This window comes from Humulus lupulus, chromosome 9, assembly GCF_963169125.1.
Source record: "Humulus lupulus chromosome 9, drHumLupu1.1, whole genome shotgun sequence".
NCBI lineage: Eukaryota > Viridiplantae > Streptophyta > Magnoliopsida > Rosales > Cannabaceae > Humulus > Humulus lupulus.
Window position 1 is genome coordinate 133,919,321 of NC_084801.1, and position 72,089 is coordinate 133,991,409.

The 72,089-nt window shown below is 38.2% G+C and overlaps 2 protein-coding genes across 4 annotated transcripts; one reads left to right on the top strand and one right to left on the bottom strand.

The window, feature by feature from the left end:
• Window positions 1-13,286: 13,286 nt before the first annotated feature.
• Window positions 13,287-18,245, bottom strand: LOC133802560 (serine/threonine-protein kinase ATM-like). 3 transcript variants are annotated; one of them, XR_009877386.1, is made up of 7 exons: window positions 17,651-18,245; window positions 17,502-17,567; window positions 15,088-17,144; window positions 14,884-14,966; window positions 14,306-14,416; window positions 13,651-13,733; window positions 13,287-13,570 (listed from the first exon to the last, which is right to left on the bottom strand). XR_009877386.1 is itself a non-coding variant. In XM_062240896.1 (3 exons), the coding sequence occupies exons 1-3, from the start codon at window positions 15,241-15,243 to the stop codon at window positions 14,336-14,338; spliced, it is 324 nt and encodes a 107-aa protein (XP_062096880.1). In that variant the 5' UTR covers window positions 15,244-16,193; the 3' UTR covers window positions 14,303-14,335. The 3 variants fall into 3 exon arrangements, 1 of the variants encoding a protein (XP_062096880.1); XR_009877385.1 differs by having other exon boundaries at window positions 17,502-18,244; XM_062240896.1 differs by lacking the exons at window positions 13,287-13,570; window positions 13,651-13,733; window positions 17,502-17,567; window positions 17,651-18,245 and having other exon boundaries at window positions 14,303-14,416; window positions 14,884-14,970; window positions 15,088-16,193.
• A 2,552-nt stretch (window positions 18,246-20,797) lies between these two features.
• LOC133800072 (secreted RxLR effector protein 161-like) lies at window positions 20,798-21,181 on the top strand. Its single transcript, XM_062238048.1, has one exon. It carries the CDS (start codon window positions 20,798-20,800, stop codon window positions 21,179-21,181), a length of 384 nt encoding a protein of 127 aa, XP_062094032.1.
• The last annotated feature ends 50,908 nt before the right edge of the window (window positions 21,182-72,089 follow it).

The window sequence follows — 72,089 nt, forward strand, 5'->3', positions numbered from 1 at the left end:
TTAGTACGATTCGAGGCCCCGGGAGCGAGGTTTTAGATCATGAACCTTTTATTGATTTATTTTATTAATGGAATTCCATATTTGGTTATGACTAGGTGACCGCTAAATGACCAAAGGATTGATCATTCTCAAAGGTCGTTCTTTTATTATTTCACGCTCGAACCAGAGGTAAGAAAACTGCACCCAGTATGTAACATCCATGGTTATTGATGAGGCATGTTGAGTGCTCTATATGTGGGCATTGATTGCATAGTAAATGCTTAGCAGTCTTGCTTATCTGTTAATGGTACTGACTTATTACTCACAAGCTTCAATGGTGTAGTATTGATTGTGAAGTTGTGAGTTATTAGTCAAGTTCGGTAGTAGTACTGAACACTGGTCGTATGGTATTGGTTTATGAGTCAAGAACAGTATTAGCATGTTTAACGCAAGCCAAACAGATTACATCTAATCGACATAAGCATTATGAACATGAGCATGAAATGCTTGACCGACCCTAAGTTCGATGAAATTTAAAAGCGCTTGTCTAGTCTAAAAACTAGTTGCTTAGAGCCAGAGCCAAAATGTTAAGGTGACCGACACGTCACATGGCTTAGGAGCGGATCCCCAGGGATAGACTTATTAGCCATCTATTTAAGGAGCAGAACCCTAGAGAAGGACTTATTAGTCATCTATACAGGGAACAGATCCTTAGAGCTTGACTTATTAGTCACCTGCACAGTGTGTGACTCTATAGTCACTTATCTGACTGGGTATCCCTAGAGATGGACTTACAAGTCATCTATACAGGGAGCAGAGCCTTAGAGGTAGACTTATTAGTCACCTGCAATGTGTGTGACTCTATAGTCACTTATCAGATTGGGTTGTGGGCCTAGAATGATTACCATAATCATTTATTAATATTGTATACATGCAGTAATAAGTTTCCTTGGCTCATGGGTGCTATGTGGTGCAGGTAAAGGGAAAGGAAAGCTCATCCAGCCTTGAGTGGAGAGCTTAGGTGGCAATGTGTAAATATGCGGCCGCTTGACAACCACGGCCAAGGTGTTTCTTAGGGGAACTAGTACTTTAACCCTATATTTTGCCGCTTAGGTCAGCGAGTTGTAGTTTTTACACTGTAATGACCCTTTTGGATTGTAAATAACTTGTAAATGATTTTGTGGGCCCATGTACAGTTTAATGTTTTAAATACAATTTATCCATTGCTTTTAGTAGAAATCCTGGCCTATTAATAACATCTAGATGCATGTTTATAACCAAATGACTCGTTTAACAAGTTAAGCACGATTTAAAGTTCACAGTAATGGTCTTGGAGTAACCAGGGCGTTACAACTTGGTATTAGTGCGTGCCAAGGTTTAGGGTTTCTGTAGACTGGCTGGGCATGCACATTCACCACTGAAGACAAGCTCGACTCATGGTTTGGTAACTATTTATGTGGTTATGTGTTTAACTACTTAAATAGAATATAAATGCTTTACCTGTCTACATATGATATGTTAGTAAGGCTGGGCCTTGACTACTGCATCATAAGCAAGAACATGTTTATTAGTACTGATATTGCTAGAACATGCTTATTAGTATGGTTAATCGTTGACCTATTAATTGATAAGTGTGAAATGTTAAATGCTATGATCATGTATCCATTTGTTTATCTGCATGATTGTGGAACGTGGGTGATTATCTATTTGATCTTGGACCGTGAGGCAGCAAGAGGTTTAGTTATCACCACCTAACTGTTGCATTAACTATTGCAGCAAGGTTTAAGTTATAAGAATGATACCAAGATAGACAGATTCAACAGTTTGCCAGGAAGATCAGGGCCATAATAACAGGCAGGCTCAAGTGAATGACAAGAATCAGATTCCTCAACCAGCTCCTGATAACTGGTAGCAGTTGTTTGCTAACTTACAGGCCAGAGTATTGAGGCAGGAAGAAGAAATCTGCCTCCCGATAAAACAATAGGTTCCTCCAGGGAACAGTTTATTAGAGGCACCACTTGTAGTGGTGCCAACAGTTGAGCCTTTGCCAGTGGCTGGAAATAAATGGGAACCTCTTTATGAAAGGTTTAGGAAACAGCAACCTCCAATTTTTGAGGGTAGTGCAGATCCAGCTAAGGAAAAGCAGTGGATGAGCATGATTACCATAATCCTTGACTTTATGAGGGTTTTTGGTAATGAGAGGGTGGCCTGTTCCATGTATATGTTTTGAGAGGATGCCCGAATTTGGTGGAAAGTGATTTCCCATACCAAAAACATCAATGCCCTGAGTTAGGAAGAGTTTCAGACTCTGTTCAATGAAAAGTATTGCAATGATGCAATCAGGGCTGCAAAAGCTAAAGAGTTTATCGAATTACTTTAGGGGAGTTTGTCAATAACTGAATACACTCTGAAGTTTGATAGATTGGAAGAGTTTTCCATGGAGCTGGTGCCCACTGATGGGACCAGAAGGGAGAGGTTTCTCCAAGGGCTACAACCTAGATTAGCCCGGGATGTTCGTATCACCATTGTGGCTGGATAACTACTTATGCACAGTTGGTGGAGAAGGCGCTCACAGTTGAGAGCGCAGAGAACAAGATCTGGCGAGACAGTGCATCCAGAAGAGAGTTGAGGAGGATAGGTCCTCCATTTATGGGTTCATGTAAGGGACGAAGGCCCCATTGATCAGAAGAGGAAGGCTCCTAATACCTTCGCAGCTCCAGGTCCTGATAAGCGACCATGTGGTATTACACTGGGCCGCCAGTGTGGCAACGAGGCCTAGAGGATTTATCTATAGTGCCCTATGTGCAAGAGACGCCATTTGGGGGAGTGTAGGGCAAAGACATGCTTTTTATGTGCGACAATGGGACATCTCAAGAAATATTGCCCTAAACTAAGAAATGAATAATCCAGAAATGTGGACGGCTCAGCCCCAGCTCGAGTGTTCGCATTGACTCAAGCTGAAGTTGAGGCTTCACCCTCAGTAGTCATAGGTCAACTTCTTAGTGCTAGAACCCCTTATACTATTTTGATTGATTCTGGTGCTACACATTCTTTTGTTGCTAGTAGAATTATTGATAGACTGTGTAGACCATGTGATTATTATGCTGTGGGGTTCGAGTGCTTATTACCCACTAGGGAGTTAGTAGTATCCAGAAGATGGGTCAGATCTTTACCAGTGACAGTGGAGGGTAGAGAGTTGTCAGTGGATGTGACTTTGACATGATTTTGGGTATGGATTGGTTAGTGAAGTATGGGGCAACCATAGATTGCAGAAGGAAGATGGTTACCTTTGAGACTGAAGGTGAGGATCCTTTTGTGTTTGTTGGCACTGTGCATGGACCTTGTATACCTATGATATCTGTTTTGAGGGCTAGAGATCTATTCCAAGGAGGCTGCATAGGATTCTTAGCCAGTGTGGTTGATACCACTCAGGTCATGCCAGTAAGACCAGAGGCGACCAGACTAGTCTGTGAGCTTCTTGATGTGTTTCCAAAAGATTTACCAAGGCTACCACCACACAAAGAGATTGAATTTGTGATTGAACTGGCACCAGGGATGGAGCCAGTGTCTATAGCACCTTACAGAATGGCCCCAGCAGAGTTAAAAGAATTGAAAGTGTAATTGCAAGAGCTGTTAGATTTAGGTTTTATCAAACCTAGTTTCTCACCTTTGGGTGCGCCAGTTCTATTTGTAAAAATAAAGAAAGATGGTTCTCTAAATATGTGCATTGATTACAGAGAACTAAATAAGTTAACAATTAAGAGCAAGTATCCTCTGCCAAAGATAGATGATTTGTTTGATCAGTTGCAAGGTAAAAGGGTATTCTCAAAGATAGACCTTCGTTCTGGTTATCATCAGTTGATGGTCAAGGAGGGAGACATACCAAAGACTACTTTTCGCACTAGATATGGGTATTATGAGTTCTTAGTCATGTCTTTTTGGATTGACTAATTCCCTAGCTGCTTTTATGGATTTGATGAACAGAGTGTTCAAGGATTATCTGGAGCAGTTTGTGATCGTCTTCATCGATGATATCCTGGTTTATTCTCAGTCAAAGTCAAAACATGAGCAACATCTGAGATTGGTTCTATAGAGACTGAGGGAACACAGATTGTTTGTAAAGTTCAAGAAGTGTGAGTTTTGGTTATCTTAGGTAACTTTCCTTGGGTACATTGTCAGTAAGGAGGGGATTAAAGTGGATCTAGCCAAGATAGAGGCAATCAGAGATTTGCCAAGGCGAAGGAGTGCTTCAGAGGTTAGAATTTTCCTCAGATTGGCAGGCTATTACAAATGTTTTGTGAAAGGGTTCTCTAAGATTGCTACTTCATTGACTGAGCTGACATGCAAGAATCAAAGGTTTGTGTGGTCAGACAGGTGTGAGAACAACTTCCATGAACTAAAGCAGAGGTTGATTATGGCTCCAGTTCTTAGTCTTCCAATAGATCAGGAGAATTTTGTGATATACTGTGATGCCTCATATCAGGGTTGGGGTTGTGTTCTGATGCAATCACGAGAGGTTATTGCTTATTCCTCATGTCAGCTGAAGGAGTATGAACAGAGATATCCCACTCATGATTTAGAGTTGGCGGCTATGGTGTTTGCATTGAAGGTATGGAGGCATTACCTTTATGGGGAGAAGTGTGAGATCTACATTGACCACAAGAGCCTGAAGTACTTCTTCACACATAAAAACCTGAACATGTGACAAAGACATTGGCTGGAGTTAGTAAAACATTATGATTGTGAGATTCTGTATCACCCAAGAAATACCAACATGGTAGCTGATGCTTTAAGCTGGAAAGGTCCGTGACAGATTTATAGTGTGAGGCTTATATCCAAAGAGTTAGTAGAGGATATGACCAGAGCTGGCATAGAGTTGCTAGTGGGCTAGTTGGGCAACATTACGCTATTGTCTACACTGTTGGAAAGAATCAAGGAGGGTCAGTTGGATGATTTACAGCTGATCAAGATTAGAGAGGACGTTTTAGCTGGTGTGTCTAGAGATTACCCAGTGTCTGATATTGGTTTGTTGAGATACAAGGGTCGGATATGTGTTCTGTTAGACACTACTTTGAGACGCTAGATTCTGGACTACATATACAGTTGACCAGTACGCAGATCTCAATGTGAGAGAGAACGTGTACCTCCATGGAGCACTGAGGTCGATCGTGTGAGATCGGGACCCCACATTCACTTCCAAGTTATGGGGAAGCTTACAGAAGGCCATGGGAACACAGTTGAAGTTCAGTACTGCTTATCATCCTCAGACAGATGGATAATCTAAGAGGACGATTCAGATATTACAGGACATGTTACGAGCATGTGTGCTGGACTTTGGAGGATCCTAAAGTTAGTATCTACCTTTGATAGAGTTTTCCTACAACAACAGCCATATGTCTACCATTGGGGTAATAAAGAAGAAGCCAACAAGACGAAGGGGCTACAAGAAAGAATTGCTAACGCACTCTTCACTCGGAAATCTGACAAGCGCTAGATACGTGTAAAGCACCCTAGGGAACAACTTAAGAGAACCACACAAGAGCTAACCCTGTCCAAACGATGCTTCTTTGGCTCTTTTGGTGGACTACCTCAAGTTTCTTCCTGCGGCCCAATGTTTCTACAACAATGACACCCTTGGGATCTATATAAAAGAATAATTGGCGTTAATTAAACTTCAAATGAGTCCTGAGGATCGCCACTCATGATGTATGATTTTTCATATCTTCTAAATGGAGAAAAGCACTTGCACCGTGAATGTCATAAAGATGGCACACACACACAAAAAACAAAAAAGATCAAGAAAGAGAAAAGACTACAAGAATGCCTAAAGGCCTCCCTATAGACTGGAGGGCGAGAGTGGATGCCAAAAATCCACCAAGGAAAATAACAATTTAATTTAAGTTAATAGAATTACATAATTGATGTGAGAAAAATATAAGTTTAGGTGTGGGAAAAATATATTTTTTCTTAAATTATTTTAAGACTTAATTTGTGTAATATAAATTCATATGTGAAAATCAAATAATTATTTTAAACTTATTAAACTAAACTTTCAGCCATCATTTAAAAATCACAAGTAAAGTAAATTCAACATTTTTCTTAATCAAATTAAAGAAAAATCATAACTAGTAAAATAACCGCTCATATTATATTAAAAATACCACTTTTAATTTTAACATAGTTTAGGATATTAATTTATTTCAACATACTAATCAAATTCCTTTTATTGAAACACACTTAACATTTTTAAACAAAAATTCCAGCAACTATTTTAAACCTCAAAATCACCACCCTTATTTTTAAAAACCTAATTTTTCTCAAAAATATAAAAAAAAATCTGTAGGTAATTATTAGTGCAGAAACATCATTTTAAGTGTGAATTAAAACACCATTTTATTCTCACAAACACCACATATCATTAAAGTCATTCTTATGCATACATATCCTTATTTCATCAATCTTTTCACCATCTAATCACAAAAATCAGCAAGCATAAATCACCATGAATTTTATCTTTTACCTCATGCCTCATATAAATTCATACAAGATCATTCATGTTTAATTAACACAATAAATCACAAATCCTAACATGCTCTTATTATACAAATAATTCAAAGAAAAATAACCTACACATATTCAAATACAACCTTACAAAACCTTATTCTATTTCCAATGAGTTCATACATGAAATCCAACAAACAATAAAAACAACTTACATCAATAACGTAAACACCAATATCCATATATGCCTTCATATTAAACCTAACATGTTTCTATCATTTTTCATGCATACTATAATTTATTTATTCATAATATCATATACATCCTATCAAAATTTCATGGATCAAATTATCAAGATTCCAAATTATTACTATACCCAAATTACATATGTCCTAGAACATGGATCTATCATATTGAAAATCACAAAACATAAAACATAGGGAATCTAGAGACATGCTTAGGCCGAAACATAGAGTATCCAAAATCAACCTATCCCAATCATTCAACCTCACAAATATGCTTATTAATATAAACAAAATAAACAAAATAAATAACTTCATGAATCCCTAGATTATGACTAGGCCAAAACCCTCATCAAACAATTCCTCAAAGCCACAAACATCCCAACATCATAATATCAAGACCCATCATCATAACCACCAAAGGATAGATTCACTACCTCCTTGATAGAAATCAAAACCACAAGGTTGATTCTCCTGTTGAGCACCTATGTTTTTCGAATCCCCAACAAGAACAAGGAAAAGAAAAATATTATTTCTCTAGATTCAAGAAGAAGAGAATGAAAAGAAAAAAAAACAAACAACAAACTTGATTACCTAAACCTAGGGATTTCGAATCCCCTTTCCTTCTTTCTTTCTTTCCTCCTTTCTCTAGAAAATGGCAACCCCTTCCCCTTTCTCTCTCAAGCTCACCACTCTCTCTCTCTCTCTTCCTCTCTTCAACACACAGCATCCACAAGGAAAAATGGCTCTCCTCTTCACCTCATTCCCCTTTTAACCTAATTTTCTCCATAATGACCCAATTAAAAGAAAAAGGTAAGTTTCCTATTCTCTCCATATTTTTTCTTAATTCATATTTATTTATTTTTATCACAATAGGTGGAAAAATAAAAGATGATCACTACCTTTCCCAAAATAGCCATTATCCTCAAATTTAATTACTTGAATAATAAAATAAAAAAAAACTCCTTTTCCTTACCCACTGTAAGCCACACGTCCACCATGGTTTCCTTTTCCTATTATTTTATTTTTTTTTTAAAAAATTAATTCAAATAAAATCTAATATAAGGAAGTATAAAGTGTGTAGAAAATCTACACATGTGTACCATGCTACCATCCACTTGCCCACACTAAATCACTAGGGTGCACCACTATCTCCCATGCACCTTAGTGCATACAAACAAAACTCACATAATCACATTTTTAAAAATAAAAATAAATAGATATCATCTAACAAATAACTTCACAAAAATTCTACAAACTATTCTAACAATTAAATAAAATAACAAACAATTAAATAAAACAAAAAACAACTAAATAAAATAGACAGCATTTAAACAAGACAATTCACCACACTTAACACATTAATAAAATAAAAAACAAAATTTTAATAACTAAAAAAATATATATATTTGGTGCACTACACTAAGAAAGCCAAAGGAGCATGTTTCCACTACAAGGAGACTGGGCATTGGAAAAGGTATTGCCTAACTCTCAAGCTAGAGGAACCCAAGGTAATTGTCAATCTTTTGTCTTGGATGCATGTGTTTTTGAAGATGATAATTCTATATGGATTATAGATTATAGATTCTAGATCCACTAACCATGTATGCACTTCTTTGCAGCTACTTAGCAATTGGACACTAGTAAAGGAAGGCGAGTTGAAGCTTAGAGTCGGAAACTGAGCTTTCATGGATGTTAATGTAAGAGGACAAGCTCATCTAAATTTTGGAAATAAACATTTTGTTTTAAATAATGTTTATTTTATTCCAAACTTTAGTAAAAATTTAATTTCAGTTTCTTTATTGCATCAACAATATTTTGATGTAACTTTCACAAGTTTTAATATATCAATTCCATTGAATGGATGTGAATTGTGTGTTGGATGTATGGAAAATGGGCTATACCTTTTACGGCCTATCGAACCCTCTGCTTTTAATAACGAGTTATTTACGATAGCTAGATCTAGGACCGCCAAACGACAAAAGATCGATAACGATAACATGACGTATCTTTGGCATCTCCGACTTGGTCATATTAACTATGATAGGATCAAAAGACTAAAAAAGGTTGGGCCTTTGAGGGAACTCACAATGGGTGACCTACCTATCTGCAAATATTGTCTCGAGGCTAAAATGGTCAAGCTTCCATTCTCTAGAAAAGGAGAAAAGGCCATAGAACCACTAGGGCTGGTTCATTCAGATGTCTGTGGACCGCTAAATGTTCAAGCGATGTGTGGTTATGAGTATTTCGTCACTTTCATTGACGACTACTCAAGATACTCGTGTCTTTACCTAATGCATAGGAAATCCGAAACATTTGAGAAGTTCAAAGAATTCCTTGCAATGGCTCCAAACCAATTAGGTAAAACGTTAAAGATCTTGCGATCTGATAGGGTGGAGAATACATGGATATGCAGTTCAAAGATCATTTAGATGAACTGGGGATATTATATCAATGTACTACCCCAAGTACTTCGCAATGTCGGAATCGCACGTTAATGGAAATGGTTCAGTCCATGATTAGTTATTCAACTCTTCCGATCTCTTTTTGGGGACTTGCCATACAAACTATGTGTGACATTTTAAATGTCGTGACATCTAAAGCTATCTCCAAAACACCTTTAGAACTATGGAATGGTCATGAAGCTAGTTTGCATCATTATAGAATTTGGGGGTATCCCGCTCACCTCCTGAGGAAAAAGGAAGGAAGGCTAGAATTGCGAACTGAAGGTTGCTTGTTTGTTTGCTATCCTAAAGTTACTCGGGGTGGTTTGTTCTATATTCCATAAGATAAGAAATTGTTTGTTTCTAAAAGCGCTACTTTTCTTGAAGAGGACTACATGTCTACTTTAAAATCTCGTGGCAAAGTAGTCCTGGCAGAATTGCAATCTGACTTAGCTATTCCCACTATTCTGATTCTATCAACGCAAGTTGATGAAAATGAAAATACTCCTACTGATCTTCCTCAAGTGACGCAAGTCAAGATTAATGAGGAAGAACAAGAAACCATAGTTCTGGTTCAGACAGTTATGATGCCTAGTCGTAGTGGGAGGGTTTCTCGTACCCATATCCGCTATCGTATGGATGGTGAAACCAACATGGTCGTTGGGGACACACGTGATGATGATCCGTTGCATTTCAAACAGGCAATGGGTAGTGCTGATAAGGATATTTGGCTTGAATCCATGAAATAGGAAATTGAGTCCATGTACTCTAACTCCGTCTAGGATCTTGTAGAAGCACCTAGTGACTTTAGGGTCATTGGGTGAAAGTGGATCTACAAGAAGAAGAGAGGAGTTGATGGAAAGGTTGAGACTGACAAGGCTTGACTCGTGGCAAAGGGTTATACTCAGAGAGAAGGATTTAACTTTGAGGAAACTTTTTCTCCGGTTGCCATGCTAAAATCTATTCGCATACTCTTATCCATAACCGCAACTCTTGATTATGAGATTTGGAAAATGGATGCCAAGACAATGTTCCTTAATGAGAACCAAGACGAAACCATTTCTATGGATCAACCAGAAGGGTTTCAAGTAACTGTTCAAGAAAAAAAAAGTATGCAAGTAGAATAGGTCTTTATATGGACTTAAGCAAGCTTCGCGTTCCTGGAATCTAAGGTTTAATGAAATCATTAAAACCTATGGTTTTGAGCAGAATGTTGACGAACCCTGCATTTACCAACTTAAGGAAAATGACATTGTGGTATTCTTGATTCTCTATGTGGATGATATCTTGCTCATTGGAAACAATTTCAAGAAATTATCAGACATAAAGAACTGGTTTGGAACTCAACTCCAAATGAAGGACTTAGGTGCACTACTACAAAAATTACATGATAAGTTGGTTAAAAACTGACTTCTGAATGTTCATAAGTCGGTTGGGAACTAACTTCCCATGCACTGACTTATGATGTAAAAACGTGGTAGGTCAATTGGTGCTAAACCGACATCTGGTGTAAGACATGGTAGGTCAGTTGCAAACCGACCTCTAGTGTAAGAAATGGTAGGTCGGTTGCAAACCGACCTCTAGTGTAAGACATGGTAGGTCAGTTGCACACTGACCTCTGGTGTAAATCATGGTAGGTCGGTGTGCCACACCGACCTCTGGTGTAAAACATGATAAGTCAGTTCACAGTCGTCTTATGGTATAGACATCTATTGTCAGTTTCAGTAAAACCGACTTATGGTGTTTTTTTTTCTTAAAAAGTGTATTATGCCCAAAACAAATCATGCTTTTTATACAAACAAACTAAACAAAACAAAACATATATCACAATAATATAAATACTAGAATTTGAACTAAGTATCCAAAATAACGAGGCTTAAGTTAATTACAAAATGATTCATATAAGCATTGTAAACTATAGTTAGACAACAAAAGTGTGTATATCTTCAAGAAAGTCTAAGTTAACATTGTAAGTATATCTCATTAAAATTCTAAGTTAACAAAAGTGAGTGGACCTATGTAGTACTCATAAAATCCATGACGCATTGTGCCCATTCTTCACGTACTTCATTTATCTCATCCTTTGTGTAATAGTTCTTCCCTCCACACTAAAACAAAATTCATTGCATTAGTTGAATTAATATACTTAATCTTAAGGTAAAGCTAGAACTTTAATAATGAATATTTTCACTTACATTACTAGTTAGCCATCGCATTGAAAACTCATTTGTCACGAAGTCCTTCATCATCCCCATAACATAGAATCCACATTGTACTAATTGTAATGGTTGACGAGGACACTTAGTTGTTCTCCATGCGACTTCCTTAGTTTTCACATTATTTGTGCGTAAATGTTGAAAGACACTAACTAATAAAAACATAAACATTTAGAAGTAGTTAATTTTAAATGAAAATAAGAGTATATAGTTAATTGGTTAGATTTTTACTGAGAAATGAGAGATTTGATTTTATCCGGTGGAAAATTGTGAAGAGAATCCAGGAGATAGCACAATTGGTGATCAAAATCAATTATTATAAGCATCCAATGCCTTCTAACAGAAACACAAAAACATCTCATTATTAATATTATATATATTCACTAACAAAATAATAAAAGTAAAAAACTTACCCCTTATGATATGGCAACAACTACATCTGACCCAGATTTGAATCAATCATACGATTTGATATCCATTCAACTCGTTCTTCTATAGTGGATCCAACATTTGATAACCAAATTGGCTCAACAAAACAAAAAAAAAAGTGATTGATCTGTCTTTTCACTAATTGGAAGTATAAAATCCTACATAAAAAAATATATCTCTATTAAATTTATAAAATAAGTTATGAACAAACTTATAATTATTTTAAAAATCTTTGATACTTGATATATAATGATACACATGATTCTCTATTCTCTTCCATTAAGCCAACATGGACTATATCTTCTTGTGAGATATATAAATCATTCTCATGGCCTAATATGTCGAAATCCATCAGAACATTGATCATGAAACTTGTCTTCACATACTTCACGGTAGTTAATAGACACTTGAGAAAGCGAGGAACCCCATTAGGAATCTTGAAGAGTATTAGGGCACTAGCTTTAATTAACACTACTTCATTTTGACTAGGGAGTCTTTGGGAAGGATGAGACTTCTCTTGTGTCATTGGGGCATTAGGTATTGATGAACCATTCCTTTTTGCTTCTTTTTCTTCTTAGGTAGCTTCAACTTGAAAGTAACACATGTTAATCATGAAAAATAATTTAATCACTAAATATAGTTGCTTGTCAATGTCATACCAAATCTGAATCGTAAGGAATGATCAGATTAGTCGCTTGGAAGCGCTGTACGTAATCCCAAGCCCAATTCGTGATACATTCCACTTGCAAGGGAGAGTTGTCGTGAACCAATTTGTTCCGACAGAACCATATACACCAACATAGCATGACTATTTTTTCTACTTCATCTCTGTTTAAGGTGGTCATTGCTTCCAAGCAAAATTCATAGAAATTAGCAGAGTCGTGAACTTACCAAAATCACTAAATGGGGTGGAACGAATGATGCTCTTTAAAGAGTGACAGCCCCATACAGCATGATAAGTAGTCTCTGTACCATCCACTACAAGAAAAAACAATATTCATAACACTTATAAACTGCTAACCGGGAGTATTGATAACGTTTCTGAAAATGCTAACATAGCCACTGTTATTAAAAGTCCTGTCTTTTCTATAACAGTTTTCGAATGTTATGTTCGATGTTATCTTAAACTATTCAATAACACATTTTTAGTTGCTATAATAATCAAATTATAACATTTAGTTAGAGTATTTGGTTATAAATTTGAAGTTTAATCTTATACTTTATGCATAACACTTTTCAACTGTTACATTTGATTATTTTGATAGCATATTTAATTTGTTATATTATATAAATCATAAAAATTTATTACGCTTATAATATGTTTCGAGATCATAACATATTAAAAGTCCAGTAATAAAATTTTGTTACTTTATTCAGAATAATACATTTTAAATTTTATTATGATAAGGATACTTATAAGGTTTTCTTTTAATTAAAAGATTTTCATTATTTTATTTTGATAAAAAAAATCAAAATTAATCATAAAATGTAATTCTCAATAGATTGATAAACAATAAGTATTACATTAAACAATAACTAATTTAAACCATGAATGTGCCTACTTAATGAGATCTTAGTTCTAACTTAAGTTTGAAAGCATAACATAATAAAATTTTATAATCTTGAACAATTTTTACTTCAAAAATGAAAAACAGAAACATTACAAGATACACAAAAGTAAACCATGCATGAAACTTGCTCCATCCTTCAATTCATCATCTTTTGTGCACTTGTCTTTGTTGTGAGTCCATTTTCTTAGCTACAACAAAATTTAAATAATTAATGCTTCAACTTAAAATTAATAGTAAACTAAAAGAGTACATAAAAAAAGTTAATTACCTAATTATGACTTTATCAGCAATGTTAGTTATGATGTCTTGTCTATCTGATAGAGTGAACCACAGGGAAACCAGTCGAAATATCTGTAAGCACACTTGTTAGTTTCTTGAGGAATAACAATTACAACAATGACAATGTCATGTGTAATCCTTTCAACTAAAAATCATACAATTTCAGCAGTATATAACATAAAAGATAATAACAAGCAAAAGGTAACTGATTGACTTTGAGAGCCAGATATAAAAGACAATAACAAGTTTCTAGCTGACTTTGAGAGCCAGATAATAGCATGTTACCAAAGTATCCTTGGAAAGAAGTAAGAGGAAATCAAGGATTATAGATGTTATTTCCTTTTTTATAGGATTTGTAGTTAATTATGTTTATTATGTTTTATTCTGTTATTAAGAGTATTAGTTGTATAAACCCTATATATTTGTAATGGTTGTATTACGTTTTATTCTACAAGAAATACAAGTCAGTTTTGTTTTTAAAAAAAGAAAGAAATATTTATTTAACAATAAAAAGCCTCAAGTCCAGTATGACCATCTTAGTTATATAGTGGAGCAAGTACCTATAGTAGAGATAAACTATGCCCCAGAAGTTCTACTATATAGATGGTAGAATTATACTGAAGTAAAAAAGAAATCTATTGTACCTGTGCAGATTTTCATTGAAATGGCCACTTTTAGTTTTGCTCACTCTGTGAATTATCTCCCATGTAAAGCAAGGAAAAATTCCAGTTTCCAGCATGCCAAGCAGCCTCATACTGCAAAATAATTGATGACCAAAAAGACAGATGGTAAATACTACACTAGAGAGGTCAGCTGATAATGATATCACCCCTAAGAAAAAGAAAAAAAAAAGGGACAACCATGAGTACATGCTTATTTCATGAATTTAAAATAACAGGTTAATGACAGATGCAAGAAAGTTGAGCACAACAAACTTTCACTCCTCTTTCATAGATGTCCATCAGAATACAAGTGATAAGGTTTTAAATTTTCACATAACCTTGGCACATGGAACATACAAGGACAATTAAGGTAAAATAAGTTAATTTTTTGGGAAGAGTGTGATAAATCACTAACAAATCAGTAAATCTCAAAACAACAATCTCTAAAGAAAAAAAAAAGAAACCAATCTAGATGGTCAAAACTATTATAGCAAAGCTTGTTCAGTTGTATTACTTACCTTTAACTACAATTCAAAGCTAAGTATACATGTATTACTTACCTTGTTGGACAGAATGATCCCATATAAGCTGTCAGGTTCATTGATATGAGTGACTGCTGAGACAAGTATCTCAATATGTTGAGCTAACTGAAGCAAAAGACCAAATAATACACATTAGAGAAATGGTATCAAACCAGAGGTCAAAAGGCCACCAGAAGTACAGGAAGAAAAATTTAAGAAGAGTATGAAAGCATCGAAACTCACAACTGCGGACTTTGCAACTGCAAGATAATTAATAGAAAGCCAAAACACCTGGGAACATAAACTTGTCAGAAAATGAGAAAGAAAGCAACAAAGTATCACATATATTAATTTCAAAAGTAACAAATCAATTGTAGAAAAGCACTGTGTCAGATCCATATATATGTAGTATTGAAAAAGAAAGATTCACTAATAATATTACTGAATGTGTTTTTATTAATTGTTGTACATATTATTACTCACTATTGTAAATATGCCTTAGTTTTCTGATCTTCTACTAGTTACCTGTTGGTGTCTATAGCCCTTGTTCTATAAGAACCCATGTATACCTATATTTTATATTTTCTAAGTAAAGACAACTAAAGTTTACAAGAAGTATGGTAAATGGTTAAAAATATAAAGAGAATAAAATCTACTTAGAGGCTAGATGCAAATGACTATTCTTTGCCTGCATTACATTTAACAGTTCAATCAAAGATGTGGTCTTCAACTCCACACAGGAAAAACCAAGGATGAAGGATGTATGAAGTAACAGAAACTAAAAGCCACATCATGAACTTAGAATATTAATGCATTAAACAAAATAGAAGGCCAAATTGTTGCTGTAGCCAGTTCCAAAGAAAAAAGTAAAACCAACCAAAAAAAAGTGTTGCATTAGCATATTTGCATGAAAAATTACCTTCTTCCATAAAGAAGTCGACAATATTTATTTCCTATATTTAGTTGCTTAGAGTTATCTGTTTCCTATATTTAATTTCATACAAAGGTCATTTATTTTTAAAAAATAAAAAATTACAACAATCATTCAGCATTATTATAGTTTCAATACATGAAATGACAGAAAACAAAAAATAAACTAATGAAAAAAGAGAAAGAAGAAAAAAAAACCTACAAGGATATCAATTGTTGAATATCAATATCTAAGTCTCTCCTCCTGGTTAGATTTAAAAAAATACTTGGTAATAGAAGCTCTACAACTTCAACTTTCAAAAACACAATCTCCTAGCATAATCTGAAAGCAGGAAATACAATCTAATAAATTTGTTGTTATATTATTATGATAATCTTGAAGAAAAAAATTTGACCAAAGGCTTTTCTTATAAATTATAATAATAAATCTAGATATACCACATAAACTTCAAAAGAACATATATACCTTAGAACATCTGTGCAATAGCCACAAAGAAAATGGGCAAGCGGACAAATCCATGTCTCAAATGTTTTACCATGTGTCACCCATAAAGTTGAAGTACCCAATGAAATTGCTTCCACTGATAAGAAATTTAAGGAATTACTAATTGTGTATTGAACAAACATAATCAATTAAAGCCAAACTGAAAAACAGCAGAGTGCAGAAAAGAAAAACAGAGAAAAGCACAGATACATTGATTTGATTTTTCTCTTAAGTCGTTAGAAGTTGAGGAATACCAAGTAAAAGCAGAAGAAAACAACCTTGGTAGAACTATAATCCCTTTTCCAACATCCTAAGGACAACCTTAGAATCTAAATAATGCTAAAATTTGAAATTATATAACAATCAATTGAAAAATGTGGATTATTAGCACATCAAATGCATCTATACTCTAATTTCATTCATTTAATCTTTTGGTGCCACATTTGAGATAAGAGATGTCATTTCAAGTATCACTCACTTTTGATTTCTAAATATTAGTACTCACACTGTAAATATGCAGTTAAGCAATTATAATACAATAATCCATGAAATCTAAAAGCAAAATAGAGGTGGTTTGTGATGAATGACAATTTTTAAATTGAGAAACTTGTTCCTCAGTCAACTTTTTCGAACATGCCACTAGGAAATTTTTCTCTACTAGAAACTCAAGCCCATATGGTGCGTTGATGAGATGATCTCCATTTAACATCTCACCAAAAGTTTGCTTCTTTTACTTGAAATAATCTGTCATTATGATAGAGATACAGAGAATTTTTTATATATATATAAAAGTTATAGAAAACATATTAGAGGAAAAGAAAAACATAAGTTATAGATGAAAATACCTTGTTTACAGAATGGAAGATCAAAATAGTGGTATGTTTCACTAAAAATACAATGAAAAAAAAGGCAAAAAATGCATAATCCATTAGTCAATCCAAAGTGAAATCCCTATGCATCTCATCTCACAAATGACTTTCAAAAGCTCAATAATAGCATTTGAATTAGTATGAAATTTGTACAAGAAAATTTATTCCTAGTGTTCAAGTTATGTATCTATGTCCCAAAAAAAATAATACAAATTATACAATAAAACCACGTATATTGATCATAATACCAACTCAAAATTCGTTAACTAAAACTTGAACACATTCACAAATGAAATCACAATACAGAAGGCTATTGATAGTTACAAGTTAAATTTCTAAGAGTATAGACATAGATGAATGAACAGTAAAATCACCTGGGATTTTGAAACGGCCCCATTTTGCTGACATATAAAGGAACAAAGTCTCTAGCTTTGTAGCTTCTGTAGTTAATATCAGAATTAGATCTCACTTGGCTACCACCACAAGCACATAATTAGAGCACAAAATATAATAAGAAGGAAACCTCACACCACTACTGTCCTCAATTATGGGCCTGCTCCTGACTCTAAGATAAAAATCAGTGGCCTTGGCTTCATGCATTCGAATCTGATGAGACGCCATTACGAAAACACACCCCTCAACTTGCTCGAACGTAATTGAATTCATTACAGGACCTCCATAGACTCAACAATTCTGAAGCCTGTGAACAAAAAATGCTCTCACACAGCCAATAAACCTCACCTCGCAAGAATCAAGGTCCGAAATTATAAACTCACCAATCTGAGAACCATTGAATTTAATCACCAAAACCTCGCCCGTCTTGTTTCGAAACCTAGGCGAATCCGGAACCGTGTAGCCCATTTTCTCTGGTTTGACAATTTTAGCCTCTTTCTCTCTGTTTGAATCAAGGCCGGGGTCTTTCTTTGGAGCTTTGTTCTTGAAAGATAATTTCCTTTTGGGAACTAGATCAGAGCTCAAATTGTCGAGGCTTGTGGGAGAAGGAGCTGCTTTTGGGTTCCTACTCCAGCGGTTCAAAGGAATGGAGAACTTACGGAATGGGCAGAGGAGGCGACGGCTGGGAATAGTTTAGGTTGTGGATTAGGGATTTAGAAGATTAGATGAGGATGGGGATTTAGATGATTTCATTTTCGTGATATTAAGTTGCCGCTTCATTTTGGCGCCTACAACTTTTTTTTATTCCGTGTTTTTTTTATAAATGAAACTGTGTTTTTTTTTATGGGATGTAGTTACTTATTTTATTAATAACACTTTGAATATATGTCATGTATTTACCGTAATATATGCTCAAAAATGTTGTAGTGATCCTTGCAAATTGGGCAACCGTGATTGGCAGGAACCCCATGTTTTACTAGGTTTTCTATCGTAGGAAGCCAGTGCAAAGAAGATTTCCATAAGAATCTTTTAACCTTCGGTGGAATACTTAGCGACCACAATAATCTCCACCATGGAGACTAACCCGACGAGGAGGAGGCTTGAACCAATTCCAATGCCCGCACCGCTAGCCAATATCCATTTTTTACAGAACACAACCCAGATTCATTATCATGCCAAATTCATTTGACATTCCTAGGGGCGAGGCTACACAGAATTGACAAAATTGCACAAGCCTCTTCAGCAAATTTTTTATCACATATTAGTTGATTATTCCACTCCTCTATGTCACGCTTCAGAGAAGAGATTTTTGCCGAAGTTGGACAATGTCGATATAATAGAGAAACTCGAGGCACTTTCACAAGGATCCACATATCAGAATAAATGGAAACTGAATGTCTATCACCAATCTTCCATCGCAAAATCAAACCCTTTAAAAATACCAACCGCTTCAATCACTAATTATATGCTTCCACATCCAATTTGTTCCCTTTCTTCTCCATTTTTTCTTGTACAATTTCATAGCTTTCCACGGCTTCCCACTCTTGCATGGTATATCCATGTTTTTTTTAGTGAGAAACACTGCTTTCATTATTACTCTGAAAAACTAATTACTGTACAAATATGAACACCAATTTCGATATATATATATATGGATAAATACGGGATGATAGAAGAAGAGATCGACCAGACCAGAGACCGTTGGTGAACAATGCAGTGAGAGATGCTGCCACAACCGGAGACCGCTGGTGAACAACGGAAGGAGCTGCTGCCGAAAGGTATGCTGGTGAAGCTGAGTGACCAGAGTTGAGGAGGGAGAGTCACTGCAGTTTGGGTTGCTGGTGGAATGAAGAAGACGAGAAGAAAAAAAATTTGCAGGGGTGTACAGTGAAGAAGAAGAGTATGCGCGGGATACTTAATTTTATTTGTGCTTTTTTTTCCACCTTAATTTTAACATGGTATGTTAGTCCAATAGAAACCGACATATGATGTAGCATCATAAGTCATTTCTAGAACCGACTTATGCTTTTAAAACTAAAAATATATAATTTTATCATGGTAAGTCAGACCATTAGCAATCGACCAATGATACAGCGTGATATGTCTGTTCTAGAACCGACTTATGATGTTAAAATTAAAAAATATATAACTTTAATATGTTGATATTTTATTTTAAAATTATAAATCTCCAACTTATTTAGTTTATTTTTTTCTAATATTTATAAATATGTCATTTATAAATTAAAATATTTTCTTATTAAAAACTAAATTAATTTTTTTTAAATGCGAATAATTAATTAATTAATATTTCAAAAATTATAATATATGTAATATTAATAAGTATATATTTTTTATACTTATTGCATTCACAAATCAATTATATATATGTATTGTTTAATAAAGTAATATATTTTAAAATTCAAATAATACAAAAACAAATGAGACTATCTTTAACAATATATTTTTATAATTACATAATAGGTCAGTCCATAGAACTGACCTACCATGTCATTTAAAAAAAATATTAATTAAATACATTAAAATATTTATAAAGTTTTTTTATTTTAAATTATAAATACTATTCAATTAAAATATTTTTTTAATTATAAAATATAATTATTTTTTATATTATAAATAATTGATTTATTTGATTTATCTATTTATATTTCAAAACATTATAATGTAGATTAATAAATATAAAAATTTTACATTTATTTCATACACTACTAAATAAATTATTGTATTTTAAAATTCAAATAATGTAAAATAAATAAAAATGTGACATAATAAGTCGGTTCATATAGTACCGACCTACCATGATAGAAATGTAGGACATGGCAGATCGGTTTTGCAGGAACCAACCTACTATGACATCTTTAAGCATGGGAGGTCGGTTCCTGCGTAACCAACCTCCCATGCTTACCTTTGTTATACATGATAGGTCAGTTCTCTGTAAACCGACTTATGAACATGTGGTAAGTCAGTTTAAGCGGAACCAACCTCTCGTGGACGATGACTGATGTCCAGATTGTAGAAGTGGTGAAGCACGTTATGTTCTTGGTATCCAAACTTTGAGGGATAGAAAAAACAAAACTTTGGCTCTATCTCAAGCAATTTACAATATAAGGTGCTTGAGCGTTTTTCAATGAAAGATTCAAAGAAAGGACGTTTATCGTCCCAACATGGAATCCATCTTTCTAAAAAGTAGTCTCCACAGACTCCTAAAAAGGAAGATGATATGAGAAGGATTCCTTATGCATTTGCAGTTGGAAGTCTAATGTATGCTTTGTTTTACACTAGATCGGACATCTGTCATGCAGTGGGAGTTGTGAGCAGATACCAGTCGAACCCCAAAAGAGAACATTGGATAGCAGTAAAGCACATAGTGAAATATCTTCGACAAACTAGGGATTATATGCTAGTCTACTCGGGTGGAGTTCTGAAGTCGTTAGGCTACACCGTATCTAATTTTCAGACTGATGTCGATGACAAGAAGTCAACGTATAGAATGATATTTGTTCTTGGGGGTGGAGCTGTGATATGGAGAAGCATAAAGCAATCCACGTTCTCAGATTCTACCATGGAGGTTGAGTACATAGCTGCTTCTGAGGCAGCTGAGGATGTTTTATATAGATCTTGGTGTTATTCGAGAAATGGATAAGCCCCTCATTTTGTATTGTGACAACAATAGGGTGATAGCCAATTTTAAAGAACCTCGGAACCACAAAAGAGCGAAGCATATAGAGAGGAAGTATCACGTCATCAGAGAATTTGTGGCAAGGGGAGAAGTGAAGGTCATGAAGATTGCATCTAAGGACAATCTAGCGGATCCCTTCACAAAGACAATGGGAGAGACAACTTTTCTAAAGCATATAGAGGGAATGGGTTTGAGAGAAATGTCATATTTGTTTTAAAAGTGCAAGAGGGAGTTTGTTGGGTTTTATGCCCTTATAAAAGCACATTTCTTATGTAATTCGTTCATTATCAATAAAGTAGTAGAAATCATTTTGTTCAAGCGAATTGTGTTGTTTACATGTTTTATTACATGATTAACTATTATTAATACAAACATTTATAAAATCCCAAACATATGTATAGTTACAATTATAGTGACTCGGTCACAGTGGATTATAATTGTAATTATATGTTCAAAAGAATTTTGTTCTAAGATTAAATCAGGCACTGGATTTTTACTAATTGGGTAATCTACGATAAGTTTTTCTTACACATATGGCATGATGTCATATCCAAGACATTGACCAAGAAGATAAGATCGGATGTATTTTGTTACATTGGACTGGACCGATATTGATTAATGACAAGATAAGTAAGTAACGTTATTATCTAATCTAATCATATCACAACGTTGACCATATGTCAATTCAATCTTAATTCTGAGTGAATAATAATCTTCTAATTGTATTATTCAATTCTTTTGATTTGTTCATTACCAGCTTACCCTACGGAGTAGCTCATACTTACATATTGGAGATTTGATAGTATAATTGAGTGGGAGTATTTATCATAGATATGAAATCTATAGCTTCTATTTAAGAAGTGAAATCTTATAGCTTGGTTTAAGTGTTAAATGATAGAGTACTCATTTTTGTAATTAATTTTACAGAAATATCATTTACAAGGAACTTAGTGGGAGTTAAGGATAAAATACCAATGAGGGTAAAATGGTAATTTTCACCTATCTAATTAGTAGATCATCCATAGAGGATTGAATGATGGTTATGATTATACCAATGGATAACGTATTTACATTTGGTGTAAAACGTTCTATGAATTCAAGTGTGCAATTCTAAGTCTATAGTGGAGTCGAGAGGAATTAATAAGGTAGTGAGATTATGTATTATATATAAACTCATGGTAACTTATTGGAGCTTGAGTTCATGGATCCATGATCCCCATGTCATCTCTTATCAAAATGAACCTAGTAGTCTTGAATAATTAATTTAATTATTAATTATAAAAATGTCACAATGACTAGGTAAATGAAAAGAAATAATGTTAAATTATTTATTGATATTTTGTGAGAAAAGAAATAGAAGAAACTTTGAGATTTTTATTGCAAAGTCTCAAAAAGAGAGTATTGTAGCCACTTGGGACAATTTTGTTAATATTGATAAATTGATATTAATATTAATAAAATAAATTAAATAAAGGTCAAAATTATAATTGGGTGATTTTGACAAGTATTTAATTAATTATAATTGTTAAATAATTAAAACAAAATTGGTAACTAAAACCTATTTTATGTCCTAGCTAATTGCTTATATATACTAGTGTTATAGAATGCATTATGTAAGATGAATTTGACGAGGTAAAAATTCACTACTAATATTCTATACCTATCCGCCCACTCTCTCTTAGTTTTCTCTCTAGGAATTCTCTTCTCATGTGTTGAGACTTTCCCACACAAACACTAGGTTGTTTTAGAGAAAGACTTGGAAGACTGTGGTCTTGTTTCAAAGCAGTTTGGATTCCTTGCAATACCTAGCATTCAACAAGGACATAAGGTTAGGGAAACCAAATGGTGTAGTCATTGTTTCGCTATGCATCTCATAAGAACTCTAATGGTTTTATTGTTGTATTTACGAATCTCTGTATGAAAATCACTTCTATGCATGTATTTATGTTTTCTATTGTATGTTATTTTGTGCAATAGGGAGTATGCATACAGACTTATATAAATGAGATCCTACACAGTGGACTATAAATGTAATTATATGTTTAAAAGAATTAGTCCTGAGATAAAAAAAAATAGTGCACATGATTTTCACTATTTGGTTAATCTACGGTATGATCTACTAATACACTAGGTATGATGTCTTGTCCATGATATCCGTTAAGTAGATAAGATCGAATGTATTTTGTTCAATTGGACTAGGACTGACACTGATTATTTATAGATAAATAAGTATCGTTATTATCGATTCTAATCAGAGTCATAACATTGATCATAGGTCAAGTTGATCTTAATTCTGAGTGATAATATTTCTATTAATTATATTATGTGAATATTTTGATTTGTTCATTAAAAGCTTACCCTACGACATTGTCTGCACTTACATCATAGAGGTTCATTAGTGTAATTGAATGAGAGTATGTATCATAGATATTAAATCTATAGCTTCTAAAAAGATGACCTCCTTAATAGCTTAGTCCAAATGGTTAAATGATTGAGCACTCATATATGTGATCAAGTTCACAGATTTATCATTTATGAGGGACTTAGTGGGAGTTAAGGATAAATTAATAATGAGGGGTAAAGCGGTAAATTTACACCCAGCTCATTAGTAAGTCATCGATAGAGGATTGACTGATGGTAATTGTTGTCCAAAAAATTGGCATTGATGACGTGGCAAGTGATCCCTGGACACGTGGCTAACACCTGGAAGAGCTCTCCTACGGTATCGACCAGAGGACGCATTAGAAGCAGTAAGCAGCCCAGTCTTACCTGCGACCAGTCTGGTCGATGGTTCTGCATGCGAAGTAACATTACTGTGAAGATCTTTGTAAATCCCGAATTTAACTCACACAATCTCCTGAGTATCCGATTATTCAGGAGAGAATATCTGCAACGATCTTATGTAATCCCCCTTGAGCCTATAAATAGAAAAAGAGAGCTCAAGGAAGGGAATTTTTTTTAGGCTTTGGAATTATTTGAGATTAGAGTAATTCTCCTTGGAATATTGTATTGTTCTTCAGAGGTTAGTGAAACTCATTGAACCCTTGTTCTTTGATCACTCCTTTGATTCTTATATCAATAACAGTCTAAGTGGACGTAGGTCATTACCAAATCCTGGGGCCGAACCACTATAAAATATCGTGTTCTTATTACTTTTCGTCATTTGATTCTTGTCAACATATTCATTCACATCAAGCATATTCCGACTCCGTGTCAGTTGACCAAAATCTGGGTCAACATTCTGATGCTTTCATTGAGAGCTTGATTTATCATTGCTGAGAAAACTAATGGCGAAAACTGGAAGGAAAGCTGGACAGGCGGCCGCTGCTGCGCCATGAAACCCACCTCCTCCTCCCCCTGCGAGCGTGGCGGAGGATGAGCCACATCTGGACTTTGACGAGGAAGAGATGGATGATACAACGCTGAAGAGTACCCTGGGGGCGTTGCAGGAAGAGCTGGCTAGTCTGAAAGCCAGTCAAGAGACTGCTGCCAAAGTTGTGGCGCGGCAGCAGCAGGAGATTGAACGGTAGCGCGCGGAATTAAGCGAAAGGCAAGCGGAGATGGACCGTCGCCAGAGCGAAGCCATGGCAGCCCTTGAGGCAGCCTTGCAACTGGCAAGGAATCAGGCCGCACCTGTTTCGCAGCCTGGCCAACCTGTCAATGGGCCACCCCAAAGGGGTCCTAATCCCAGCCCACCGATCCAGCCTTCGAGTCCACAAAGGCCCGACCAGCCTCAGGTGCCCCATGACGATGTCCCGCTGGCCCCTGAGGCGCAGCCACCATCCCAAGCTGGTCGCGGCAATCCCCCGCAATAGAGGCAGAATAGGGCCGAGCATCAGCCTCGTAGTCCTAGACACCGTAGGGGCGATGAGCCAAACCTACCGAACAGAGGTTAGTATCCCCCTGGTAACAGGAGGGACTCAAAGTTAGGCTCTGCGGTCCGGGGTTCCCCACTACATGATAATGCTCGGGGACAACACGACCAGCGTAGGCTGCCCTCTAACGTTCGGGACGTTTCTGCCAGGGACGGAAATCGAGGGAACAATCAATCCTACCATAGCCAATCAAGGTTCAGAGATGGCCATGGATATAATGAGGCTGACTCAGGCAAGGGAAACGCTGGCTGAAGGAATGAAGAAAGAGGTAAAGGCAGGAGCCAGGTACCTCAAGATGACCAGCCCAATAGACGGGACGCTGGGGGGCAGCCCAAGCAAAATAATGTCTTCAACCGGCTCGGGGGTAGTGAGCAGCGGAGAAGAGACGAAGATTTGCATGACATACTCAACGATCGCCGCGAGCGGCATGGCGAGAACGTCCCCCCAGCAACAGAGGCCACAGCGATTCCTACCACTGTACAGGCCCAAATAGACGCCCTCAACCAAGCAGTGCAACAGCTGGTCGGGGGAAGGACATCGTATATCGACCACGATAGGAGGAAAGACACTCCTTTTGTACAGAGGATAGCTAATGCAGAAACTCCAAGCAAGTTCAAAATGCCTACACTTCCAAATTTTGACGGGTAAGGAGACCTAGTATCTCATGTCAATAAATTTGAGATACAAATGGACATTCAGAAAGTGTCTGAAGACGCTCGGTGCAGGATCTTCCCTGCAACACTTTCTGAAGCCGCGCAGGAATGGTTTTTTAAGTTCCCTCCCACAAGCATAGTTTCCTGGGAAATGTTCGTAAGGGAGTTTTACGGACAGTTCTATGCAGGTCCTGTGCATCCGACCGAAGCAAACCAGCTGGTTGAAATTCGCCAGCAGGATGGAGAATCAGTGAAGGACTACATCCAGTGCTTTATGCGAGCGGCGGATGGAGCAAAAACGGTGGGGGACGAAGGCAAAATGATGGCCATAACGGCAGGGGTTAAACATCGTTCTCCCCTATGGAAAAGTATCCGAAAGGAAGGAGTGAGAACTACCCAGGAATTTTGGACCGGGCTGCTCGAAGAAGCCATTGCCGAAGATGGAAAACCCTCAAGCAAGGATAAGAAGGCTTCCGAACCCGCCAAAGCCGCCAATGGTTCCAAACCTAATGGCAACGGCAAAGGCAACGGGAACGGCAACGACAATGGCAAGAATGGTGGAAAACGTCTGTATAACGAGCCTTCCACCTCCGACAATAAACGAGCCAAGGGTAATCGTTATGAACCTCGGTTCACTAACTACACTGCCCTCGTTGAGTCTCGGGGAGAGGTTTATCAGGCCACAAGTTCTAGTGTGCCTTACAAAAAACCTGTCCCCATTCGAAAGGATATTTCGTAGAGAGACACTACCAAGTTCTGTCGTTATCATAACGACTACAGACATGACACCAATGAATGCAACCAGTTGAAAGACGAAATCGAGTTCCTTATTAGACAAGGACACTTGAGAAGATACATACGGGCCTCGGGAAATTCCCAACGAGAAGCTCCGGGTAGCAATGAGCAGGCGCCCACGCACCAACGCTCGCCACCCTTACAGCCTACCCCCGTGACTGGCACACTCTTAACCATCTATGGAGGCCCGCACCTCGCGGGAAATAGCGGAAAGGCCAGGGAACGATATGCTCAGACTCTGCGCCACGACCAGGACATCGAGATGATGACTGTGGAGGATCGTGCACCAAAAAAGGCTCGGGCAGAGGAAGGTGAAATAACCTTCTCTGACAGCGATGCCCAACATGTCCATTTCCCACATTCCGATCTGCTGGTCGTGGACATCCAGATGGCCAACATGATGGTAAAGAGAGTGCTGGTCGATACAGGAAGTTCAGTCAATATCCTGTATAAGTCTACACTGGAACGCATGAAATTGTCTGTTAAGGACTTGGAGCCCTGCAACCAAATGATATACGGCTTCTCTGGAGAAGGACTCGCCCCCGTCGGATTGATTAAATTACCAATGACAACGGGTACAGCTCCTGCAACAAGGACATTACTCGCCACTTTTGTAGTGGTCGATTGTCCTTCGGCGTACAATGCCATCATTGGAAGGCCTATATTGGTTGATCTACGGGCCGTCATCTCTATGTGGCACTTGGCCATGAAGTTCCCAACAGATGCGGGGGAAGGATGCGTGTTAGGGAACCAGAGAGAAGCCAGGGAGTGCTACAATGCCTCAATCACAAAGGCGAAGAATGGAACGCCGAAGAGCACTACCTCCGATAGGTTGCAGATGACAGTTGATACACAAGCCCAATCCGGTGATGAAGTCACCAAATAGGGTGTTGCCCAAAGTGAGGATAGAGACTTAGATCCTCGCTTTGGGGATTTTGAAGAAAACGTTGGACCCGTCGAGGACCTTGAGGAGGTCCGACTCGACGAAAGAGACCCGACCAGAGTCGTGAAGGTTGGGAAAAACTTAGAGCCTGCCACGAAGCACGCACTGGTGGAATTTTTGCGAAAGAACCAGGGGGTTTTCGCCTGGTCGCATAAAGACATGGCTGGGATAGATCCTGCAGTCATCAGCCATGTCCTGAATATAGACAAGAACTTTTCACCCGTGCAACAAAAGAGAAGGCTGCTCGATAAGGATAGATCGAGAGCCTTAAAAGAAGAAGTTGAAAGGTTAAAGGAGAATGGGTTCATCAAGGTGGCATTTTATCCATCATGGGTCTCCAATCCAGTGCTGGTTCCCAAGCCAAATGACAAATGGCGAACCTGCGTGGATTTTACAGACCTCAATAAAGCTTGCCCAAAGGACTGCTTCCCACTCCCAAGAATCGACCAGCTGGTCGATGCTACTGCAGGACACGAGATCCTCTCGTTCATGGATGCGTATTCGGGCTATAACCAGATTAGCATGCATCCCCCCGACGAGGATCACACCAGCTTTCGGACCGATACGGGCATATACTGTTACAAAGTAATGCCCTTCGGACTGAAAAACGCAGGTGCGACTTACCAACGGCTAGTCAACCACATGTTTAAGGAGCTGATCGGAGTAAACATGGAGGTATATGTGGACGACATGCTGGTAAAGTCTAAAAAGGGAGAAGGACATGTAAGGGATTTACAAAAGTGCTTTGATGTATTGAACAAATACCAAATGAAGTTAAATCCCCTTAAATGTTCCTTTGGAGTTGGATCAGGGAAGTTTTTGGGGTTTATTGTAAATTCAAGAGGAATCGAGGCCAACCCCAACAAGATAAAAGCCCTGATCGATATGAAGTCGCTAGAAAGGATCAAAGATGTACAAAGTTTAACCGGGAGAATCGCAGCCCTAAGTAGATTTATTTCGAAATCAACAGACAAGTGCGTCCCTTTATTCAATCTACTTAGGGGAAATAAGAAGTTTGAATGGACAGGAGACTGCGAGCAAGCATTCCAAGCCTTGAAAGCCCATATGGCACAACCTCCCATCTTATCAAAGCCGATCGAAGGAGAAACTTTGTTTAATTACCTGGCGATTACTGAAGTTGTTGCTAGCGCAGTACTAGTGCGAGAGGAAAAAGGCGTACAAAAGGCAGCCTATTATGTCAGCAAGAGATTGATCGGGGCAGAATTGAGATATCCACCAATCGAGAGGTTAGCATATTGCCTAATTCTGGCCTCTAGAAAGTTACACCCCTACTTTCAAGCCCATCCTATTACAGTTCTAACTGACCAGCCCCTTCGGCAAGTCCTCCAAAAACCAGAGGCGGCTGGATGATTATTAAAATGGGTAGTCGAACTGGGGCAGTTCGATATAACTTATTCACCGCGAGCAGCAGTCAAGGGACAAGTCTTGGCCGACCTTATTGCAGAGTTCACCGAACTCCCAGACAGCGAGCAGTGCAAACAGCCTAGTGCGCCTGAGCCTCAAGAGAAAGCCCCTTCATGGAAATTATTCACGGACGGGTCGTCTAACGAATCCCACGCAGGAGCGGGAGTGATATTGATAATGCCGGAAGGGCATCGATTTCACTGCGCTATTAGGTTCGACTTCACCGCGTCAAATAATGAAGCCGAATACGAAGCACTCCTCGCTAGATTGAGGATGGCGAAAGACATGAGCATAAAGACGCTTGATATTTACAGTGATTCACAGCTGGTGGTGAATCAAGTTCTAGGAGAATACCAAGCGCGAGGCTTAAAAATGGTGGCCTACTTGAATAAAACAAAAGACTTGCTAGCCCAATTCATGGAGTACACCCTTCTGCAAATTTCGTGGGATCAGAATTCAAACGCAGATGCCTTAGCCAAACTCGCGAGTGCGAAGGATGCTGACACTTTGAACATTGTGCCAGTAGAAAGACTGAGTAAGCCAAGCATACAAACAGTCGAATCCAGTATGGAGATTCGAATGGAGGATACATGGATTGCACCTTATTTGGAGTATCTGATAGACGGTACGCTACCAACAGATAGAAACAAAGCCAGAACTCTATAAAGGCGAGCTGCTAGGTACATACTAGTCGATGGTGTTATGTACCGAAGAGGATATTCCTTGCCACTACTCAGATGCGTTGCACCAGAAAAAGCTAAGGAACTCGTGAAAGAGGTGCATGATGGCTTCTTTGGAGATCACGCTGGGGGGCAGAGTTTGGCAAAGAAGATTCTAAGGCAAGGCTACTTCTGGCCAACTGTGAACGAGGATTCGATGGAGTTTGTACGAAGATGCGATAAATGTCAAAGGTTCTCCAAGATTCCACGAGTAGCTCCAAACGAATTAAAACAGATGCAAAGTCTGTGGCCTTTTGCAGTATGGGGGATAGATTTGATTGGATCCCTACCTACAGGGAAAGGCGGAGTAAAGTACGCAGTTGTAGCAGTCGATTACTTCACCAAATGGGCTGAAGCTGAACCGCTCGCTACCATCACCACCAAGAAAGTTCTTGACTTTGTTATCAAGAACATTATCTGTCAGTATGGCTTGCCTAGAAAGATAGTTTTAGACAACGGAACCCAATTTGACAGCGACTTATTCACCAATTTCTGCGAAAGACATGGAGTTATCAAAAGCTTTTCTTCAGTTGCACACCCCCAAGAGAATGGGCAGGTCGAAGCCGTGAATAAAACTCTTAAAGATTCCCTAAAGAAGAGACTCGAAGAAGCTAAGGGAGCGTGGCCAGAGCAGCTACCTGAAGTCCTCTGGTCGTATAGAACGTCTCACCGAACAACGACAGGACATACCCCATTTTCCTTAGCCTACTGATATGAGGCGATGTTGCCTGTCGAATTAGATCCCCCCTCACATCGACGATTAACATACGACCAAGACCAGAATAGCCAACTAATGATGGAATCCCTAGACTCGATTGACGAGATACGGGAGAAAGCCCAACTCCGAGTTGTTGCGTACCAGCAAAAAGTCGCCCGGTACTTTAACTCCAAAGTTAAAGAAAGAAAATTCAACGTCGGAGACTTGGTGCTACGACGAGTTTTCTTAAACACCCGCGACCCCACTGCTGGAGTACTCAGACCTAATTGGGAAGGACCTTACCAGATTGAAGAAGTCCTTCATCTGGGCACCTACAAACTTGCACGCTTAAACGGAGATCTCGTTCCACGTTATTGGAATGGAGACACCTGCGCAAGTACTATCAGTGAACAATCCTTTTTAAAGGACTGGCTTGTATTAATTTTACTTTTTACAAGTTTTGCAAAGAGGGTTAGCCACGTTGTATGGCTAATCGCTCGTATATGTAAGATTCTATTTTAGAATCACTCGTAAAGACATGTTTAGTCCATTATTAATATGAGATTATAAGGGACTGTGCGCAGCTAGTCATTCTTGACAGCCTTTGTGAATTTATATTTACAAGTATTTGTTCATTACGTGTGTTGTTTTGGTGTATTACAAGTATTACTTTTTCACCCGAGCAGAAATGTTCGAAAAGGTCGTGGTCAAGGCAAGTGACCAAGGACCTAAAGCTCCTCGATCACTTGGGGGGCATATAAGGCACATCGATAGCAAAGTGTACCATGAGGTATGTAAACACATGAACAAAATGAGTGAAAGCATGCTAAGGTACTTAGAGTATTTTTCAAAATTTATATTTTGTTAAATCAAGCCAAAGTACTATGCTAAGTTCGGTCATACGGACAAATGTTATAATAAATGAAAATGTTATAGCATCATGATGTAATCTTTTACACCACAAGCATCATTGCTTGGATGTAGCTGTTCAAATAAAAGAAAAGGTTTACTGCCCGTGCAGCAAATTCAAAAAAGGCATTGTCTTTACATCACGACCCGTGGGTCGTATAATCAAAAGAAAGGAAAAATAATAAAAAAGCTCAAGAGGCATTGGGAGCAGGAGGGTCTTTATCAGCATTTTGATTGGTCACATCCTCAACGGCTCTTTCTTCTTCTACACCAGCAAGGCTTGGAGAGGCAGGGATCCTTGCTCTTGCCTCCTCTTCAGCTAGTTGAGCAGTGCAGCGAGCCAGCTCAGCAGTCCTGACATCTTCTGAAAGATAGCTGAAGTCGGCACCCTGATTGTGTTTCCAGAAATTATAAAAACATCGGAGCGTCGTCCTCTTATATCTGTCCAGATTCTTGGAGTTGTCAAGCTCCAGCTGCTTTACTTTGCCCTCAAGAGTAGCAATGGCCTGGTCCTTGGACTTATGATCCTCTTCCAGTCTCTTGACTTCGTGAAACTGGGTGCGGCTGGCATCTTGATACTCCTCCCTCTGCTTTATTATAGCTGCCTTCGTAGCTTCAACCTCTGATAGCTTTGTCACCGCGGCATCCCTTTGCTGAGCCAGCGCCTCCAACTCCTTTGCCTGCCTGGCCTCTACAGCCGAAAGTTCCTCGGCTGCCTTCACCTGGTGCCTCTCGATAGCCTTTGCCCGGGCCTGTTCGATGGTGGCTTGGGTGCGGGTACGAGCAGTAGTGGCAGACAGCAAAGCCTGAGGACAGAGGATAAAGTTAGAACCTGTGGCAAAGACTAAAAGACTAAGGCCAAAAAGATAAAGAAGTACTTACGCTGGCTATTTCATTCAGGGTCCTGTTCAGAATTAGGTCGACCGTCATACTCTCTGCCTCAACCATTTCATCCTTGACGCGGTTGTTTTTCCCGATGTGTGCAATATGGTCTTTGGCTGCTCGTACGGCACGGCTCGAGAGCTTGGCCCCAAGAGTCTCTTCCCGCTTGTCTTGTTCCCTGCTGGGCGCTGCCGGAGGAGGGTTCATTGGAGCAGGGGGAGTCTCCTTCAAAGCAGGGGCCGGAGGATGAGCAGAAGTTTGCCCAGTTGGCACGCCCCTAGGAGGTTCTTCTGTTCGACTCTTTTTGGCAGGTCCCTGGCTCGTCTCGCCGTTGTGTCTCCGTGACGACTTTCACCGAAGCTGAGGAACTTCCTCTTCCTCCTTAGCCTGGTATAAGTCGAAGACGTTGGGAGTGGCCATATCTACACACAAGTAAAAACATGGAAAGGGTAAAGATAAAAGCAGATGAAGACTCTTTATCAAAACGGAAAAGAAGGTCACAAAGTTAGTACCCGAGCTACAACTACTGGTCGCTATACTATTGACTCTATTAGTCAAACACTCACTATCTAGCTTGAAGAAGTCTGGCCCTAGATTTGGAGTATATGTAAAGTTTCCCTCCCCATCAAACAAATGACAGGGAATTGGCAAGCTATTTAAAAGCAAAATAACTTTACCATTTTCATCAGAGGATTCCCCCAGGTCCACAACTGGCTCTTTGGCCTTTTGTTTCCCCTTGCCTTGGGGAGCAGAAGGCATTTCTGCCAAAGGATTGCTCGTGGGCTCCCTGATTGTAACCCCCATCGGCCTCCTTCGAGAAAGGGACGCAGGAGGTTGCTGCTCGGGAACCCCCTCGGCAGTGGCATCAGCTACCACAGACCCTCTTGTTTCATGGCGAGGAGCCAGGAGGCCAGACAGCCTCAGGTTTTCGTCAGTAACCAGGGACTTGATGCTTTTTTCTGCGTTTGTCATCCTGGCCAATGTATTGGACCTCAACACCATGTCTGGTGTTAGGGTAGGACGTAACCATGGGCCTGAAAGACAAAGTACAATTTGAGAAAAATGAAAGGAAACTCCTTGATTAAAAGTATCGACTAGTCAAAGACGGTACTTACCTCCTCGAGAGAAGGCTAGGTTGTTGCTGGTTATGTCCGGAGTAAGGAAGTACTCCTTACTGTACTGCCCCACGTTAGATATGTGCGTAGTGTCACTCAGGAACGTCTGGTTTGTCTCCTGGTGACAGAAGTGGAAGAAACCCGTCCCATATTGTTGCGGGTTGGATTTAAGGTCGAAAAGATAATTGACCTCATGGGGGGTAGGTTCTGGCCATTTTTTAAGTTTGTACAGGATATAGAGTGCGGCCAGCATTCTATATCCGTTTGGAGTGATTTGGAAGGGGGCGACATCGAAATAATTAGCCACCCCCTGATAAAAAGGATGTAGAGGGAGGAAAGCCCCCGCCTCTATGTGATACTGAGACCAGGCGCTGTATATACCTTTGGGGAGGTTAGCCCTTTGGTCTGCGGCAGGAATTTTGATGGAAACCCCTGTGAGGGGATACTTCCTGAAATAGTTAGCAACCATCCGAAGGGTCACTACGCTGGTCGGGGAAATATACCACTCGACATCAGGCAGATTCTGATGGCGAGGGCGGGCTCTAATTTGGATATTAGGGTCAGGAATAGGATTGTTTCGACTGCTGGTCGAGGGAACCCTAGCCTGCGAATCAGGCTGAGTAGGAAGGTTTGGACTATCGTCAGAGTCAGGTCTTTTCTTGCCTACGGATTTGGAACGAGCCATTTCAGGAGGAGAAGGACGAGGTCTGGATGAGGATCGAGAAAAAGGAATCTAGTGGATTCGGTCGGCCGGTTGTTCTTCGCCTTCTAGCAGCTGGGCGAGAAGATCGTCGTCGATGGGCCGTTCACCTCCCCACAAATCTGGCATCAATGTCTGCAAACAGAAGAATGGGGAGGTGAGGATGGAGAATTTTTAAAGGCTTTTTAGAATAACGCTGGTCGAGTATAAAAGCCAAAATTTTATACAACAGCATTCTAACAAAAAGCTAAATTTTTCCACACGAATAGTTTGAAAACGAATCAAAGGGTGAAAGTAAAAAAAAATTCAAAAAAAGCTTTTACAACTCCCTTTAGGATGGGAAAAACCTATTTTCCAACTAGCCTAAAGATCGAATTTTTACTTCGATTTTACGTCCTAAAAGTATGATCCTAACTATCAAACTAACTCGTAAATCTTTTTACCCACAAGCATCTCAAACTAGAAACAGATGAACTCAAACAGTCGACATACAGAAGCATGCATTGCGAAAATACAAAACATAAAAATTCCAAGACTTACCAGAAAAAAGATCGTTGAGAAGGGTAGAGAGTCTTCGGAAGTCGAGGTGCTTTCATGATGAACTTGGAAAGTGCAGAAGAACGGTTTCTGGGAGAAGGCGAGAGCTCTGGTTTTATGGTTTATGGAAAGAGTAGTGGCGTGCGTAAAAAGAAAAGGAAGATTTCGAAGATATTATATAAGTTTGTCTGTGGCATTAAAAAGGTGTAATCATCAGTTTCCCTTTTTCGAAATATGGGGAAGCAGAATGGCCGTCGAATTATTACTGGGGAACCGAAAAGTCATGATTAGACAAGAGTAGGTTGCTTTTTCCAAGAACACACGAAGAGTTCTGACACGTAAGGCGGGGTTACCGAAGAGTCGTTCGCTCAAAAGTTTATTTATTGCTCGTAATAAATAAACTTGGGGGGCAAATGTTGTCCAAAAAATTGGCATTGATGACGTGGCAAGTGATCCCTGGACACGTGGCTAACACCTGGAAGAGCTCTGCTACGGTATCGACCAGAGGACGCATTAGAAGCAGTAAGCAGCCCAGTCTTACCTGCGACCAGTCTGGTCGATGGTTCTGCATGCAAAGTAACATTACTGTGAAGATCTTTGTAAATCCCGAATTTAAGTCACACAATCTCCTGAGTATCCGATTATTCAGGAGAGAATATCTGCAACGATCTTATGTAATCCCCCTTGAGCCTATAAATAGAAAAAGAGAGCTCAAGGAAGGGACTTTCTTTTAGGCTTTGGAATTATTTGAGATTAGAGTAATTCTCCTTGGAATATTGTATTGTTCTTCAGAGGTTAGTGAAACTCATTGAACCCTTGTTCTTTGATCACTCCTTTGATTCTTATATCAATAACAGTCTAAGTGGACGTAGGTCATTACCAAATCCTGGGGCCGAACCACTATAAAATATCGTGTTCTTATTACTTTTCGTCATTTGATTCTTGTCAACATATTCATTCACATCAAGCATATTCCGACTCCGTGTCAGTTGACCAAAATCTGGGTCAACAGTAATGGTTATAACAATGGATAACGACTTTATTCGAGTAAGATCGTTCTATGAATTCAAGAGTTCAATTCTGAATCTATATTGGAGTCATGAGGAAATAATAAATTATGAGATAATTTATTTAATAAATAAACTCATGGGAATTTACTGAAGCTTGTATCCATGGATCCATGGTCCCCATGTCGTCTCTGATCAAATCAAGTGTAATAGTCTCGAACAATTGTTTTAATTATCAATTATAAATATCCACATGATAAACTGTTGAGACCACATTATTATGTGGATATATATTTGCAGCGTTCGGCATGAGGCGATCCTAGGGAGCAAGTAGCGGGAAAGTCACAATGGGACCCGATACTTGACTCGGGGCGAGCCAAGGGGTATTTTGGGTATTAGATAGTTAATTGGGTTAACGGTTTATGGAAATAAATAATTGGAGATATATTTGACGTTAGGAAGCTTAGGTGGGAATATTAGGGAATTTTACCATTTTTCCCTCGGGGACGTTTTCTGTACCCCGAGCCTTGGGATTGACTTAATCAATTAAGGATAGATTAGACAAAGCTTAGAAAGTGGTAGAACAAGGCCAAACCGACCTTCTTCCTATCTCTCTCTTTCTCTCTCAAGGGAACCACAAAAACAAAGGATTTTTGGGTTGGAAACTCATGAATTTGAGCTGGAATTGTGGGGAGAATTTATGTGGCAATTTGAAGGTTCAACCAGGAATTTAGGTAAGTGCTGATTTGTGGTTTAGGTAATTAAATCCTATAGTTTTGAGCTGGGTTCTAAGTGCTTTGGGTTCTTAATTTTGAAGATTAAAATTGAGGCTAAGGATTTGGGAATTTGCTCAGCAATTGCTTGGTGGATTGGTTCTTCAGTGAAGGTAAGCTCTAATCTATGGTTTAGTGTTTGAATTTTGAGTTCTCTTGACTAGTTTTAGTGTTCTTAAGCTTGTGGGTTTCAAAGATTAAAATATTACTTTGATGAGTTTCTAGACTAGGTTTTTGCTGGGTAATGTTGCTGAAAACATGTTAGAATGTTTGTGATAATTGGATTGTATCATTAGGATGAATTTGGATGGGTTTGAGTGAGGTTAGGGTGTTAAAAATGGTGGTTTTTTTGGGTTAGAAGGGGTTGGGTCGCGGCATAGTTCTTGGTACGCCGCTGCCCTTGGAAGCAGATGAGTGCTGGGGAAGGAGGGTGGGCCGCGACATGGGCAAGGCTGAGCCGCGACCCGTGTCTATTTTTGGGCAAGGCTGGGCCTCTGGTTTGGGGCATGCTGCGGCATGGCAAGCTTGTGCCGTGACCCTTAAGGGAATTTTTGGCCTTTTGGAGTTGTTTTAACGCGGGAACCTAACCTAGGGTGCTCGGGATCGATCCCACTACCGTCTTTGGTCCCGGAGGTTAGAACTTTATTTGGACACCTTTATACAATTATTGATGGAATCCTTTATCATGGTTGTGACTAGGTGTACGCTTGGGCTCGGGGCAGAATCGTGCTCAGGGGCCGTCTTTCTTCATCAAAGCACTCGGAATTAAAGGTAAGAAAACTGCACCCGTTTATGTGGATAGGATGGGACTAAGTGTTACCTATAATGGAATGTACTGTTATATGATTGTGATAAACCATGTGAATATGTTGGGACTAAGAGCTCCCTATAACTGTATGAATGTCATAAGGTGGTATTATGCCACGGGGACATGTGATAAACGACCTAAGAGTGCCGGAATCAGTACCTGCGCACAGGGCGCGGCTCAGCGACTGGTAGCTGAGGACAGCTTAATAATCACTGAGCTCGGTTTAAGCAGGCTGGAGTCATTGGGGTGAACACTGGGCTTTGCCTAAGCGAGCCAAAGATAGTGGATTAAATAGAGGGTGTGGCCTACGGGTGTCGACCCTAGTTATTGCTTGACATGTATACCATTGTTTAAATGATGTATTTGGATGATTGATTATTGGATGATGTCTAGTATTGAATGAATGCTATGGCTTGCTAGGTAATTGATTAATGTCTTGTAAACCATTTTATTATGCTCTGTGAACTACTTGGTTATTGATATTGATTGTGCTATGATATTATGTTTTCTTGATGGGCCGAGGCTCATAGGTGCTACATGGTTCAGGTAAAGGCAAGGGTAAGATGGTTCGACCATGGGTTAGAGAGCTCTGGGGGCGAGGTGTACATTGTCAGCTACTCAGCCACCACGGTCGAGGGATTGTAGAGGGACGGAGACCTAAAATTTGTATTTTTCCATTAGAGTGGCTTTGATTGTTTATAACATTTGGAAACCCTGTAAACGTGTCATTTAAACCCTAATTTGGGATCCCATGTACCATGTATTTAAGTTAATGAAAATTCTTTGCTTATAACCAAAATCTTTTAAACCTAACCTGGTTGTGTCTTTAGACTCACATTTTTATTTAAATGACTTGGTTAGCAAGCCTCGCACTATTTCAAACACACGGTGTAACGGTCTTGGTTATCCAGGGCGTTACATGGGGTGCCCAAGGCTTTAGATTTTTGTTTATTATTTTAATTAAAATAAAGCACAATAAGTTGCTTATAGAATGAATGTAATGTCTATGGTTCTCATTAATTGTAATAGAGATTGAGTCCGTGTTAATTCATTTTTAGGTAAGTAAAAAGCTAGACAGACTAATCCCCTTCTTGGTCGCCACTCTCTTCTCTCTTCCCTTTATAATTCAATCTCATGCGTTGAGAGCTAGCCCACCATTTGTTAGACTTTATTTAGAGATAGGCTTAGAAGAATTTAGTATAGTCTAAGCGGTTTAGATTCTTGAAAATTCCTAACATTCAAAAAGAACAAAAGGATACATAATCTAAAGGGATAAGACATTGTTCCGCTACGCACTTTGTAAGTATTTGTTGTACATTAAAATATGCAGGAGTTCGATTCTACAGCTCGGGTACAGCTGGCAGATGAATATGTGGAAAAATAACCAAGTAGAATATCTAGCTAACAGTGATGTGAACAGATCGAGTTTGGGGGCTTGACAGCATGATACACAGATTATTATCAGACCGCCTCTCAGGATAACAATTGAGATCGAGACTTATAGTGACCAGATCCAACTTTGGGCGCTCTAAGTTTACTATGGCTAGGGTATAGATAGACTTTGAACATGAGCTCAGGAGAGATATTCAGCTCATGGGAACCTGGACATAATGCATACTGAAGGATCCCAAGAGATTTGGAGGCCCCTTATATGTTCATTAATGCCCAAGCTATTACACATATCTATCATTTATTATTAGAGATAGCAGGATTATATTCTATTCTGTTATCAAATCATATGCCAATGTAAATGGGAATAATCTATATTAAATATATACCTTATTTATTTACACGCTTACCCAAAATTTTCCATGAAATTCCCCTATAAATACTAGGGATAATGGATAGGGAAGGGGACGACCATTTTTTGTATTATTAAAACTCTGCAGAAATTAAGAGAGAAAAGTAATAATATTGACTATTAGACTTGGTGGATTTTAACCACTGAACCGCATAAAAGTTGCGTGTGTTTGAAAGAGGGTTTATTATTTCATTACGGTTTATAATTTTGCACTAATTTACCTGTTTGATTTCTTAATATACTGTTGGCGAAAAACCGCGTCAACAGTTTAGTGCTTTCATTGAGAGGAAATTAGTGCTTCACAAGTTTCAGTCGGCATTCATCATGGTGCTCACTCGATCGATGCATGATAATGAGATGGAACAACCTGGTGGGAAGGAGGCCCATCATACCGCTATTCCCACTGAAAGGGGTCCAGATGTTCAACACGTCCTGGAAAACAACCGGTGGGCCAGGACGACGCTGAGAGTTCAGCGTCACTCCCACCAAATCCTAATCCAGGATACTTGACTACCGTCGAGATGGAAAACACTTGGTTAAGGAGCTTTCTTGCTAGGGAAAACAGGCAGATTGAGGAGGTCTTGGCTCGGTTACTCCCTCTAGCAACCGACGTTAATGTCAGAAAGAGGAAAAGTGGGTCTCATAAGTACCACAGGAATAACCGGTCTAAACCTAGTCGTTCTGTCAGAACCACCACTCCTAGTTTCGTGCCTTCAGAGAAAAACCATCGAAGTGCTCGGCCCACTAGTAATCACAGGGTTCATGATCATCATGTCAGTCTATTGATCAAGACTGTGACCCCCAGCTCTGTGCCTTCTTCACAGATTCCCAGAAATTCCCATAACAACCTGCGGGGAGGGGCTAGGACAAGCTCACGAATGCAAAGTGCTCCAGCGAATTCTCCTATGCCACGATCAGAACCCCAGGCACTGAGAACTAGGGACATTGGAGTGGAGCCGAGGCAGGCTAATTTAATTCATCCTGATGGAATGAGGATAGCCTCACTAATAAGGCATCCTCTTTCACCGATAAGACATCCAATACCACCTCGCCCACAATGAAATGCTTGAACTCGTGGGAATAGTAGGAGAAATCCTCCCCCGTTTGTAAATACTTACCTCCCACAGACGCGCGCTAAGAATCCAAGTCCTCGATCTCAACCCTGAGCCGTAAGTTTTGTAAATGGAAGTTATTGGACGGAGAGCCAGTATGAAGGAAAGTCTGAGAGCGGCCTGAGAAATCACATTAAATCAAGTTTCAAATTATAAATAGTAAATTTGAATAAGGATTTAACTATTTAATTTATTATAAAATAGATAAATAAATGAGTCTTGAATTTGAGTCCATTAGGCCTTAAATTCAAGACACACATTATGAGCTCAACCAGCATGATGTGGCTAGCGATGGGCTTTATTTACATTTTATTTTTCAATTAATTTAATTAAGAAAATAAGCCCTAGTTTGTATATATAAATAGAATATTATAGCTAGGGTTTTCTGTAAAGACCCAACTAATTCTAAGACATTGGGCCATTAAAAACTACTAGACTTAGCTACTATTTCTGAGAAAACATACATAAGAATTAATCATAATTTTATTAAAAACTCCAAAGAAAATATTGAAATACATAATGAGCGGTATGGGATCCCATTGTTTTAAAATAAAACATGACTTGAAACTAAAGGAAATTGTTTACAAAGCTAAATGTGGAAAATACATAAAAACATAATTTAAAGAGTTTAAAAATAACGTCGTCCTCGAATCGTTCACGCAGTCCATTGAATCCCTTCATCCTTAATACATAAACCAAGCTGCCAAGAATCCTTTCGCCGCCATAACTATTTTCCTACATACATAAAAATAAAGGAATGAGCCTAATGCCTAGCAAGGAAAATCTACTAGCATATATAGCATAAAACATAAACATAAGACTACAAAACATATGACTATAAAACATGCATTATAATGGCCATCATACTTCTTGGGGCTTGATAGCTAAGCAATCACATGCCCATAAATTTACGGGGCTTAGTTATCTAAACAAGTCATATAAATTTATGGGGCTCGTTATCTAACCAATCATATGCCCAAGGAATAAATTATTAGGACTTGTTATCTAATCAAGTTATACATTTGTTATTTAAACAAATTATGTGACTGTTATCTAAACAATTCATATACTAAAACAACTAAAAACATATCATACATATAACATAAACATATATCAAAACATAAAAGCATACAAAATCTATCCTATTTTCCTTACCAATACCGAGATTTATGAGAACAAGGACGAGATTTGGAACACTCCTAAAACCAACAATAAGAATGTGAGTATTTCTAAAGAAAGAGATGATAAAGAAATGAACTAAACCACCAAGAAGAAACTTACCGAAAAGAAACCTTAAGTTCAAAGAACTTAAATACCTAACTAAGAATAGAAACAACGAGTTAGGATTTGAGTATAGAAAACTAAAGGAAACTACAGAACCATATCGAAATGAACTTAAGAATAAGAATATCTTTCGATGTACTAGAACCGATCTACACCTCAATATTGAAAACACACTCTAAATCTCACTTCCCAAGTGTTTATAAAGCTTAAGATGATAAAGCTTAAGATGATAAAGCTTTTATCCCAACCTAACTGTTTATCACACTATACCACCCTCGCAGCTTGGAGCCTCTTAACACAACTTGAAGAATGAGAAAAATGGCTGGGTACTAGGTCCTATTTATAGAGTTCAAGGAGTAAACTATCTCCTTTTAGCTTGAATAAAAATAATGAGTATTAATTGAAAATTATTTGAGTATTCATTCAACAGGAGCTGAAGACTCGATCAAAACGTTAAGAGGCTAGTCAAGAGGTTAAGGAATGAATCAAGATCGGTTTCAACAACGTTTGAAATTATGGCCCTAGGGCCGATATATCGCTCATCATAGGCGATATATCGCCTGACCCTATGTCCTGAGTGCTCGTTGTTTCGTTTGTGCAAAGTTAACGTGTTTTTCGTATTCCCTGTGTGGGGATACATCGGCTCCTATGCTGCGATATATTGGCATACGTGAATATATTAAATGCGTAATTGCACTTTTTCAGCATAATTTGAATTGATTAATCAGGTTTGACTGAGTAATACGTGATTCCAGCAAGTTTTGGAGGAGTCTAGAGCTTCTAGAAACTTATATTTTTTAATTATCCACTTAAAATGCTTTAATCCTCAAATAAACAAGATTTTGACAAATGTCATGCTCTTAATGGTCTTGGAAGATTCTAGAGCTTTCTTGAACTTTCTTTTATAATTAAATCCTTAAATAAACATGCACACGACAAGTGTCATGATCTTATTAATTCTATCTAAACCTTATAGTATAATAAATGACATCTTTATAATCAGCTATATTAATCAAGATTAGAGAGGATAACTATTCCTAAGACTACATGGAATCCCTAAGACTATAGTCAGCTCATGTAGTCTTAGGGATTCCATGTAGTCTAACTATTCCATGGAGAGAATTAAAGAAGGTCAGCTGAGTGATCCACAACTGACCAAGATTAGAGAGGATGTTTTGGTTGGAGCATCCAAAGATTATACAGTGTCTGAGATAGGCTTGTTGAGATACAAGGGGCATATATGTGTTCCGCTAGACAATGTTTTGAGGCAGAAGATTCTGGATGAATCTCATACTACACCTTACTCTTTGCATCCAGGCACCACGAAGATGTATAAGGATGTGAGATCGTTGTATTGGTGGCCAGGGATGAAGAGGGATGTAGTAGAGTATGTGGCTAAGTGCTTGACATGTCAGCAGGTTAAGGCTGAGCATCAGAGGCCAGCAGGGTTATTGCAGCCTCTGGATATCCCAGAGTGGAAGTGGGAAGACATCACGATGGATTTCGTGGTGGGCTTACCCAGGACTGTTGGTTAGCATGATTCTATTTGGGTGATAGTGGATCGCTACACCAAGTCAGCTCACTTCTTGCCAGTGAGGACTACTTATATAGTTGACCAGTATATAGATCTCTATGTGAGAGAGATCGTGCGCCTCCATGGAGCACCTAGGTCGATCGTGTCAGATCGGGACCCTACTTTTACTTCCAAGTTCTGGGGAAGTTTGCAAAAAGCCATGGGGACACAATTGAAGTTCAATACTGCTTATCATCCTCAGACAGATGGGCAATCTGAGAGGACGATCCAGATTTTGGAAGACATGCTGCGGGCATGTATGCTGAACTTTGGTGGATCTTGGATTAAGTATCTACCTTTGATAGAGTTCTCCTACAATAACAGTTATCAATCTACCATTGGAGTTGCACCTTATGATATGAGACAGGTGAAAGGAGATACTTAGGTCCTGAGGCAGTTCAAAGGACCAGTGAGGCTATTGAGAAGATTAGAGCTCGGATGCTTGCTTCTCAGAGTAGGCAGAAAAGTTATGTAGATCCCAAGCGTAGGAACGTGGAGTTCCAAGTGGGAGGCTATATCTTCCTTAGAGTCTCGCCATGGAAAGGGGTGAGAAGGTTTGGGAAGAAAGGCAAGTTGAGTCCTAGATTTGTAGGTCCATTTGAGATCCTGGAGAGGGTTGGTAAAGTGGCTTACAGATTGACTTTCCCTCCGGCGTTGTCAGTCGTGCATAATGTGTTTCATGTTTCAGCTTTTCACAGGTATGTATCTGATGTGAGCCATATTTTGAATTATGAAGATCTGGAGCTTGAGCCGGATCTCTCCTTTGAGGAGCAGCCAGTTCAAATACTTGACAGAAAGGAGAAGGTCCTCAGGAATAAGACGATATGTTTGGTTAAGGTATTTTGGAGGAACAGCAAGGTCGAGGAAGCAACCTGGGAGCTGGAGTCAGATATGCAGAGTAAGTATCTCGAGCTGTTCAGGTAAATTTTGAGGACGAAATTTCTGTAAGGAGGGGATAGTTGTAATGCCCCGAATTCTCCGATGCAGTTTAATGGCGGGATTAGTAAGTCAGGAGGGCCATACTTGTTTAATTATGCCAATAAATGATAATATGCATGTTTTTGAGAATTGTATTATAATATGACGTTATATGCATTCATGTGGGTCCACATTTGATAATTATGATATTTCGGTAATTTGGCCTGTTGAGGGCATAATTGTATATTTGTATGCATGTCGGTGACATATTGTTGAGACCACATAATAATGTGGGTTTGTTCAAGCTATTCGGCATGAGACGATCATGGAATATTAATTAGCGGTCTAGTCATAATAGGTTTAAGTTCAGGGCTCGGGATGAGTCTCGGGGTAATTTTAATGGTTAGAGCGTTACAGGGAATTAAAGGGTAACAGGATGTGAATTATTGGTGTTTGAGATTATTGAGAATAGCAGGAATTGGAGAGCATTAAATACGATTAACGAGATAGGTGAGGAATACCAATTTTTCCCTTGGGATCCTTTAGAAACCTTTAATTGACCTAGGGGTATAATGGTCTTTCACCCCTAGGATAGATATAAGCCATTTTAGGCTGTGAAAGGAGAGGAAAAACAAAGTAACTTAAAGAGCTTTCCCGTACCTTCATTCCTTCAGTTTTCTTTGTGATTTTTTAGCCGTTCTTGAGGATTAAAGCTTGGGAAGTAACCCTTGGGAGTTTGGGAGTGTGCTCCACCCTAGAAGAGCATCACAAGCTGAGCTTGGGGTAAGTTTCTAGCCATTGAATTCTCTGGTTTGCTCTGTTTTGGTTCTAGTTTTCAATTGTGATTTCTAGGTTGAATACTTGGTTTTGTTGGAAGTTTTGGCTAGGGTTCTTATGGTTGTGATGTTTGGGGTGTGTTAGGATGGTTTTTGGGTTCATTTGGCACCAAATATGGGATTTGGAAGCATTGAAATCAGGTTAGAATCGAAGGAGTCGAAGAAGAAGGTTCCAGGGGAGTGCTGATCTGGGGGTAGCGCTACAGCGCCCACCCTAGGGCGCTATAGCGCTACACAAGATTGTGGATGGGCGGTTTAGGGTTCTGAGAATAGAGCTGGGGCGCTAGGGAGCAGCGCTGTAGCGCTACTCTATTCCTTCAGAATCCTGTTTTGAGTGTTTTAAGTGTTTTTGGCTCGGGGTTTCAATCCTTAAGGCCCGGGATCGAATATACTCACCGTGTGAGCATGTTTCGGGGTCCCGAGAGTGGGCATTAGGTTAAGACCCTTTTATTGTGGATTCTCATTAATGAGGTTATAATTGGTTGTGATTAGGTAACCGTTAAGGAACCAAAAGGTTGATCGTTCTCAAGGGTGGTTCTTCTATTCATTTTTGCTCGAATCAGAGGTAAGAAAACTACACCCTGTGTATGTGACATGCATGATTGTTATTGAGGAATGTTGGTTGATAAATGTGGACATTGATTGCATATTAAATGCTAGCGAATATTGTTTACTTGTATATGGCACTGACTAGTTAGGGACACTAACCTAAGAGTTAGAAACGACATAAGCGTCCTGAACACAAGGCCGAATGAAGATTAGATCTAATCGATATCAACATTGAATGGCTCTAAGGCATTAATGTTGGACCGACCCTAAGGTAGATGAAACTTATAAGCGCTTGGCTAGTCTAAGACTAGTTACTCAGAGCCACGGCCAAAGGCCTAGATGACTGCTTGTCACATGGCTAGGGAACAGAGTTCCATAGTTATGACTCTATAGTCATGAGGAAGGTTATGTTGGTGACTAGTCATCATGCACCTATCCTGTTTAAGCTAGTGAAAGGTTCACTTATCTGTTAAGCCCCGGTGACCCTATCGTCACAAGGCTAAAGGGAGCTATACCCAACGTAGTGACTTTTGCGACTGTCACTTACTTGTTTTGGACTGAAAGTCGTGAATGATTATTATGATCATTGTTGATATTATATCATGCTATATTGTGTTTTCTTGCTGGGCCTTGGCTCATGGGTACTATGTGGTGTAGGTAAAGGGAAAGAAAAGCTCACCCATCCTTGAGTGGAGAGCTTAGGTGGTGATGTGTACATATGCGGCCGCTTGACCACCATGGCCAAAGAGTTCTCAGAGGAACTAGGGGGTTTACCCTATTTTTGCCGCTTAGGTTGGCGGGTTTGTAATTTTGAAACAGTAATGACCTTTTTGAGTTGTAAATAACTTGTAAAAGATTTTATGGGCCCATGAATAGTTTTATGTATTAAATAAAATATATCCTTTCCTTTTTGTTAGTTTTCCACCTTAGCCTGTTAATAACACTTAGAGCACGTTTTTAACCAAAGGACTCGGGTAGCGAGTCAAATTTCTGGTTCACCGTAACTGTTCTGGAGTAACCAGGGCGTTACATTCTGAGTGAAGAAATACTTTAAGCTTTTGTGGTCCGTATAAATCTCACACTGTTCTCCGTAAAGATAATGGCACCAGATTTTTAATGCAAAGACCATCGCTGCCAACTCCATATCGTGTGTTGGATAGCGTTGCTCGTACTCCTTTAGCTTCCTTGAGGCGTAGGCTATAACTTTGTCATTCTGCATCAGCACGCAACCCAACCCTTGCTTCGACGCATCACAGTCGACTACAAACTTGTCGTTGGGTGTCAGTACACAAAGTACAGGTGCTGAGCATAGCTTATTCTTAAGTAATTGGAAGCTCTCTTTACACCTATCAGTCCAGTTGAGCCTTTTTTGCTTCCGGGTCAGGTTGGTGAGCGGAGTGGCTATCCTAGAAAAGCCCTCTACAAACCTCCGATAATAACGTGCTAATCCCAGAAAGCTTCTTACCTTTGTTATGTTCTTTGGTCTTGGCCAATCCTTCACAACCTCTAACTTAGATGGGTCTACTGCAGCTCCGTCCTTGGATATAATGTGCCCGAGGAATGCTACTTGCAAAAGGAAAAATTCGCACTTCTTGAACTTGGCATAAAGTTGATGCCCCTTTAGTCGTAACAAGATCAACCTTAAATGTTTTTCATGCTCGACTTCGTCCTCTGAGTACACCAAGATGTCGCCGATGAACACTACGACAAATTTATCCAAATAGTCCTTAAAGATCCTATTCATTAAATCCATAAACGCAGCTGGAGCGTTGGTAAGACCGAAAGACATAACTAAAAACTCTAATGCCCATAACGAGTTCTAAAGGCTGTCTTGGGAATATCCTCTCCCCGTACCTTGAGCTGATGATACGCGGACCGTAAATCAATCTTTGAGAACACAGTCGCTCCTCGGAATTGATCCAACAAGTCGTCAATCCGGGGTAGTGGGTACTTATTCTTAATCGTCACCTTATTCAGCTTGCAGTAATCTATGCACATCCGCATGCTTCCGTCCTTTTTCTTCACAAATAGAACCGGTGCTCCCCATGGTGAATTGCTCGGTCTAATGAAACCTAAGTCTAGGAGTTCTTGTAGCTGCATCTTCAACTCCTTGAGTTCGGTAGGTGCCATCTGTATGGTGCCTTTGAGATAGGCTCGGTGCCCGATACTAGTTCAATTGTGAAGTCAATTTCCCGAGTCGGTGGCAACCTTGGTAAGTCGTCGGGAAATACTTTTGGAAATTCCTTTACAATGTGGATGTCTCCAAGCTTTAGTGGTGTTTCCTTTACCACATCCATGACGCTGGCTAAGAATTCTTGACATCTTTTTTCTATCATCCTCTGAGCTTTGAGAGATGATATAAGCGGTGTGCGTAATCCTAAAACTTGTCCCATAAAATCATAATCTCTACCCGTCAGGAGTCTTGAACGTCACTTTCTTACGTTTGCAGTCGATGGTTGCGCCATGCCTTGCTAGCCAGTCCATGCCTAGTATCATGCCAAAGTCTTTGATCTCCAGTTCTATCAGGTCTCCTTCTAGTTCTACTTCCTCAATCTTGATTGGTACGCCTCGTGCTATCCGTGATGATAGGACTACTTTGCCTGAAGACAACTCTATTAAAAACCTAGTTCTAAATCTTTCACAAGGTTTGTCTAATTTCTCTATAATTCCTAACGAGATATACGAGTGAGTGGCTCCCGAATCAAATAATATAGAACATACATTATTGAGAATAGAAACCTGACCTGTAACTACTTTATTGCTAGCGTCAGCTTCTCCTTGGGTTAAGGCGAAAACCCTATCAAGAACCATCTTGTCTTCCCTTTATACCTCTGGCTTGAGCTGGGGACACTGCCTCTTTTGGTGACCTTCCTGACCACAATTGAAGCACCCCTTGGTGTTTGCATGGCACTCACCATGATGCTTCTTTTGGCACTTAGCACATTGTGGGTATTCTACATAACCCGGCCGATTACCTCCATTGTTCATCTGTGCCTTTTTATCGTTGTCGGACTGTTTGTTATCAGGATGCTTTCTTTTTTGACCATTATTGTTTCTGGATTGATTGTTGTTGTTGTTGTGGTTTTTTCGACCATTCTGAGGTTGACTTGTTGTTTAGGCTCAGGCTTACTGGCCTCCTCTTTACTAACATTCGCCTGTAGCCTTTCTACTTCTATTGTCGTTTCTAGAACATTGGCATAGGTAGTATTTCCCAGGTTTGCTAACTTAACCCCTAGCTCAATCTTTGGTCGAAGTCCTCTAACGAACTTGGTCACCCTCAGAAATTCAGTTGGAACAATTTTTGGTGCAAACTTGGCTAATCGGTCGAACTGCCGAGCATATTCTGCTACTGATAAGTTCCCTTGCTTCAGACCAGCAAACTCCTCGACCCTTGAAGCAATGACTGCCGAATTGTAGTACTTTTTGTGGAACAGCTCTGCAAATATGGTCCTAGTCATTGTGGCGACATCATGAGTTTGCTAAACTAAGTTCCACCATATTCTAGCATCTTTCTTAAGCAAAGAAGAAACGTAGGATATGTGGTCCGCGTTGCTGAGATTCATGTGTGCTACGATAGGCTTCAGATTTCGGAGCGTGTTGCTTACAAAACCGCTCATAAATTGGCTGCATGTGCTGAGCTGGGTATGGCGCATAGTTCGCCATTGGCCATCCCCCATATGGACCAACTTGTTGGGGTGCTGGAGTCATTTGCTATGGTTGTGGTTGCGGCGGAGGCTGAGTCTGAGGCTGAACCTTTTGTCACTGCTGCTGTAGTAATTCCTCAACTTGCTGTCATAGTCTGGAATTTTCCCAGTGTTGTCAACTGGCGGCGGCGCATTGCGGTTGGTAGTAGTACTCACTCCCCTTCTGTGAACTGGAGGAGCTTCATTGCTTTCAGGAGCAGCGTTGGAGGCATTGGCATTAGTGTGAGCAGACCTTCCGAGCGACATCTTCAGCGGAGTTCTAACAGTTGAGAAAAACATGTTAGAACTTACCCTAATAGGCTCTAAGGCAAAAACTTAATCTAAGCAAACATAACTCAAACCTATTAATTTATGATTTCTTATGAAAAGAATTATATAAGCCTTCTTTTATCATTAATAAGTCTGTTTCTAATTATCCTATATGACTTAATTCTCAGGCTTGAAACTCGTCGTTGTTCCAAAGTTAACCATATTGAGGGAGGGCTAGAATGAGTAAAATCGTTCCCACTACTATGGCCCCCTAAGTCTCAATATGGAACTTGTCCCATTGACTTGTATCCACCCTCACCGAACTTGGTCATTATTTATTAAATTTATTATTTATTATGATTGCAAAAGAAAAATCAAACTCATACATGTCATCAAAATAACATTGATATTTATTTGGAAAAATAATTTTCACTAAGTACAATCATAAAAGAAAACAAATAATAAATAAAATAAATAAAGAAACTAATCTATTCTAAAAATTGGGATCTTCTACATCTGATCCTTCATCTAACATATCACCATCTATCTCTTCGTAGTCATCATTATCCTGAGCCTCAAAATTCCCTCGAGGAAGATTCGTAAAAATTCTATGTTTTTGCTCATTTGTGAATTGGAATTCCATCTTAGAGGTGAACCTAAGTATGAGAAAATACTATCTCATAGCTACCGGTAATTCATCTTTGTCGTCTATCATCTCCCATAAGTCTTCTAAGGCTGCAATTAAAGTAGGATAATCTTTAAAAAGTCTAATCACTAAAACATATTGCTCCGTAGCTCTCATCATGATTTGCTTAGTTTCTTGGAGGTGACCTATCTCCCTGTGGAATAAAAGTAGTCTCTGAGTGATTCTTTCTAGCACTCCTACGGTGTTTCTTGGCTCTCTAATTCTTTTCAAGGCCTTATGGCTCGGATATCCTCATAAGTTAATGGTCCATTCATTCTTAACTGAAAACATATGGCTAAAATGTTAGCTAAACACATAAACATAATAACTATCACATAAAAGCTTACATTGGCAGTTAGATTCGGAGCTTGAGCGTGTGTATCAAGGAGAACTTCATGCGAATGAACCGTTGCTCTGATACCAACTATAATGACCCACCTAATTCTAAGACCTTGGACAATTAAAAACTACTAGACTTAGCTACTATTTTTGAGAAAACATACATAAGAATAAATCATAATTTTATTAAAAACTCCAAAGTAAATATGGAAATACATAATGAGCAGTATGGGATCCCATTGTTTTAAAATAAAACATAACTTCAAACTAAAGGGATCCCATTGTTTTAAAATAAAACATAACTTCAAACTAAAGGAAACTGTTTACAAAGCTAAATGTGAAAAATACATAAAAACATAATTTAAGGAGCTAAAAATAACGTTGTCCCCGAATCCTTTCCGCAGTCCATTGAACCCCTTCATCCTTAACACACAAACCAAGCTGCCAAGAATCCTTCCGCCGCCATAACTATTTTCCTGCATACATAAAAATAAAAGAACGAACCTAATGCCCAACAAGGAAAATCTACTAGCACATATAGCATAAAACATAAACATAAGACTACAAAACATATGACTATAAAACATGCATTATAACAGCCAACAACTTCTTGGGGCTTGCTAACTAAGCAATCATATGCCCATAAATTTATGGGGCTTAGTTATCTGAACAAGTCATATAAATTTATGGGGCTCGTTATCTAAACAATCATATGCTCAAGGAATAAATTATTGGGACTTGTTATTCTAACATGTTTGATATTTGTTAACTAAACAAATTATGTGATTGTTATCTAAACAATTCATATACTAAAACAACTAAAAACATATCATACATATAACATAAACATATATCAAAACATAAAAGCATACAAAATCTATCCTAGTTTCCTTACCAATATCGGGATTTATGAGAACAAGGACGAGATTTGGAACACTCCTAAAACCAACAATAAGAATGTGAGTATTTCTAAAGAAGGAGATGATAAAGAAATGAACTAAACCACCAAGAAGAAACTTACCGAAAAGAAACCTTAAGTTCAAAGAACTTAAATACCTAACCAAGAATGGAAACAATGAGTTAGGATTTGAGTATAGAAAACTATAGAACCATATAGAAATGAACTTAAGAATAAGAATAGCGTTGGATGTACTAGAACCGATCTACACCTCGATATTGAAAACACACTCTAAATCTCACTTCTCAAGTGTTTAAAATGCTTGAGATGATAAAGCTTTTATCCCAACCCAAGTGTTTATCACTCTATAGCAACCCTAGCAGCTTGAAGGCTCTGAACACAGCTTGAAGAATGAGAAAAAGGTTGGGTACTAGGTCCTATTTATAGAGTTCAAGGAGTGAACTATATCCTTTTAGCTTGAATAAAAATAATGAGTATTAATTAAAAAAATATTTGAATATTCGTTCAACAGGTGTTGAAGACTCGGTCAAAATGTTCAGAGGCTAGTCAAGAGGTTAAGGAATGAATCAAGTTCGGCTTCAACAACGTTTGAAATTATGGCCCTAGGGCCGATATATCTCCCATCATAGGCGATATATCGCCTGACCCTATGTCCCGAGTGCTCGTTGTTTCGTTTGTGCGAAGTTGATGTGTTTTTCGTATTCCTCGTGTGGGGATACATCGGCTCCTATGTTGTGATATATCGGCATACGTGAATATATTAAACATGTAATTTCACTTTTTTAGCATAATTTGAATTGATTAATCAAGTTTGACTGAGTAATACGAGATTCCAACAAGTTCTCGAAGAGTCTAGATCTTCTAGAAACTTATATTTTTAATTATCCACTTAAAATGCTTTAATCCTCAAATAAACAAGATTGTGGAAAATGTCATGCTCTTAATGGTCTTGAAATATTCTAGAGCTTTCTTGAACTTTCTTTTATAATTAAATCCTTAAATAAACATTCACACGACAAGTGTCATGATCTTATTAGTTCTATCTAAACCTTATAGTATAATAAATGACATCTTTATAATTAACTATATTAATCAAACCTTATGTTATAATTAATATTCTTAAACTATAGGTTAAACTTATAAAATCTATAAGTGTTGCTATGAGTGTTCAACTAAGTCCCAGCTTGAACCAAAATCCACAGTAACTACCATACTATAACTACTACTACTACTACTACTATCTAACTAGGTAAGTAAAGTTCTGGGACTCTACAATTCTCCCATACTAAAAAGAATTTTGTCCTCGAAATGTACTTACCAAACAATTTTGGATACCGTGCTAACATGTCCTTCTCCAACTCCCATGTTGCCTCCCATTCAGAACTATTACTCCATAGGACTTTGACTATCGGAATACTCTTGGACCGTAACTGCTTCATCCCTCTGTCTCGGATGCTAACCGGCCGTTCCTTGTAACTCAAGTCTTTTTGGAGTGCTATCGTATCGTACTTGAGGATGTGAGATGGGTCTGACACATATTTTCGTAGCATTGAGATGGGGAACACATTGTGGCTATCTGCTAGAGCTGGCGGTAGGGCTAATCTATATGCAACTGCTCCCACTTTGTCCCATATCTCGAAAGGACCTATAAATCGGGGACTAAGCTTGCCTTTCTTCCCAAACCACTTCACACCTTTCATAGGAGATATCTTTAAAAGGACTTGATCTCCAACCTTGAATTCCACATCACGCCGCTTGGCATCCGTATAACTTTTCTGACGGCTTTGTGCAGCGAGCATACGATTTCTATTCAGCTCTACTGCTTCCTGAGCTTTTTTAATAGCTTCAGAACCAAGAAGTTTCCTTTCTCCTACCTCATCCCAATGTAATGGCGATCGACACCTTCTTCCATAAAGTAACTCATAAGGCTCCATCCAGATCATTGACTGGTAGCTATTGTTGTAGGAGAATTCTATTAACAGCAAATACTTACTCCATGATCCTCTTAAATAAAGTACACAAGCGCATAACATATCTTCTAAAATCTGTATGGTACGCTCTGATTGAATGTCTATCTGAGGATGAAATGTTGTACTAAGACTTATCTTGGTACCCATGGCTTGCTGCAAATTTCCCCAAAATCTCGATGTAACCACCGATCCTCTATTGGATACTATAGTCTTAGGGATTTCATGTAGTCTAACTATTTCTCGGACATAAACTTTCTGCGTACTGATCTGCGGTATACGTAGTCTTGACAGGCAAGAAATGAGCTGTCTTGGTTAGTCTATCTACTACTACCCAAGCCAAGTCTTGCTGCTTACTTGTTCGTGGCAAACCTGTCACGAAATCCATTGCTATGTTGTCCCATTTCCATTTTGGAATGCTAAGTGGTTGTAATAAGCCTGCAGGCTGCTGATGTTCCGCTTTCACTTGCTGGCATACTAAACATTTAGACACAAATTCCGCTATATCTTTCTTCATTCTTGGCCACCAATATATTGCCTTAATGTCGTGAGTCATCTTGGTTGACCCTGGGTGAATTGAGTATGGGGTACTGTGCGCTTCTTCTAAGATCTTCATCATAATCTCTTGATTATTTGGCACGCATACCCGATCCTTATATCTCACTAACCCTTGACGTGATATCAAGAAATTTGTGGCCTTGCCTTCTTTAACTGCATCCATGTGTTATACTAATGTGTCATCATGCCCTTGCCCAATCTGTATTTCTTCTAACAGACTTGACTGGATCGTCTCCCCACTGACTCAGACCTAAACACAATCCTGTTCCAGTGCATGGACCATTTGGTGGTATGCTATGATCACAACTACCCCAAAGGTACCATCGTAGTTGACAACACTCTTCATATTAGATCCACCATTCTTGATGAGTATGGGACAAATCGTAGGTCTTGGCCTTCCTTGCGCCAGGGTGCATATGCCCCTGGTTTTAGGCAATACGTAGATGAGTCCAGTACCATGGAAGGACCTGAACCCCCTAGGATCCAGGGGGTCATAATATTAGATTCTCCTCAACCTCCGTTAATCCAAGAGTTAGAGGTTGTGTCTAGCCCAGTTAATACCCCTGAGCTGATCGTAGTAGATTCCTTCCCTAGCCTAGATGGTAGGGTTGTTGATCTTCTTCTTGTGTTTATAATACTTATGAATAATTACTTGTGTAAATTGAATCCTCTACTCGCTCTTTTTCAGTTGAAGAGATGGAACTTCTAGGAGCCCTGGATTTGAGGGGTGCTTTTAAGGTCAGTGGGCCCATGGTGAAGAGGCATAGGGTGACAAAGAAAACAACTCCGAAAATGGGGGTTACAACCAACTCTCCAGCTAAGGACAAGGGTGTCAGCATCGCCTGGGAGCAGCCACAAAAATTACTTCCCCCATCTCCGGTAACAACGGTTATTGTTCAACAAGCTCCTCCTCCTCCTCCTCCCCCTCAACACATACCTCCCTCAAATCATCAAGTGATCCAAGGCGAGGCTCCCACTGTCCAGATCTTGGTCAAGCCACACAACCTGGACAAGATCTCTGAGGCCTTTCAGGGTATTGTGTACAAGACGGCAAGCCACATGGTCGGCCATGCCTACAGCGCCAGTGCCAGAGATTTAAGAGCTATAGAGGAGCGTAGTCTTGAGGACGTCCTTGAATCTACCATGGGATGAACCTTACTGTGAGTCCTTTTCACTCTCCTAACCTTTTCTTTTTCTTTAGGTTTCTTTTTAAACTATTCTTGACTTGCTTCATTCTTTTGTAGTCTGTCCTAGCCCAATTTTGAGGCATAGCTTGCGTTAAAGCTAGGGACAAGGAACTCCAAGCTGCTCTGGGCACCGCTCAAGAGAGAGAACATGCTGCCAATGTTTTCATAGTTTCATCTCAAGAGAGCGAGCGGTCTGTAAAGTTCGCCTTGTCCGCCTCCAAGGATCAAATCGTGGAGGCGAGTCGTCGCGTGGATCAGCTTCAGGCCGAGAATGAAGAACTAGAGAATAATTTGAATGAGGCCGAGCTTAGGGCCAAGGAGGAAGCTGCAAATTCGTCGACTCAAATGGAGGAGATGCTTTATCGTTGTTGGGCCTTCAACCAGGATGGAAACTTTTGTTTCATGCAACCCGAGCTGTGGGATCCGTATCTTGCTTGGTTCAAGATTCAGTTCTCACAGAAACACTACTAGAAACATAGGCTTTTACTTCGGTTTTTATAGTGAGCATACAAAAAAACTGAAGTAAAAACCTTTTCAAACTCTTTTACTTCACTTTTGAAATTGGCGCTCTGAAAAAAATTACATACTACTTCGCTTTTTTAAAAAAACGAAGTGAAAAATTCATAGTGAAGAGGGTCGTGTTTGGTTGCACAAGCCTGTGACTTATGTTTAGAGATAATAAAAATGCAAAAAAATGGCCAAGCCAAATGCGGCCCTTGTGCATCTTTAACTTCGGTTTTTAGGTAAAAACCGAAGTGGAAAGTGCACTTTCTACTTCGATTTTTTACCTAAAAACCAAAGTAAAAGGGTTTTATAACCCATTTCCCCAACCCGAACGGTCATCTCCCTCAAACCCTCCTCTCTCCTCTGTGCAAAAAAACCCCAAAAACCTCCATTAACAACCATGAGTCAACACCCATTTTCATTCTCCAAACCCTTTTTTTTGTTTTTTCTTTATTTCTTGCTACATTTCTTCAATATAAACCGAAATATAGTCCAAAAATCTGCTTTTTTTTTTGTTTTTTAGAGAAAAAAAGGCATTTGGCCGTGGGTATTTTCTCCATTGTTTCTTGGTGTTTCTTGCCGGATTTTGACCGGAGTTTTGTCATTGCAAGGGGATTTTGAGCTTCAAAACAGGTATAGATTACTAAAATATGGTTTTGATGATAATTTTTTATTTTTCTATGTTTTTTTTATTATTCCGAATTTTATAATTAATATAATTAATATTTTATTAACTTTTATAATTATTTGTTTATTTTGTTAGGTTAAATAATGTGATAAAAATTAGGTTTATTATAAATATATATATGTATATTAGTGAATTTTAGAAATTGTGACAATAGATAAATTTGTTTTTTAAATATTTGAAAAAAATTAAATAGCTTGAAGATGATCAAAGTGTTGTTCATTAGTTTCATTAACTAGTTTGGTTTTTTTTTATTTATTGGTTTGATAATTAATTATGTAGTTTACTAATTATGTAATGTTTTAGTAGGGTCGTTGATTGAGTGGTGAACTTTGTTGTTCATTTTGGGTGCATTGAAGAGTAATATTGAAGGTTAGTTATTTTTTTTTATTTATATTACTACAAGATTTATGTATAAAGATAAGGCTAATGTAATCATGCATATTAGATTTAGTGAAAGTTATGTTTGAAAATTAGTGAAGTAGGCTCTAGGAAATTTGCGTGCTATGGTGATATAAGGATGGATTGATTTATGCTTGATTATTGTGTTTGTTTGTGTTGTTGTTATAGGAAATTTTGAAATTGTGGTATGCTATAGAAACAAATGATACTCTGCCGAATTTTTTAAAAATTTTATAAGACTAGAACCTAATAATGATGGATTCATCTATGCTTGATTATTGTGTTTGTTTTAATTGGTTTTATAGGTAATTATGAAATTACGGTATGCTATAGAAACAGAGGATACTCTGTCGAATTTTTAAAAAAAATTATAAGACTAGAACCTAATAATGATGGATTCATCTATGCTTGATTATTGTGTTTGCTTGTATTGGTTTTATAGGTAATTATGAAATTACGGTATGCTATAGAAACAGAGGATACTCTGTCGAATTTTTAAAAAAATTTATAAGACTAGAACCTAATATAAGTTTTTTTCTAACTTATTAGGAATTTAATATTGTTATTAGTATGGATAAATCATGGATGCTTGAGAGGAGAGAAACATCACAATTTCAAGATGGATTCAACAAATTTTTAGAGTTTTGCCTAAAGAATTGTAGTGATCCACAAAAAATTCGTTGTCCTTCTATCGATTGTGGTAATGGAGTAAAGGGGAATATTACCATGATAAAGGATCATGTATTTTGTCGGGGATTTGATTTGAGTTATAGTAAATGGTATTGGCATGGAGAATTATTAAATGATGACCCATATCCATTAGATAGGCGAGGTGTAGATGATTTTGAGAGTAATGATTTTGATGATCATCCTATAGAATTGCTTGATGAAGCACAAGAAGAGTTTTTTCATAATCCAGAAAAATTTTATAGTATCGTTAGAGATGCAGATAGACAATTGTTCAGTGGTTGCAATAAACTAAGATTGCCCACAATGGTTAAATTTTATAACATAAAAGCAGAAAATGGAGTTAGTGATAAGTGTTTCAGTCAATTTTTAGCTACTTTCAAGGAGATTTTGCCGCTAGAAAATTGTTTTCCGGAGTCTACATATGAAGTAAACAAAACATTAAGTTTGATAGGGTTAAAGTATGAGAAGATTCATGCATGTCCGAATGATTGTATTTTATATCGTAAGGAGTATGCAGACATGGACGCTTGCCCAAAATGTGGTTTATCACGGTACAAACCTAACAAAAGTAAGGAGATTAGGAAACTTATTCCTCAGAAAGTGCTATGGTACTTACCTTTGATTTCGCGGCTGAAGCGATTATATGGAAGTGCAGAACACTCTAAGAACTTAATATGGCATGAGACTGGACGAGTGAAAGATTGTAAACTCTGGCATCCTGGAGATTCATAGGCCTGGAAGAAGGTAGATTATATCAATCCAAAATTCAAAAATGAACCAAGACATCTTCGTCTCGGTTTAGCTGCTGATGGAGTAAACCCGCATAGATCTCTTAGTAGTAGGCATAGTTCATGGCCTGTCTTCCTGGTTATGTACAATCTTCCTCCTTGGTTGGTCATGAAAAGGAAGCTCATGATGCTTTTATTAATGATTTTAGGCCCAAAACAACTAGGACATGATATCGATGTTTATTTGGCACCATTAATTGATGATTTGAAAGAGTTGTATGAAAATGGTGTTGAGGCATATGATGGTTTTAAAAAAGAAGTTTTTAATTTGAAAGCGGTGTTGTTATGGACTGTTAATGATTTTTCAGCATATGGTAACCTATCAGGTTTAAGCACAAAAAAGGTTACCAAGCTTGTCCAATTTGTTGCACCAACACAAGGGCCCATCGCTTGTCAAATGGACGCAAAATGTGTTATATGGGTCATAGACGATATTTGCATTTAAGTCATCCTGACATAAATAAAGAAAAAGCATTTGACGGTATTGTGGAATGAGACCTTGCTCCTTTGCCATTGTCAAGTGAGCAAATTCTTAAGGAAGTAGAAAAAGTTGACTTTAGGTATGGGAAGAAGAATAAAAACAAAAAAGTCAATGGATGTCTTCAAAGAAAATCAATTTTCTTTCAACTTCCTTACTAGAAAGATTTACTCTTTAGACATTGCTTGGATGTCATGCACATAGAAAAAAATGTATGTGAAAGTATAATCGGTACATTACTTGATATCCCAGGTAAAACCAAAGATGGTTTGTCTAGTCGTTTAGATCTTGTTGAGATGGGTATAAGACACCGCTTGGCACCTGAAGAAAAAGGGGCTCGCACATATTTGCCTCCTATTTGTTTTACATTGTCTAAAGAAGAGAAGGAAGCCGTATGTCAATCATTGGCAGGGATGAAAGTGCCTGATGGTTATTCATCGAATGTTCGAAACTTGGTGTCTACGGAAGATTTGATGTTAATTGGAATGAAATCACATGATTGTAATATATTAATGCAACAATTACTTCCAATTTACATTCGTTCAGTTTTACCAAAAAGAGTTCGAGATAGTGTGACAAGTGTGTGCCTCTTCTTTAATCAACTATGCAGAAAAGAATTGGAAATGAAGAAGTTGAATGCATTGCATGATGAAATAGTTGAAACTTTATGAAAGCTTGAAAAAAAATTTCCACCATCTTTTTTTGACATCATGATACATTTGATGGTCCATTTAGTAAGAGAAGCGAAGTTGTGTGGGCCAGTTTGGGCGAGATGGATGTATCCATTTGAAAGGAATATGAAGGTGTTGAAAGGATATGTACGTAATCACCATCGCCCTGAAGCTTGTATGGTTGAGTGTTATTTAGCAGAAGAAGCTGTGGAATTTTGTTCAGAGTACATGGTGGGAATCGACACAATCGGAATTAGCGAACCACGGAATAACTCGGATGGAGTTGATAGAGGATTACGAGGGAAAGGAATAATAGTGACCATATCTCGTCCAGAATTAGATCAAGCTCATTTAGTTGTGTTGGAAAACAATCCTGAGGTTCAACCATATATAACGTAAGTTATAAATTTAATAACAAGAGGATGCTGAAATCCCATGTTCTATTGGGGAGATACGCTATGTTCGAGATACTTATGACGTATTCATTCCTTGGTCAGAAGAATTAGTTATGACTGATCAGGTATAAACGAATTCTTTAATTTGTTACCTATTAAAATATTTGTTGGTCCATTATTTTAATATTATTTTTACTTGATGTTGCGTAGGATCCTCTAAAAAAGAAACCTCCTATGTCAAAAAGTCCATCCAAGGATAAGACGAACTGTAATTCTTTGACTAGCCCACATCTGTCATCAGCTGGGTCTCACGTCAATCAAGAAAACACTCTGACCGAAGGCCAACCATTTGCCGATCACATCATGAATCGCATCCATGTTAGACTTCAGTTTATGGTGAGAGAATTTTGCAGAGTTAAGGGAATGAACACAGTCGTCTCAATTCCAGTGGACCCATCATTCATGAATCGAGTGTCAATCTTTATAACTTCAAAGGATGTGGAACAAGTTGCTACTTTGCATATGATTGGAGGTTCAGCAATGATATTCGGATTAAGGTATCCCTTCAACTAATTCTTTGGAATGATATGAATTTAGAATCAGTTATGAGTACTGCTCTGTGATCTGTTGCAAATTTTCATAGTAAATTGAATGTTTACAGGTTTGGGTAGTCCTATTTATAGGGGAAACTCTGCCGAAATTTTTCAAAAATATTTAACACTTAAGAAAATTTTGCTGATGCATTTGGGAGTCCCTATTTCCAAATCAGCGTGTCTTTTACAAGTTTTTTGACATTGAACGTCTTAGCATTAATAATGTTAACGATGTAGAACGATCAACCATTGACTTGGAAAATTGGTTGATGACCATGGATAGAGTTGGTCAACTATACTTTATACCTTGGAACATACGGTAAGAAATAGTGTAAACTTTTCTTATTTGATTATTCATATATTAAAAATTTAATTATTTTACTTAACACACTTCTTATTTTAGGGAACATTGGATGTTGGTGATTGCTATGCCAAAAGGAAAAATTGTGTTCTTGGATCCACTGAAATCACACAAACGTCCTGAAGAAATTGATTCAATGATAATGAGGTAAGTTTTAAATTTTTGAAAATATTTCTTAATACGCAACAACTATTACATGTTACTACATTTTAACAACTTTTGTTAATTTTCTTTTTAAATAGTGCATATTATAAGGCTTCTTCCAATGAATTACTCGGCAATCCAACAAAGATATTCAATGTTTCATGTCCAAGACAACCACAAAGTCATGAATGTGGTTTTTATGTGTTGAAGTACATTAGAGATCTTGTTCGGGCATCAAATGCAATAGAAACCTTAAAAGAAAACGTAAGTTCATTTTTTATAACTTATTTTAGTATCGATAATCTATAAAATTAATTTATATTTATTAATTTTACAGTTTGGTGGGAAGACGCAATATTGTGAGATTGTAGACCTCTTGCCAATCCAACACGAATGATTAGGTCAATTGATGACATACATTTATCAGTAAGCCTATTTTGTTTATAAGTTCGTTTAGTTGTAAGTTTAGTTTTTTGTAAATGTATTAGTGTTAAGTCTAGTTATCTTACTTAAGTACTTGTGTTTTATATGCTTATGTATGACATTTTTAATTAATGAAAGTTATCATATTTTCATTCATAAAAAATTATTAACCAATTTCAATTGTAAAAATATATAATTGTAAATTCATATAATTAAATCGTTGAAAAAGTATTAGGCCAAAATATATATATATTAATTAGGCCATTTAAATAAAATTAGGCCAAATTTATATATATAAATAGAAATCGGCCATTTAAAAATAATCAGAAATATATATTAAATAAAAAGGCGGGGCACTTTCTACTTCGGTTTTACCTAAGAACCGAAGTAGAATCTCCCCTTTCTACTTCGGTTTTTAGGTAAAACCGAAGTGGAAAGCCACTCTTTTACTTCGGTTTTTTCCTAAAAACCGAAGTAGAAAGGGCCCAGGATGGACGCGTATATCCCCTTTCTACTTCGGTTATTATGTAAAAACCAAAGTAGAAAGTGGGGATTCTACTTCGGTTTTTAACTAGTTTTTACTTCACTCCGAACTACTACGGTTGCGAATTTTAGCGAAAACCGAAGTAAATCAAGCTTAAAAACCGAAGTAAAAGCCCATTTTCCTTGTTGTGAAACCATCGGAAACTGGCGAAGCCACTGGAGTTGCTGAGGGGGATAGCGAGGAAGTGACTTATCTGGAGCGAGCTGGCGGAGCTCAGTGATTTTATTTTTCACCCTTTTTATTATTATTATTATTATTTTAAAATTTTGTAACGGTCCCTTGGGACCAAGACAATTGCCTTCGGGCTTAGGTTGAGGTTATTTATCCTCGAGATGACAATATACTTTTGAATATACATCTAACTTGTGATATATTTGTGTTTCCCTTAGTTTATTATTTTCTCATGTTTATGAATCCTTAGATTCTTCTACATTCGAAATCTTAGAGGTTGACTTTTAGATCAAGATAGATTTTATCAATATCTTAGTTGTATCCAAGATTTTTCTTGCTTATTTGCATCATACCTTAAGAATCAGGCCTCAAACCAGGTTAAGTCTAGGGTTTTTAATACACTTAATATCTTTATACCTATTAGGAATTAGGCCTCGGACCTGGTTATATCTAGGGGTTTTAGATATTTCTCAAACTTTGTTCGCATTAGGTTTATTGAAAATTCGAGCTCTTTTTTTTCTAAGCTACTGAATAATCAATTTCTCCATACTCTAAGTATTTAATCCTCATCTGAGTAAGCTAAAATTTCTCAAAACCTCTCCTCGGTTATGTTCCCCCCAAGGAACCAGAACGTATAAATGTTCTTGGTTTCTTTTACAACGTGAGCTCGTAATAATAAAACAAAATGGTTATTTAATAATCCAACTGTTATTGAATTGAAACGGCTTTTATAAATAAGCCTTACATAAATTCTAATACTATTGATAATACTTTTTTAAATGTAGGGCATTCCAGATCCGTGGGACTATTCCCCCATTTAGTCGGGCTAGCTTGAAAGTTCCTTCGCGCAGGACCTCTATGATCTGATACGCTCCTTCCCAGTTTAGGCCTAACACACCATCCTTAGGATCTTTATTTTCCAAAAAGACCCTTCAGAGAAAAAATCTCCTAATATAAGTCTGCTTTCCTTAACCATTGAATTGAAATAACGAGTGATCTTTTGTTGATAATGGGCGAGCTATAATTGTGATGTTTCTTTTTTTTCTTCGATCAGATCGAGGAATGCACTAAGTAGCTCGTTGTTATGATCCTGATCAAATGATTTTTGTCTGTGACTCGTTACCATTGCCTCAATTGGAAGAATAGCCTCACTTCCAAAGGTTAGGGAAAAGGGGACATGTCCCGTGGAGGTTCTATGCGAGGTACGATAGGCCCAGAGTACTTGTGGAAGCTGCTCAGGCCATAATCCCTTGGCTTCATCTATTCTTTTCTTCAGGTTTGCCTTTAGAGTCTTATTTACAGCCTCGACCTGCCCATTGGCTTGTGAGTATGCCACCGACGAGAAACTCTTGGTTATACCATATTTTTCACAAAAGTCTGTGAAGAGATCACTATCGAATTGCATTACGTTGTCTGACACAATCTTTTTACGAAGTCCAAATCGACATATGATATTCTTCACCAAAAAATTCAGGACTCTCTTCGAGGTGATGGTTGCCAAAGGTTCAGTCTCTACCCAATTTGTGAAATAATCAATCACCACTACTGCATAACGAACCCCTCCTTTTCCCATTGGTAGGAAACCTATCAAGTCAATTCCGTATGTTGCAAAGGACCAAGCGGATGAAATCATGGTTAGCTCAACTAGAGTAGCTCGGGAAACTATGGCGAAACACTGGCATTTGTTTCACTTTTTCACATACAAGATCGAGTCCTTTGTTAAGGTGGGCCAAAAGTAACATTGTCTTAGTACTTTTAGAGCTAGGTTTTTCCCCCCAACATGATATCCGCAGAAACCTTCGTGTCTTTCTTGTAAAATAGTTTTTGCTTCCTCGAGCAAAACACATCGCAGGAGGGCCAACGAATTCCCTCGCCGATATAGGGTTCCTTCAACAATTACATACCGTGGAGCTTGATAAAGTAGCTTTCTCCCGTCTTTCCTATCATCAGGTAGCTTTCCGGTCGTGAGGTACTCCATCATAGGAGTCAACTAGGTCAGTTTATGTCAACCATTCCGACCTTCATCATTTCTCCCGTTATACTCGGGCTTTCCAAGAACTCCACCGGAACTACATTCAATGTATCGGCCTCTTTGGTGGTATTTAGTCGTACCAGCGCATCAACGTTGGAATTCTGCCCAAAGGAGCTAAAATTGAACTTAGACAACTCACCCTTTACCTTAGCAAGGTAGGTCGCCATCTTGATGCCTCGAGCTTGGTATTCCCCCAATATCTGATTTACCACGAGCTGGGAATCACTATAACATTTGATGGCTTTTGCCCTTAGCTCTTTCACCACCCTTAGCCCTGCCAATAAGGCCTCATACTCTGCTTCGTTGTTGGATGCTTCAAACCCAAACTTGAGAGCTGTATGGAACCGATGTCCTTCCGGTGAGAATAAGATTATCCCAGCTCCCGATCCGTTTTCTTTTGACGATCCATCAACAAAGATTTTCAATAATTCCTGCACTGGCTCCCTTATAAGCTCGTCCTGAAAACCAGTGCACTCAACCACAAAGTCAACAAGGGCTTGGCTTGTGATTGATGTTCATGGCAAGTATAATATCTCAAACTGGCCAAGTTTGGTGGCCCATTTTAATAGATGTCTCGACGTTTCAAGCTTTTGCAACACCTACCTTAAAGGTTGGTCGGTTAAGACTTGAATAGAATGGGACTAGAAGTATGGCCTGAGCTTCCTTGAAGCCAAAATGAGATAGAATGCAAGCTTCTCTATCTGTGGGTACCATGATTTAGCTCTGAGATGCCTCTTTCTTACGTAATATACGGGTTTATGCGCCCGGTTTTCTTCTCGAACTAATACGGCACTGACTGCATTTTCTGTCACGGCTAGGTAAAGAAATAGAAACTGTCCAGACGTCAGTTTTGATAGTACGAGGGTTCAGCTAAATGCATTTTCAGATCGTGAAATGCATGTTCACATTCTTTGGTCCACTAAAATTTCTTGTTTTCCATGAGCAAGTTTTAATATGGTAGACACTTGAAAGTGGATTTTGAAACGAAACGGTTTAGAGCTGCCACCTTTCCAATTAGGCTTTGTACTTCTTTATGCGACCTGGGCAAAGGCATTTCTAGTAGCGACCTAATTCTTTCTGGATTCACCTCTATCCCCCTTGTGTTGACTATAAACCCTAGAAACTTTCCTAACACAACTACGAAAGTTCACTTCTGGGGATTCAACTTCATGTAATACTTTCTCAATATGCCAAAACATTCTTCCAGGTCGAATACATGGTTATTGGTAGTCTTTGATTTGATGAACATATCATCGACATACACCTCCATGTTTCTCCCGATCTGGTTGACGAACATCTTGTTAACCAACCGTTCGTATGTAGCCCGACGTTTTTCAGCTCGAATGGCATAACTTTGTAGCAATATATGTTATGCTCGATCATGAAATGGGTATGCTCTTGGTCTACAAGGTTCATCACGATATGGTTATATCCAAATATGCGTCCATGAAAGACATGAGCTCGTGACTGGTTGTGGCATCTACCGACTGATCAATTCATGGTAGTGGGAAACACTCCTTGGGACAAGCCTTGTTGAGGTCAGAGAAATAGATACAAGTTCTCAACATCCCGTTTGGCTTCGAGACCATCACGGGGTTAGCAACCCAGATCGGGTATTTTGCTTCCTTGATAAACCCGCATTTTTGTAGGTGATCAACTTCTTCTTCTAACGCTTCAGATCGTACTGTCCCCAAAAGCCTCCATTTTTGGGACTTTGCAGGTACATTCTTGTCCAAGTTTAAAGTATGCATTATTATACTCAGACAGATTCCCACCATGTCCTCGTGCGACCAAGTGAAAACATCCAGGTTCTTTCATAGAAACTCGACCAGCTCCTTCTTCCTTTTGACTTTAAGATTTTCCCAATTTTTACAACTCTTGAAGGTTCTTTCGGGTTGATGTTTATTTCCTCGAGTTCTTCTATTGCTTTAAGCTCAAACCTGTCTGTGCCTACCCACAGATCAATGTCATCCCATTGGGCGACCTTGCCATCTTCTTCTTGAGGTTCCTCCATCCCACGGATGACTTCCATTACTTGGGACTCCTCACCTCCCTCACTTATGACCATCACCTATTTCCGAGGTTGTGATTTTCCTTTCATTGAAATGTTATAGCATTCTCTGGCAGTGAACTAGTCTCCTCTTACTGTGCATATCCCCGAGGTTGAGGAAAATTTCATTGCCAGGTGTCAGATCGAAGTGATGGCTTCCAATGGAATCAGTGCATGTCGGCCCAAAATCGCGTTATATGCACCCGGACCATCGATTACCTCAAACTCGAGAATTTCGTTGTGGGCAAGGTTGTGTTGGATGTCTTACTGGTGATGGAAGATGCCTTATTGATGAAGCTATCCGCATTCCATCAGGATGAATTAAATTAGCCCACCTCGACTCCACTCCAATGTCCCTAGTTCTCTGTGCCTGCGGTTATGATCGTGGCACAGGAGGATTCTCTTGAGCACTTTGCCTTTGTGAGCTTGTCCCAGCCCCTCCAAGCGGGTTGTTGTGGGCATTTTTTGGAATCTATGAAGAAGGCACAGAGCTAGGGGTCGTAGTCCTGACCGACCGACTGATATGTTGATTATGACCCCCATGATGACTAGTGCGCTGAGCACTCTGATGGTTTCGCTCAGAAGGCAGAGAACTCAAAGTGGCGGTTCTGACAAAACGACTAGGTTTAGACCGATTATTCCTATGGTACTTATGAGACCCACTTTGCCTCTTTCCGATATTAACGTCAGTTGAAAGAGGGAGTAACCGAGTCGAGACCCCTTAATCTGCCTCTTTTCCCTAGTGATATGGCTCCTTAACTGAGTGTTTTCCATCTCGATGATAGTCAAGTATCATGGATTAGGATTTGGTCAGAGTGACGCTGAACTCCCAGCGTCGTCCTAACCCATTGGTTATTTCCCAGGACGTTGTTGAACATCTGGACCCCTTTTAGTGGGAACATCGGTATGATGGGCCTCCTACCCACCAGGTTGTTCCATCTCATTATCATGCATCGATCGAGTGAGCACCATGATGAATGTCGACTGAAACTTGTGAAGCATAATTTCCTCTCAATGAAAGCACCAAATTGTTGACGCAATTTTTCACCAACAGTATATTAAGAAATCAAATAGGTAAATTAGTGCCAAATTATAAGCCGTAATGAAATAATAAACCCCCTTTTGAACACACACAACTTTTATATGGTTCAGTGGTTAAAATCCACCTAGTCCACGAGTTAATATTAGTACTTTTTTCTCTTAATTTCTGCTGAGTTTTAGTAATACAAAAAGTGGTCATCCTCTTCCCTATCAATTATCTATAGTATTTGTAGGGGAATTTCATGGACAGGTTTGGGTAACCATGTAAATATATAAGTTATATATTTAATACAGATTAATCCCATTTACATTGGGATATGATTTGATAACAAAATAGAATATACTCCTGCTATCTCAGATAATAAATGATAGATATACGCTATAGCCTGGGCATTAATGAGAGTATAAGGAACCTCCGAATTTCTTGGGATCCTTCAGTATGCATTCTGTCCAGGTTCCTACAATCTGATTATCTCACTCGACCTCATGTTCAGATTCTATTTGTACCCTCGCAGTAAACTCAGAGTCCCCAAAGTTGGATCTGGTCACTATAAGTCTCAAACTCATTTGTTATCGTTAGAGGCGGTCTGATAATAATTTGTGTCGTGTTGTCAAGCCCCCAAACTCAAGTTGTTCACATCACTGTTAGCCAGATATTCTACTTGGGTATTTTTCTACATATTTATTTGCCAGTTGTACCTGAACTGAATAATCGAACTCGTGCTAATTTTAGGGTACAACAGTGAGTCTCTTATTCTATGATTTTCAGTCCTATCTCTTTTGAAGTGGAATTTACTAACCTATTCGCAAGAGGTTTTGTAAATGGACCCTTCATGTTCTCACTTGTCTTAACATATGAAATCGATATGATTCAATCTTGAATCAATTGTCTTACATACTCATGTCTTACACTTATATGTCTAGACTTCCCATTATATATGCCATTATAGGCACACGTATCATACCACCTTCCTTGCACATTTCCTTGGGTTGCATTATCTTCACTCAAGGTTGAAATGATCTCAACATCAATTGCATTGGCATGTTTACCTTCTCTTAAGGTTGCATTAGTCTCATCACTGTATGCATAAACTATGTCAATTTCCTTTAGAGTTATCATACATTCCTCATTGAATGCATTATTCTCAATTAGGGTTACAATGAATTCCACATTGAATGCGTTAAATTTAATTAAGGTCACAAAGATCCCATCATCAATTAAAGTGATTCAATTAAATTCTTTTAGAATAGCAATTATCTAAACATCAATTCTCTTAATCGTAATCTTATTATGGTTAATTTTATAATTATCATATCTCACATGATGATTAATAACTTTACAAACAAAACAAGTATAACAATAACCCTTAAATGGTTCATTAACATTCAACATTGTACTCTTAAAATAAACAATAAACTCAAACTCACAAAAATATGATAGAAAACACAATTCATTCAAAGTTTTTAAATTCTACACATTTAGAAATAAGGAATTTGATGGTACAATTTGCATTAAACATGTAATCCCATAGAGTAGTCTCATCCTTTGTTGATAAAGACTTTGAATCCATATTCACATTCATGTAGGACATACCAAATAAAATTTTCTTTGATCTCTCTTGGTTGTGTGTTTTGGTTTTAATTAAAAAAAAAATAAGAATACGCAGCGGAATAGGATCCTCAACGATCTTCTTATCCTTTCTGTTATCCAGATTTCCGGATAGCGTTTAGATTGATGTCCTCGGGGAAGCAGAATTATCGATGTCTTTCACGGTAGGTGACCAGAGCTCGCGGATGAACAGAAAGGCTTCGCCTCTCCCGTTTAGTGTCCAGATTACTCTTCCAAGCAAACACAACACGGAAACTCGTCAACCCTCCCGGACTCCCGAAGGGGTATCCTTCGGGGAAGCCCTTTCCAGGAGAAGCTCTTCGAGTGGTCTCCGCGGAAACAGTTCTGTGCCTCGCACGGAACAAAGCCAAACGGTCGAGTCCTGGAGGAGGCATATTTGGAATGATATCCGCCTGACACAGGATCCCGCCTGACACGCCCGTCAGGTCAAAGCCGCACACATCCCAGCACGCCTAAGGGTACCTTTTCGCCTACTGTTCCGCTGACAACTTGGAAAAGACGGCTGACTTTGTGTGTTCCCCATACTTTCACGTAAATATACCCACATAGAGTCTTGTAGCCATGCTACTACAGTAATTGTATCCCTATTTATGGCTGGTGTAATTAAGACTCATGTACGTAGAGAAAAACCCTAATCTGAAACCCTAGCTATAAAGACCCCTTCATTTTACAAGAAGAGGGACGACGAACAAATCACATAGCAAAAACTCTACTAAAATCTCTCTAGCTTCATCTTCTTCAAGAGAACCCGAGAGAAACACTGTGAGTGTGTGAAGTTCTCGTGCACCAGCCATCTACTGTAACCTTTTCCAAGTATAATAACATCGACTCGTGGACTAGGGCTTGTTAACGCCTGAACCACGTAAAAACACTGTTTGTTTAGTTACATTTCAGCATTTCTACAGTTCTTATCTTTTTATTATTCTGTTTGTATTCGTTTCCGAAAAACTCGGTAAACACTTTCTGAAAGCTCACACCATAGCCTTCCAAGACATTCCTCAAACACACAAGGACGTGTGTGCACGTAGGATTCAAAGGTTGATTTAGACTCTCTAGATGTACTCAACACATGAAATCTAAAGAGGATTGAGAAGAGATAGGCTATAGAAATTTCTAGTATTTTAGGTTTAGGAAATTCTATTGTTTCTTTCTTGAGAGAGTGTGACAGTCAAAAACAACTTATTCAACTTTTCCTAAAAATACCGCTTCTTTCAATTTTATAAATATAATTAACTAATTAAATTAATCTTTATTTTATATAAAATAAAAATGATCAGTTACATTATTTTAATTATTTATTTTAAATCATATTTCAAAAGAATAATTAAATATAATTAAATAAACAAATTAATTTTAAATTAAAATCCGACTGATAGAAAATATCCTTGGGTAGCGCCACTCAATTTACACTACAGTGAGTGGCGTGAGCCTCTTAGTGGCTCTCCGTGATTTATTTTCTCATTTGTTTATTTAATTAATATTTAAGATGATATATTTATCCCAAAATAAATATGAGTTAATTCAAAATTAGATTTATCTTAATATATCTGATTTAAATAAATAAGTACATATCTTATTATAAATATCCTATAATAAGATTATTATTAATCTCTATCTATATTAATCAAAGCATAATTAATATTTATTTTAACATATAGTTTCTCAAAATAAAAACTATACAGTTAACTAATTAACTTATTAACAAATAATCAATTGTCCATAATTATCACATAATTATTTATTTGCCCCATAAAATTAATTCATTTTCAATTAAGTCATTCTCTCTACAAATCTTCCTTATGACATTCTTACCATTGACAGTGTGAGACAGATGTAACCTATGGACCATGGACCTATAATACGAAACTCCAATAAACCAGATTATTAATTAAACTCTTTAATCTAATAATCTTATTTATTAATTCCATAATTACTGCACTATAAATATGGAATTACACTCTATGTATTTATAGAATTATATTTACAATATTTTCTTTATAGTACATTGATATAATCAATAAATGTCCTCCAATTACTGGTTCGTTAATTAGAGCTGGTCAAAATTATTGTTTTACCTTTCTAATTACCTCTTGTTCCTTAAGTACCATTAGTTCACTAGCGAATAATCAATCTATAATCAAATTATAGATTTGAGCTCAATAATTATTCAGTTCCATAATTAACAGGAACCAATATTTGATCTATTAGGAAAGTATGGATTTCATTATTATAAATCATGTTCTGAGCCATTCATGATATTGAATCTCCAAAACAAAAGTCACTAGCCTCATTATACTACGAAACCTTAATGAGTGAAACAAAAAATCCAATAAGCACAAGCAGGAGTTCATGACTACTCAAGATTTAGATTGATCTACAAATGATCATATGTTATGATAAGAATTAAATCTTTATGGCAAACGATAGGTTTATAAAGATAGTGAATTCATATCAGTCCTATCATATATAATCTTTATTATATATAGTTCTTTTACCAAGATTTCTATCCACATCAGTAAAGTGTCCTAGTAACCATTCATTAAAGTCTTCTTAGTTTAATATGTTATTCACTATTTTATTCATTATATATGATCTTAATTCTCTCGTACTAATACAATATCATTTCCTCATAAATGAATATGGAATTTTCCTTATATTCATATAAATTATTCAAATAATAATTATAGCATTCAAATATAATAAAATTGTACTTTTATTTAAATCAATAAAATCTCTTTACATGCTTTTAGGGCATTAATCCTAACAATCTCCCACTTTCCCTCAAAGCAAGTGAGGCATCTCCCTTAATCCCATGTTGAATACATGACCCATAAATGACTTTGTAGGAAGTGTCTTGGTAAACAAATCTATCAGGTTCTGTCTCGACGCTATCTTCATAATAGTCATATCACCTTGGTGCACAATCTCCATATTTGGAATTACTTCTTCATATCTAGAAGGATTAGTGACTTCTCCATATCTGGAATTACTTCCAACTTAGTGTAGAACGTTCTAAGCCAAATCGCTTCCTTAGCTGCTTCACAAGCTGCTATATACTCGACTTCCATGGTTGAATCTGCAATACTAGATTGTTTAATACTTCTTTGGACTACAGCTCCTTCACCAAGAGTGAACACTGACCCAGACGTCGAATTACGACTCTCTTTGTCTGATTGGAAATCAGAATCAGTGTATTTAGTAGGGCTTAGGTCACTCTCTGAATATATAAGCATCTAATCTCTCATTCTCCTAAGATACTTGAGAATGTGCTTTACTGCAAGCCAATGTTCCAAACCAGGATGTGATTGATAACGACTTACATTTTCTACTACATAGCATATGTTGGGCCTAGTACAGAACATAGCATACATTACACTCCCAACCCCTGAAGCATAGGGATAATTTCTCGTGTCCTCTTTCTCTGGAGGTGTCATTGGACATTGCACTTTGGAAAGAGTAATTCCATGTCTGGTCGGTAACTGACCTTTCTTGCATTTCTCCATAGAGAACCTTTCAACCACCTTATCTATATAATTAGCCTAAGAAAGTGCCAAGAGCTTGTTCTTCCTATCCCTTAGGATTTGGATTCCCAAAACATAGCTCGCTTCGCCCAAATCTTTCATTTGGAACTTTTCAGCTAACCACTTCTTCACGTTTGACAATGTCTCTACATCGTTACTAATGAGGATAATGTCATCCACATAAAGAACTAAGAAAACCACCACTTTACCTTTCACGTATTTATATACAC

What these genes read in the sequence shown, in the direction of transcription:
- LOC133802560 (XM_062240896.1), bottom strand. Translation starts at nt 15,243, where the DNA reads ATGGATCTGACACAGTGCTTTTCTACAATTGATTTGTTACTTTTGAAA. An exon ending in CAGTTGCAAAGTCCGCAGTT is followed by an intron (nt 14,971 to 15,087) that starts GTGAGTTTCGAT and finishes CTTTTGCTTCAG; the next exon opens with TTAGCTCAACATATTGAGAT. An exon ending in GGATCATTCTGTCCAACAAG is followed by an intron (nt 14,417 to 14,883) that starts GTAAGTAATACA and finishes ATTATTTTGCAG; the next exon opens with TATGAGGCTGCTTGGCATGC.
- LOC133800072 (XM_062238048.1), top strand. Translation starts at nt 20,798, where the DNA reads ATGTATGCTTTGTTTTACACTAGATCGGACATCTGTCATGCAGTGGGA.